Source organism: Felis catus, chromosome A2, assembly GCF_018350175.1.
Source record: "Felis catus isolate Fca126 chromosome A2, F.catus_Fca126_mat1.0, whole genome shotgun sequence".
Taxonomy (NCBI): domain Eukaryota; kingdom Metazoa; phylum Chordata; class Mammalia; order Carnivora; family Felidae; genus Felis; species Felis catus.
The window spans coordinates 13,267,079-13,326,583 of NC_058369.1; the positions used below are offsets into that span (position 1 = coordinate 13,267,079).

General features: G+C 55.2%; 3 protein-coding genes and 2 long non-coding RNA genes across 16 annotated transcripts; 2 read left to right on the plus strand and 3 right to left on the minus strand.

Annotated features, from left to right (window-relative positions):
* Positions 1–5,312: 5,312 nt before the first annotated feature.
* LOC123382649 lies at positions 5,313–13,421 on the minus strand. Of its 2 annotated transcripts, XR_006591324.1 has the most exons (4): positions 13,020–13,421; positions 11,991–12,135; positions 10,888–11,033; positions 5,313–5,765 (listed from the first exon to the last, which is right to left on the minus strand). It is a non-coding gene; the product is annotated as an uncharacterized LOC123382649 (long non-coding RNA). The 2 variants fall into 2 exon arrangements; XR_006591325.1 differs by lacking the exon at positions 13,020–13,421 and having other exon boundaries at positions 11,991–12,744.
* Positions 10,561–25,837, plus strand: B3GNT3 (UDP-GlcNAc:betaGal beta-1,3-N-acetylglucosaminyltransferase 3). 7 transcript variants are annotated; one of them, XM_006928601.5, is made up of 4 exons: positions 10,561–10,623; positions 20,689–20,738; positions 22,099–22,697; positions 24,314–25,837. In XM_006928601.5, the coding sequence occupies exons 3-4, from the start codon at positions 22,119–22,121 to the stop codon at positions 24,863–24,865; spliced, it is 1,131 nt and encodes a 376-aa protein (XP_006928663.1). In that variant the 5' UTR covers positions 10,561–10,623; positions 20,689–20,738; positions 22,099–22,118; the 3' UTR covers positions 24,866–25,837. The 7 variants fall into 7 exon arrangements, with proteins under 7 accessions (XP_006928663.1, XP_044904087.1, XP_006928661.1 ...); XM_045048152.1 differs by lacking the exon at positions 10,561–10,623 and adding an exon at positions 10,630–10,773 and having other exon boundaries at positions 20,689–20,850; XM_006928599.5 differs by lacking the exon at positions 10,561–10,623 and adding an exon at positions 10,630–10,773 and having other exon boundaries at positions 22,096–22,697.
* A 2,788-nt stretch (positions 25,838–28,625) lies between these two features.
* Positions 28,626–30,496, minus strand: INSL3 (insulin like 3). Of its 2 annotated transcripts, XM_019819501.3 has the most exons (3): positions 30,276–30,496; positions 29,326–29,412; positions 28,626–29,172 (listed from the first exon to the last, which is right to left on the minus strand). In XM_019819501.3, exons 1-3 carry the CDS (start codon positions 30,466–30,468, stop codon positions 28,970–28,972), a joined length of 483 nt encoding a protein of 160 aa, XP_019675060.2. In that variant the 5' UTR covers positions 30,469–30,496; the 3' UTR covers positions 28,626–28,969. The 2 variants fall into 2 exon arrangements, with proteins under 2 accessions (XP_019675060.2, XP_003982118.1); XM_003982069.6 differs by lacking the exon at positions 29,326–29,412 and having other exon boundaries at positions 30,276–30,495.
* Positions 30,497–31,947: 1,451 nt separating this feature from the next.
* On the plus strand, positions 31,948–32,509 carry LOC123381197. The gene is made up of 2 exons (XR_006587920.1): positions 31,948–32,189; positions 32,274–32,509. It is a non-coding gene; the product is annotated as an uncharacterized LOC123381197 (long non-coding RNA).
* Positions 32,510–32,604: 95 nt separating this feature from the next.
* Positions 32,605–49,503, minus strand: JAK3 (Janus kinase 3). Of its 4 annotated transcripts, none has more exons than XM_023247208.2 (24): positions 49,187–49,497; positions 46,832–47,024; positions 46,259–46,382; positions 45,335–45,446; positions 44,998–45,143; positions 44,353–44,647; positions 43,656–43,778; positions 43,386–43,543; positions 42,822–42,933; positions 42,376–42,562; positions 41,500–41,627; positions 41,201–41,332; positions 40,412–40,496; positions 39,868–39,995; positions 39,085–39,217; positions 38,858–39,009; positions 38,588–38,738; positions 37,852–37,991; positions 37,586–37,775; positions 37,188–37,312; positions 36,750–36,922; positions 36,027–36,144; positions 35,589–35,699; positions 32,605–34,690 (listed from the first exon to the last, which is right to left on the minus strand). In XM_023247208.2, exons 2-24 carry the CDS (start codon positions 47,013–47,015, stop codon positions 34,577–34,579), a joined length of 3,321 nt encoding a protein of 1,106 aa, XP_023102976.2. In that variant the 5' UTR covers positions 47,016–47,024; positions 49,187–49,497; the 3' UTR covers positions 32,605–34,576. The 4 variants fall into 4 exon arrangements, 2 of the variants coding, with proteins under 2 accessions (XP_023102976.2, XP_023102969.2); XM_023247201.2 differs by having other exon boundaries at positions 46,832–47,028; positions 49,187–49,496; XR_006591335.1 differs by having other exon boundaries at positions 35,589–35,811; positions 46,832–47,028; positions 49,187–49,502.
* Between the last annotated feature and the right edge of the window lie 10,002 nt (positions 49,504–59,505).

A 59,505-nucleotide genomic window follows, 5' to 3' on the forward strand; every position in this document is an offset into this window, starting at 1 on the left:
GCCAGGCTGTGAGCAGGACAGCGCTCTTGGAAGCTATGAGGCTCTGAAGCCAAAAGGTCTGGGTTTAGAGCCTGCTTGGCCACCGGTGGCCGTGTGACTTTGTGCGAGTGACTTAACCTCCCTGGCCTCAAGTTTCCTCCGCCGGAACCCACCTCAGTCAGAGGCTGTAGGGAGGTTGCACACTTTGAAGACCACCTGATACGGAATGAGCTCCCCCGCAGGGCTGGGCTGGCAGCTGTTGGGAGCCAGGGCGGAGGGCAGCACACATGGGCAAGGGGTGTGGCCTGAGTGGGGCCCAGGTCAGTCCGGGTGGACACGTGAGGATCCTGAGCCCACACAGATCCTGAGGACCAAGCCGGGGCCAGATGGTCCTCCCACTTGGTCCTCCCACTTGGTCCTCCCAAGACACAAGGTACCGACCGTGTGTGGGCGGGGGGGCGGGGGAGGTCTGGGTGTGCCTCAGTTTCCTCATCTGCAAAACGGGGGGAAAGCCTCTAGCTGGGAGACGTCTGGGGGGCATCAACCACCCAGTGCATCATCGTCGGTACCTGCATGGACGGCAGTTTACAGGAGTCGCTGTAACAAACGGGGGCGTTCCAGGCCGCGACGGCTCCAGGCTCCAGCGTGCTCACTTTGTCGCCTCAAACAGGTACGGCGCTGAGACTTCAGAGCCAACTGGGGCGCCTGGGGGGGCTCAGTCGGTGAAGCGTCCGACCTCGGCGCAGGTCATGATCTCGCGGTCTGTGGGTTCGAGCCCCGCGTCGGGCTCTGTGCTGATGGCTCACAGCCCGGAGCCTGCTTGGGATTCTGTGTCTCCCTCTCTCTCTGCCCCTCCCCTGCTTGTTCTCTCTCTCTCAAAGATACATACACTTTTCTTAAGTGAGCGATTCAGTGACATGGTACAGCCACAATGTAGTACAACCATCACCTCTATCTAGTTCCAGAACATTTCCATCACCCCCCAAAAGGGGACCCCGTCCCCATCAGCTGTCACTTCCCCTCCCCTCCCCCAGCCCCTGGCAACCGCCAACCTGCTTTCTGTCTCTGTAGACCTACCTGTTCTGTACATTTCCTATGAATTGAGTCGCGCACTATGTGTGGCCTTTTGTGTCTGGCTTCTTTCACGCGCCGTGTTTTTGAGGTTCAGGCATGTCGTAGCGTGTCAGTGCTTTATTCCTTGTTATGACTAATAGTCCATTGCAGGGGTTGCTAACCTTAAAAATAAGACAGCAAATATTTTACCGGCAAAATTGGTTTATTCGAGATCAAGAGAGGAACTGCACTTGGGACACGAAAGCTACGGCAAAACCTAAGCATGTCCAAGAAACAAAGGAGAGGTATGTTGTTTCATAGAGGAGGAGGAAGCCAGGATGGGGTTGTTTTGGACCAAAGTCCATTGGAGAGAAGTGGGAGTTGGGACAATTTCTTGTAGGAGGTGCAATGCCCCTCCTTTCCTGTTGGGGTCGCTAGTTGCTGATTCTTTCCCCTCGAGGATTCTTCTGTCCGAGTCTGTATTTGACCGTCCTTCCCGTCACTGACGTTGAGGGGTAGGGCTCCCTCTCCTGGCGCCACTTTTTGTGTTTGTTTTGGGTTTTTTGTTTCGTTTTGCTTTTGTTTCAAGGTTTCCTTTAAATTCTAGTTAGTTACCATATGGTGTAAATTTGCCCAGATCTGAGAACAGCCAACTAAAAATATTTATTGGCACCGGGGCTCGTGGCTGGCTCAGTCCGTGGAGCGTGAGACTTTTGATCTCGGGGTTGTGAGTTGCAGCCCCATAGTGGGTGCGGAGATTACTGAAAAATAAAATCTTTAGGGCACCTGGGTGGCTCAGTTGGTTAAGCGTCCGACTCTTGGGTTCCGCTCAGGTCATGATCTCATGGTTCGTGGGTTCAAGCCCCAAGTTGGGCTCTACGCTGACAGTGCGGAGCCTGCTTGGGATTCTCTCTCTCTCTCTCTCTCCCTCTTTCTCTCTGCCCCTCTCCTGCTAGCACGCACTTGAGCTCTCTCTTTCTCAGAATAAATACACTTAAAAAATATTTTTTAATACAAATAATTTTAAAAATATCGGCACTTATTCCAACAGGGGAGAAAAGTTCTCTCTATGGAGGCAAACCCAGAGGCGTGTATGCCTCCTGGAAGTCCCTGCTTAAAGCGGGCATGGAAATAGAAGAGTGACAATAGCAGGAGTACACTGAAGGAATTTACCAGATGCATTTGGGAAGATACGGGGCAGGCGACAGCTAGTGAATTTTTTGCAAAACAGCACGACTTCTAAGAAAAGGTATGCAGGCCGGCTCCGCGGACATCGTGGGGACGTCGTCACGTCAGATGTCACCGGCTTCGGTTCTGGGGAAGTCTTGACTTACGAGTCACCAGACGGTACGCAGGCCCAGCCAGGGTTAGACAGGTCACACGAACCCAAGCCTGTTCTCTGTGGCGTCTGGTGGCACAAGGGTGGTTAGCGGTACCTGAGAAGGGCCTCCCCAGCGAGGCTGAAGACCGCCTCCCTGGAGGTGTCTCTTCCAAGAGGTGAAATCACCAGGTTGGCAAGGGGTGATGCTTAAGGTCGTCGGCCCCCGGGGAGCGGGCTGTGAAAAGATCTACCACAGCAGGGTTAGTTTCTCCTAGAAGCTATTAGGGTTTTACAGTTTTGTTTTTTTTTTTTTTAACGTATATTTATTTTTGAGACAGAGAGAGACAAAGCATGAACGGGGGAGGGGCAGAGAGAGGGAGACACAGAATCTGAAACAGGCTCCAGGCCCCGAGCTGTCAGCACAGAGCCCGACGCGGGGCTCGAACTCACGGACCGTGAGATCATGACCCGAGCCGAAGTCAGACGCTTCACTGATTGAGCCACCCAGGCACTCCCTTTTTATTATTATTTTTTTAAATGTTTGCTTATGTTTGAGAGAGAGCAGGCACTGGAGAGGGGCAGAGAGAGAGGGAGACAGGGGATCTGAAGCAGGCTCTACACTGTCAACGCAGAGCCCGATGCAGGGCTTGAACCCACGAGCATTGGAAGCTGTATGAAATCCATTGTGCAAACAGGTTTCCCAGGATTGTATTTTGAACAGGTGAGACAAGCGAGATAGGCACTTCTGGTGGCTTTATTGCCATTCCCCACCAGCACTGGTTCATGGATGCTCTCATTTTGTTAAGAGACCAATGGCTTAGTGCCTATACAGTGGTGACTCGTGGGAATTTCAGGATTTCTGCTAGGGCCGAATTCCTTGGTCCAAACCAGAGTTCTCTCTTTTTATCAAACCAACAATTATTAGATTCCCAATATTGTTTTTTCCTTTTCCGGAGCCAATTATTGGATGTCTCTGGTCAGTCGTTTCCAAATTATCGTGTGGGAGAATGTCCCTTTGGACCATGACAGAGGTTTAGCCATTGGCTTTCTGGAGAGCAGCATTTGGGGCAGAAACATCAGCGAGGTGGTTTATTTTGTCCTCCAGGGATTTGAGTCTGGAATGCCTGGCCATCTTAATAATAGCCTGAGAAACCAGCACATGTATGGCAGCTAATAAATTTTGGACACAGGAGCCATTTTTTTTAATTAAATTTTTAAAAATGTTTATTTATTTTTGAGAGAGAGAGACAGAGTGTGAGCAGGGGAGGGGCAGGGAGAAAGGGAGACACAGAATCCGAAGCAGGCTCCAGGCTCTGAGCTGTCAGCACAGAGCCCGACGCGGGGCTCGAACTCACGAACCACGAGATCACGATCTGAGCCGAAGTCAGACGCTCAACCGACGGAGCCACCCGGGTGCCCCAGGCCTGTTGTTTTTAGTAAGCCATATGGCGATTGAGCTTGAAGAGAGAAGTTCTGCCAGTAGTGCTCCAGTCCAAGAAAGCCTTGTAATGGGCACTTATTTTCAGATTTGGGGAAATTCAGGATGCCTTGAAGGCTGCCTGGATCCAAACTTGTTCTGAGACCAAGTGAGCGAATAGCAATTTTTCTTTGGAGGCTTTATGGCCCTTTAAGGTCACAAATGTTAACAGGTGGATGCTGTCTTTCTGTGAAGAGGTTTCAGAAGGGGAGCAGAGAGGCCACTCCTGGGCATATGGTAACAAAGTAGAACCTTCAGGAAAGGTTATGGTCATCCAAATCAGCTGCGAAGATTTGTGAAAAGAAGGACCCTCTGCCAAGCCGAAGGCGTTCCTGCCCAGGTATATTGCCATCCTTCCCAAGTGAAAGCAAAAAGGTATTGGCTTTCCTCGTCAATTGCAATACTCAAAAAACTCGCTGAGGGATGTCCGGGTGGCTCAGTGGGTCAAGCATCTGACTTCAGCTCAGGGCATGGTCTCATGGTTCATGAGTTCGAGCCCCGCGTTGGGGCTCTGTGCTGACAGCTCAGAGCCCGGAGCCTGCTTCGGATTCTGTGTCTCCCTCTCTCTCTGCCCCTTCCCCGCTCTCTCTCAAAAATAAATAATAATAGGGATACAGGAGTGCTGAGGCATAGGGGGACTCGTACCCCAATGTTTATAGCAGCACTCTCAACAATAGCCAAATAGGGGCGCCTGGGTGGCGCAGTCGGTTAAGCGTCCGACTTCAGCCAGGTCACGATCTCGCGGTCCATGAGTTCGGAGCCCCGCGTCGGGCTCTGGGCTGATGGCTCAGAGCCTGGAGCCTGTTTCCCATTCTGTGTCTCCCTCTCTCTCTGCCCCTCCCCCGTTCATGCTCTGTCTCTCTCTGTCCCAAAAATAAATAAACGTTGAAAAAAAAATTAAAAAAAAAACAAAAAAACAATAGCCAAATTATGGAAAGAGCCTAAATGTCCATCAACTGATGAATGGATAAAGAAATTGTGGTTTATATACACAATGGAATCCTACGTGGCAATGAGAAAGAATGAAATCTGGCCTTTTGTAGCAACGTGGATGGAACTGGAGAGTGTGATGCTGAGTGAAGTAAGTCCTACAGAGAAAGACAGATACCATAGGTTTTCACTCTTAGGCGGATCCTGAGAAACTTAACAGAAGACCGTGGGGGAAGGGAAGGAAAAAAAAAGTTAGAGAGGGAGGGAGCCAACCCATAAGAGACTCTTAAACACTGAGAATAAACTGAGGGTTGATGGGGGGTGGGGGTGGGGGGCAGGTGATGGGCACTGAGGAGGGCACCTGTCGGGATGAGCCCTGAGTGTTGTATGGAAACCAATTTGACAATAAATGTCATATTAAAAAAATAATAAATAAATAAATAAATAACAAAACATTAAAAAAATTCGACAACTCACTGAATAAATCAATTACAGAGGAAAACATTGGCTTTCAGTGGGAATGGGTGTCACAGAACGGGAGCCACAGGGTGCTGAGGGGTGACAATGCTATTTATTGCTCGGAGGTCCCGGACAAACCTCCACCCTTGGCCTGTTGGGTTTTCTCCCAGGTAAAGTAGGGGTGTTACAGGACACGTGCAGCGGATAATGAGGCCATGAGCCTTGTAGTCCTCTATCGTGGGCCCGATGATAGGCTTATTATCATTATATATCATTATTTATAGGCTACTCATCAATTCCAGGGAGAACTTTGAAGGGAGCTATTTGAATCTCGCCGCGAGGGGTTGTGAGTTCGGCAGCCATCCGTTGAAGATCTGGCCCGGGGAAGAGGACGCAAGCTGTTCCCAAAGGGACAAGTGCGCAGTGCCCGCAGACTCCACGGGTCGTGCTGTCAGACGCGGAGCAAATAAAAGATGTCAAAGGGTCCTCTGGTCCACCTGCTGGGTGACTTTGACTACCACCGTCAAATGCGAGAGTTGTATCCCCCTGTTGGACGGAAGAAATCCCAGCGTGGTACTTTTCTGAGAAATCTCGGCCCAACACATGAATGGGAGCAGAGGAGCTAAGGAGAAAAGGGTGTGCGTCTCTCAAAGGGCGCAAAGGGGATTAAGTTCAGAGACAGGAACATGTTGAAGGCTATCAGAGCCCCCGACTACGTGAACTGCTCTCTAGTCCTCCCAGGCAGGGGCTACTGGAGAGCAGTGGGTTGAGCTCTGAGGGTGGCTCTGGTGTCCGTAAGGACACAGAGAGATTCATTCCCCAACTGGAGACAGGTTTCTCTGAGCCAGTTAAGAGGGAGGACTGGGAAGAACCCCGGTCCCTGAGAATTAGAAGGGGGTCGGAAAGGCTGGCTGGGGGCTGAAGGCGCCTGGGGCACTTAAATTGGTAACAATCTTTTTTTCCGATGTTCTAGCCCTTGGCAACAATAGCAGAAAATGGCCGGGCGGGGGTGGCGGGGGAGGTTGGTGTGGGTTGGGGGCCTTCATTTGCTGGAGCTGAAAATTGAGAATTAGCAGGCTTTCCTCTGGCTGACTCATCTAGGATGTCAGAGAGGTGGTTTGCCAAATTAAATCTGGAGCGGAGACAGATTTCTCCTTCCATCCTGGTCCTTTTAACTGGTTCAGCCCATTAATCAAACAAAGGGTTGGGGCGCCTGGGTGGCTCAGTCGGTTAAGCGTCTGACTTTGGCTCAGGTCATGATCTCGCGATTCATGAGTTCGAGCCCCGCATCGGGCTCTGTGCTGACAGCTCAGAGCCTGGAGCCTGTTTCAGATTCTGTGTCTCCCTCTCTCTCTGCCCCTCCCCTGCTCATGCTCTGTCTCTCTCTGTCTCAAAAATAAATAAAAACATTAAAAAAAATTTTTTTTAAACAAAAAAACAAAGGGTTAAATGCTACCTGGGTGGATCCAACATCTAAAGGAAGACCAGAATTTTCTTTCAGGGCAATTTAAGTGGCGCCCGGGTGGCTCGGTCATGAAGCGTCTACCTTCAGCTCAAGTCATGATTTCACGGTCGTGGGTTCAAGCCCCACGTCGGGCTCTCCGCTATCAGGGCAGAGCCCACTTCAGATCCTCTGTCCCCCCCTCTCTCCGCCCCTCCCTTTCTAGCTCTCAAAAACAATATGTAAGTAAATAAATAATAAAAAAAAATCAATTTGACATTGATTAAATGGCCCTGAACAGGTTCACCAGGTTTTTACGTACAAGCCTGAATCTTGTTCCAAAAGCTACTATAATTGCTCAGTGGAGATTTCCAGCGAGAATTCTAGCATCTTGCCACAAGTTAGGGGTCTGTTTCTCCAAATCCCTTTCAGGATGTTCTCACCAGGTAGTGTGTGTCATCCAGTGTTTGGCCTGGCCCTCACCACCGAGCATGTGGATTAATTGGTAAAAATCTCAGAAACCAATTGGTAAGTTTTGAATAACAAGGCTAAATTCATCAGCAAACCTATGGGGTTCCTCGGTCACCTTGGGAAACCCTGACCCTGGGGGCACCTGGGTGGCTCAGTCGGTTAAGTAAGTACCTGACTCTTGATTTTGGCTCAGGTTGTGATCTCACCATTTAGGGGTTTGAGCTCTCACAGCAGACAGAGCCTGCTGGAGAATCTCCCTTTTTCTGACCCTCCCCTGCTCACTTGCTCTCTCTCTCTTTCTCTCAAAAAAAAAAAAAAAAAAAAAAATAGGGGGGAACTCTTGCTCATAGTTCATACTTAACCCAGAGAACTGTAAGAAGTTTGGGGTTTCTTTGGTTCCTCACTTTCATTATTATTTTTAACGTTTTATTTACTTTCGAGAGAGAGAGAGAGACTGAGCAGGGAGGGGCAGAGAGAGAGAGGAAGACAGAATCGGAAGCGGGCTCCAGGCTCGGAGTTGCCAGCACAGAGCAAGACACGGGGTTCGAACTCACGATCTGTCAGATCATGGCCTGAGACGAAGCTGGACGCTTAACCCACTCAGCCACCACCCAGGCGCCCCTATTTTATTTTCAAGTTTATTTATTTTTGAGAGAGAGAGAGAGAGAGAGAGAGAGAGAGAAAGCAAGTAACAGGCAGAGAGGGGGGGAGAAGTGCGGAGCCTGATGCAGGGCTTGAGTTCACCCAACGCGAGGCTCGAACTCATGATCCAGGAGATCAGACCGGAGCCGAAGTGAAGCCGGATGCTTAACACACTCAGCCACCCAGGCGCCCCGGGACTGCACTTTCTAAACTTAAAACCGGCCGGGGTCCCAGTAAGGGGAGCTCACAGCATTTTGATGACTAAGATCCCATTTCTTAGAAGTTTCCTCTAGAGCAAGAAGAAAAACTCCTCAACAGCCCAGTTTCAACAGGAATAGCCCAGTTCCAGAAGGAATCGGAACAAAGGCCAGTACAGTTCCAATTGGAGCAGCTCAGTTCCGAAAAGGTGGCAGCCCAGAGGCGTCAGTTCCAATAGGAACAACCTGGTGCCCGAAAGGATACAGACCAAAGGCCAAATGAGTCCTCTCAGAAAAGACAAAGCCTTAAAACAGATCCTGAATGAAAACCCGGAGAGCTCAAAACACACAGACAGCAGAGCTTAAAATCCAGGAGAGACCTACCCTCCATGGTTGGGAAGAAAGTATTAGGGCTCCGTTGGCTCTGTGGGTTCTGGCACCTTTTTGCTTACCAGCCTCAGGATTGTTGGGGGGGGTGGTTCTTCTCTGGATCCCACTTGTAATCACCAAATAATGTTAATCTTAAAAATAGGGGCGCCTGGGTGATTCAGGTCGCTGAACATCGGCCTCTTGATCTCAGCTCAGTTCATGACCACAGGGTCCTGGGAGCAAGCCCCGTGTTGGTCTCTGTGCTGAGCATGGAGACTGCTTGGAAGTCTCTCTCTTTCTCTCTCTCCCTGTCTCCCTCTGCCCTGCTCTCTCTCTCTCTCTCTCTCTCTTAAAAATAATTTTTAAAAATAAAATTAAAATTAAACAGCTGGTTAGTTTACCAGCAAAATGGATTTATTCGAGAACAGCAGAGAAACCACAACTTGGGACAAGCAAGCTCTGGCATAACTATGGGCATGTCAAAAAACAAAGGAGAGGGGGAACAGTTGTTTTATGGAGAAGGAGTTAGTTGGGAGGGGTTGTTTTGACCTAAAGCCCATTGGAGAAAAACAGAAGTTCAGGGTGATTGACGGCATTTACTGGCTGAGTTTGACACTTTTACTGGCCGAGGGCCAGGGGTAATTGATCTCTTACGGGGAAATGCAAAAGTCTACCTCTTCCCCTTTAGGGCCTGCCATTGATAATTCTTCCCTCTTGATGCTCTTCTGTTGGATCTGTAATTGACAATTCTTCCTGCAATTGACCAGTGGTATGGCTCCCCCTTCCCAAGTCGACTTTAGCGAGGTTTCCCTTTATTAACTTTCACAGAATAGACACTGTGTCCATCCACTGGTCTGTTGATGGACTCTGGAGTTGTTTCCACCTTTTGGCTACCGTGAATAGCCCTGCTAGGGACATGCATGTACGAGGATTTGCTTGAACACCAGTTTGCAGTTCTCTTGGGTAGCTACCTACCAGGAGAACCGCTTGGGTGATGAGATACTTCCTTCTGGGTGCAAGGTGAACCAGGGCCCTCCAGCACCCTCATCTACCCGGGAAGATTATGGAGTCACTCCTGCTGTCTCCATGCGTCTACCTTCAGACCTGGCAGGCCTCAGTTTCCTGCAGCCACTGGGGCTGGGCGTGCCTCAGCTGACTTCCTCCACGTGACTCTGAACACAAGATTGCATCTAAATTTCCAGGGCAAGGGATACAGGAAGTGTCTGTTGCAGAGGGGATGGGAGGGGCTGCTCCCTCCAGATCCTTGTGCGGCCCATGAATTCAGAAAACCCAAGGGACCCCATAAGGTAAAAGCAAGGAACCTAAACTGAAACCTGAGCTGACGCTCCCCACCCCCAACCCCGGGGGGGGGGGGGGGAATTGACCTCAACAGGCTCCAAAGTTACAGCATTTTTCCTGGCAAGAAAGTGTGGGTGGGCACCCAGTGCAGCATGAAATGCCCACGTTTGGTGCAGTGACATTTGATGCAATGGCCCTTCATACCCGCAGTGTATGGAGGTGACGCACGTGCTCTGTGTTGACCCTGCTCCCCAGACCTCTCCCAACTAAAGGAGCCAGGGCTTAGTTCCTCCATTTTCTGCGGCAGGAAACTGAGGCACACCCACCCAGGACGCGCCCCCCTTTCCTCCTTGGGGCGGGGAGGCAGGCGGTGACTCGAACCATCACCTGGTTCACACCTACGGAACTGGTTCTCCCCCAAACCAGAGCTCCCGACCCCAACGTGTCAAGGCTAGAAATTTCAGACGCGGCGTGAGGCAGGATTCGGATCTTTACCAACCCCAACCGCAAGAAACTTCAAATCTGACCTCCAACTTCCAGAACCTCTCCCATCCCGAGGGCTGTGGGTTCAGGACAGGCTTTCGGGTTGCGGAGTCTTCAAACCCCTTGCAGAGATCCGAGGAGCCCCTGGGCTCAACCTGCTTTGCTGTCGCCCTTTCCATCATCTCTTCATCGAACACAGGGTGGATCAACCCTGCACGGGGCCCCGTGCCAGGGGCTGGGAAGGCACTGCTTGCACACCCCCGGGCCGCGGGGAGCTCACTCTCTGGCTGGCGGGGGCGGGTGGGGGGAGGGCGGGACCCAATTGGGGTTGAGAGCCCCGAGGGCGCGCGCCGGAGGTGGTAGAGGAAGGTTGAGGTGGGAGCCGGCGGGCAGAGGTGAAGGGGCGGGGTCGGGAGGGGAAGAAGGGAGGGGCCGGCGGGGTGAATTTCTACTGGGCTCTTAAGCAGCTCGGCCAGGCGCGGAGAGGGGAGCCTGGAGGGAGGTGAGGCTGGGAGGAGGCAGGAAGGAATTAAACCTGGGGGGGGGGGGGCGGACGGAGGAAGGTAGGCGGAGGCTCGCGCGCAGGTGAAGCTCTCCCTCCTGCTCGCAGCGCAGAGGAGCCAAGAGGTCAGAGGCTGGACCGTGGTCCGGGGTGAGTGTTGGGGGCTCCTGAGGACCTGGCGGACCTCCGGGGTGGGGAGAGGAGAAGTCGGGGCTCTAGGGAAGCCCAGGCAGGTCCCTGGGGTCGGGTCTCCACCGCGCTTACCCTCAAGATGCCGGGAGATCCCGGAGCCCCAGGTCTCAATGACTCCGTGGCCCTCACCCATCAGTGATAGTCGTCGCCGGCATCTCCAAGACCGGCTCGAGCCTGGCGGGCGAGGAAGCCTCTCCTGGCGCTGTCCCGTCGCAGCTCTGGACATAGGGAGGCGTCCCTGGACCCCTGTCCCCACTCCCCAACGCCCACTTCCCAGGAAAGGGCCGAATCAGAATGGAGAAGTGAAGGGCGCTCTTCGGGCTCCGGCTGTTACTCTTAACTGTCGTCGTTTGTGTCGAGATTGTTGGCGCACTGATAGGGTGTGGCAGAAACAGCACCCTGGTGCCCAGGCTGGGGTTTTTATTGTTTCTTGAGGGAACCACCGCTGACCGCCAGCCTTCCCAGGCGCTGGGGACCTCAGCTCACGGCTCCCTCTAGGGTTCCCAACCCTCCCTGTTCGGCCAATGCCCGGCTCGGTGGCCTGGGCAGGGTGCCCCTGGTTTTTGAACGCACCTCAGTGTCACCTCCCTGACTGACTAGGACAATGACTCAGCTTCCATTTGGTTGCCCGAGATGTCCGGCCAGCGGCAGTTTTTATGACGGGGGCCCCCTGGCCCCTGGGGGACCTCAAGAGAGTGACTTTGGGTCTCTGAGTTTCCGTTCCCCTATGTGTCAAGGTGGGGCGGGTTGGAGGGGACTGTGGGGAGGGTCAAGTACGTGGGCTCGCACTGCAGCCGTGGAGTGAGTGGACATCCAGGGAAAGCCAGCTGTCACTGTATTAAGTATTACTGTATCATTAGCCACCCTTCCAGGTTCCCCGGGGGTGCGAGTTTTTTTATGGCCATTTTTCAGATGGGGAAACTGAGCTCTCCCACTTCCCCCGTCCCCCCCCCCCCCCCCAGAGCCTCCTGTACTCCAGCTTTGGGGCCAGCCCTGGGGCTACAGCCTCCTCGCACCGCCCTGCGGGTTCCTAAGGCGGCCACCCCGCCAGGCAAGGGCTGAGGAGTCTTGAGAAAGAGGTGTGGACCCTGTGTCGGGCAGCGGGGGCCCCAGTCAACCCAAGTGAGAGGATTGTTCGTCCAACCCAGATGGGTACCTTTCCCTTTCTCCCTCACCGGTCGGGTGTGGCAGTTCCTTCCAGGTGCCCTGGGTGTGGGGGAACCAAGGAGGGGCCTCGAAACGTCCCTTCTCCAGGCCAGAGCTTGAGGGATTCAGACAGGCTTCCTTGGCCCAGGAACCCCAGGGCTGGGCTAGGTGAGCCTTGAAGGAGGAGGGAAGGTGTTACTGGACGCCTTCTCTTCCTGCCACTGCCTCTGAGGCCCAGAGTGGGACAGTGACTTGTCCCCCCACACCCCCCCCCATGAATCAAGAAGGCTACCCACTGTGATCCGGCCCCCTGATGGGAGTGTGGCTCAGCTTGATCCCCGTCATGGGGAGCTCACTACCAGCACAGCAAACTAAAGGAAGCCTCGTCAGGCAGGGATTGAGGTCCCACGTGACCTTCCTTGGATGAGGGCTCTGTGCCTCAGTTTCCCTATCCATAAAAAACCAGGCCAATAAAGCCCTCCCTGCCAGTCGCAGGTGTGGTGGGTGGAGAGCAGGTGGTCCAAATGGGACCACACACAGGGCTTAAGAGGTGTTAACAGGTATTAACTCTAATCCTGACTGAAGGAGGGCATGAAGGTGTGGGGGGCTTTCGGGAGGCCCCCAGAGGAAGGTCCCATGAGACCTCGATTCCTCCATCTAGGAAACAAGTCCAAGGATGTCCTTTGAGGCTCGGCTGGGGCAGGGCCGGCATTTCGTTCGAGGCCGCAGGTCCCCACCTGGCCCATCCCACGTACCCTGAGCAGTTTCTGAGGTGAGCTCTCCCAGGTCACCTCCTCCACGGAGCCATCCTGGACGAGCCCTTTTTTCCTGCCCCTCCCCGCCCCCCCCCGCCGCTCTGCTTACAAAAATAACTTCTATTTCTTGCAAAAAGGGACCGGTCCATCATTACTGGGAGGCCTAGCTGGTATGAAATCAGTGATCAGGGTCCAGCGGATCAGGGTTCAAATCCTAGCAACCACTCTTGGCCTTGGTTGGATGTGTGACCTCTGGTGGGGGGCGGGGGGTGAGCACTCCCTTTCTGGGCCCAGCTCAATCACCTGGGAACTGGAGATTAGGTCTGCCTGGAAGGTAGTTCACGGGCTTCACAAGGACAGTCACAGGGATCACGCCCAGGCCGGGGCCTCACACCCTCTCCTGCAAATACCCTGAGTCCCACCCTTGAGTCTCTTCCAGGAACTTCTCTAGAAAGCTGTCGCATTCACTGCCTTTCTGCCCCTGATTCACACATCAGCTCCGTGAACACGGGCGTTTCTTGCAGTCATCTTGGCCGCGTGCCCAGAACGTATACCGAGGGCATGGCACACACTAGGTGCTCGGCGGTGGCTCAGCAGTCACAGCGTGTACGTGACAACGGTCACTGACGCTGACGTTAACTGGTCCTTGTTGGCGCTTCCTAAATGTGTGGTTTGGCTTACAGCCTGTCTCAGGACCCCGGTCGCCGTGCGCACAACTGGGGTTCTGTCACCACCACCCCCCCTGCCCCTCCCCTTGCCTTCCGGAAGTCCCAGAACGTTCCATGCCCTTTTCACAATCCCAGCTGAGCCTTGTCAAGTTAAGTACAGCATGAGGAAGACCCCATTGAGGCCGGTATTCATTCGCCTGCGGGAAGTGAGCCGTGGGTTAGCAGCTGACAGCATCCGGCTTTGCAGATGAGGCCCAGAAGGGACCCGCTACCGGCCCCGGGTCCACCGACGGGGCCGCCACAGCCGACTTCGGGGGCTGTCGGTCTTCGCGGCTGCTGGGCGAGGGTTTTAGCCGTCACTTCTCTGATTCAGAAACTGAGACCCAGCGACTGGGGCAGGGAGTGTGTCTGATGGGCCCGGAGAGCGGTCCAGGACTCACCCTCTCCGGGCCTCAGTTTCGTCATCTGGAAAGTGGGAGCATCACGCGGGGAATCCCCGTGATTTGATGGGACCCTCCAAGCCCGTGTCAGGCGGGCCCGCCATGGTCTCACAGGAGCAGGCGTCCTGAACGAACGAACGAATGAATGAATGAATGAATTCTGCTGAGTGGTCAGCCCCTTCTATACTTCCCGTACTTCATCAATATTCAGTGAATCCTTAGTATTTAGTGCTGTGTATTTGCGATGAATCGTGGCCACCCAGCGACTGTATATTTTAGTCTCAGGACCCTTCAGTGGCTGGTTCATGTTCATGGTCATTTGTGTTCATGTTCACTCATGCATCACGAATGCGAACGTGGTCCGTCGTATATTAGAACTCCTGGGTGCTTCCCGCGTATTTAGCCGGTCATTAACAGTTACGAACGTCGGGGTTCTTGCTCATTAAACGTATCATGAATATTTCAGCGCTGCGGAGATTTGGCTCTTTAGTGCATTAGTACCTCTTGGTCCCGTCTCTGCTCTACAGGCACTTGCTAACTCACCGTGACTGAATCGCCGTCGTCCCCCGAGGCCTGTAGGGCGGACGGGGCCGTGGCACCTGTCACGTGCAGCGGGCTTTGGGCTGAAATGAGGCATGAGGAAATTGTTGACATGTGGGCCGTTGTCTTTTTCCCCCCGTTCAACAAACAGCCAGTGAGCGTCACATGGGGACACAGCTGTCGGGGGCGAGACACCTGGCCCCACCTCTGGGGCTCCAGGCCGGTTGGGCAGATAAACAGGAGAGAAGTGAGTAGATTTCCCACGTGCAGTGGTGGTGAGAGAATCAGAGCTGGGGGCAGGGTGTTTCAGCTGGGAGGTTGAGGCCCTTCTGAAAAGGCAACATTGAGGGCACCTGGGTGGCTCAGTTGGTTAAGCGTCCCACTTCGGCTCAGGTCATGATCTCGCGGTTTGTGAGTTCAAGCTCCGTATCGGGCTTTGCAGTGACAGCGAGGAACCTGCCTTGGATCCTCTGTTTCCCTGTCTCTGTCTGTACTCGCACACACTCTCTCTCTCTCTCTCTCTCTCTCTCTCTCTCTCTCTCTCTTTCTCTCTCTCAAAGATAAACATTAAAAAAAAAATTAGAAGGCAGCATTGGGCTGAGCCTAAAGATCAATGGGGAAAGAGCAGAAGTCAAGCAGGTGCAAAGGCCCTGTGGCAGGGCTGAAAGAAGCCGACAAGGCTGGTGCGGCTGGAGCAGACCAGGAGGCAATGGTCGTTAGGGGCGGGGGAACAGGAGCTGAGAGGTCCCATACCTGGCAGCCACACCCCAGAGGGAGGCTCTTGGATCTTGAAAACGTTGAAACAAGTGGCTTTTCCGTGTATACTAGAAGACGCAGGCTCTGGGTGATGGCGAAATCGCACCAGTGTGTCTGGAGGGCAAACAGCCAGGAGCAGGATCAGCTGGTCTGGCAGTGAGGGTCCCTGAGAGTCAGCCCAGACGTCACTGCTGCGACTCTGTCCACAGCCGCTGTGTCTGATCTGCAGGGAAGAAGCATGAAGGAGGCCTTGCCGTGGGCAAGCAGTGGAAAGATGTGCTCCTCCATCAAATACCTGCTGGGCCTTCCTGGTTTACTTGCCATCGTGTCCCCACAGCTCTTGGCTGGACACCACAGCGAAGTCAACCACTGCCCCAGAACATCCCATGGGAAAGGCTCCCCGGCTTTGTACACTGTTCCTCCCGATCCTTCCTTCTCCGCCTCCCATGGGCTTTACCCATTGATGACTCCCTTCATCGTCTTTCCTGAATCCGCTCCCCTCCCTGCACCTCGCTGACCAGCCCCTGTCCAGGCCCCCAGATTCTTCTGCCTGGTTGCTGCCTGGCCTCTACTCCGGCCTGATTGTCCTTATCCCCTCCGTAGCCACAGGGGGCTTCTTAAAAGCATAAATCGATCTTTTCCCTCTCCTGCTCAACACCCCCTCCGTGGCTCCCGTTTGCCCCCACCCTCCCCCTGGCATGGTCTGACAACCCCCCATCATCTCCCTCCTGGTCGCCCTGTTCCAGCCACAGGGCCTCCCTCTCTCTGCCTTCGGCACCTTACATTTGGGGTCTGACCCTTTGCGCTTGCTAAACCCTCAGCCCAAGATGCCCTTCCCCCAAGGCTTTGACCTTTCTATCTTTCCTTATTGTCTTTATTATCCTTCAGGAGTTCCCAGGCTGATCAGGTGCCCCACCCATGGGCCCGCCCTTCTCCCACAGTGTTAATCAGGATGCTACTAAACGAATTACCTCCTTCCGGTGTTAACATCGGAAGAAAGGGGCTGGTTTAGTTATACCTGTTCATAGGTTCCACTCGCCTGTCTGCACCCAGGGTGGTCCAGCAGCGGAGTGTTGGCTGACCTGGGCTCCGGTTGTCTGTCCTTTGTCGGATGTTTAAGTGCGTGATTCCTTTGACAGATTCTGGAAGGCTCTGAGGGTCCGGGTGGGGAATCTCCCAGAAATTCTGCATCTCGGGAAGAATAGGATAGACAGACTCCACCCGTCGGAGTCCTGGGCTCCAGTTCTGCTTCACGCTGAGTCTCAGTGTCCCCATCTGCAAGCAGGGACTCTAGGGGCACCTAAGGAGCCAGTACAGTGACGAGGTCACTGAGTGGTTACCACACGGCCAGTGTGGTTAAAGCCAAGCCCTTTAACACACAATTCCAAGTGACCTCCTTGCCGGTGGGTGTCGGGGGGCTCAGCACTGCCTCGTCCAAAGGGAAGTGGCTGGCCAAGGTCAGCTCGGGGCTGGGGTTCAGCAACGAATCGGGCTTTCCCACTCCTTGTTCGCATACCCTCTGTGGCTTCCCCCGACCTCCGGGAGATAGCCCACTTCTCAATCTGGCATTCAAGGTCTTTACAGGGTCTGGCCCCACTCCCTAGCCTCGGAAATCACCCCCTCCCCAAATTCTGCTTTTCAGCAAAATAAACCACAGACGATACCTTGAATAGGCCTGTTTTCTTTTCCTTCCATGCCTTTCCGTTTGCTCTTTCCTCTACCTGAATTCCCCTCGGTGAGCTCCTATGCATCCTTCAAAGCCTTAGCTTCAATATCCTGGTCCCTTCTTCTGGCCCCAGGCCTGATCCCACAGGTACCTGGATTTGTGTCCCCCAGATTGGGAGCTTCTGCGGGGGCCGGGCCCAGGGTTGAGGCTTCTCAGGTTCCCCAGACCTATTTGTTGAATGAACGAAAGAACGCGTGAATGAATCAACGGTTTTCATATTATCGGTTTTTTGGGGATAAGAGCTGCTGAGACCCTTCTCGGGACTGAAGGACCTGGAGACAAAGCAGGTTGTTTCTGTGGCGACATGAGGTACCCACTGGGCCACCCTGGGATAACTGTGAGCTCCGCCTCCCCATCTATGAAACAGGGGTGGTGGATTTCCCCAGGGTTATTCAAAGCCCATGGACTTCACTGAGTTAGTGGCTGTTTGGACTTCTTTTTTTTTTTTTTTTTAATTTTTTTTTCAACGTTTTTTATTTATTTTTGGGACAGAGAGAGACAGAGCATGAACGGGGGAGGGGCAGAGAGAGAGGGAGACACAGAACCGGAAACAGGCTCCAGGCTCTGAGCCATCAGCCCAGAGCCCGACGCGGGGCTCGAACTCACAGACCGCGAGATCGTGACCTGGCTGAAGTCGGACGCTTAACCGACTGCGCCACCCAGGCGCCCCTGTTTGGACTTCTGTAAATCCAGTCATTCTGTACGATGAGGACTGGAGGGGGTGGACAGCAGGGTCTTGGGTAGGGGTCAGGGAATTGGACCCAGGCCTGCAAGGAGTTTCTTTCTCACCAGCTGCCTGGCCCACCCAGCAAAGGCCTCAGGCTGACGCTCAGTAGCTTAGAGGAAGTAATAACCAAACCCACAAGGACAGACCCGTGACTACACCACCTGGGGCACCACCCACAGCGGCACCCAACAAGGTTTACTAGACCAGTGAATCTTCTGTGCCCTCAGCCTTGCTGACAGGGAGGCCCAGAAGTTCTTTCCTCTGCCTTGGTGGATGGCAAAAGGAAGGGGGTCTTGGATGCATTAATGGAGGTCTATTATAGGGAGGAGGGGAAGCGGGTCTCCCTCCTCTGCCTCGAACTCGAGCTCTCAGACCCTAATCAGGAACCTCGTGGGGGCTGGGCTGGTAGGGTAAAGTAGCAGAATCCCTCCGTTTAATTTTTCTTTTTTAGTGTTTATTTTTGAGAGAGAGAGAGACTGAGTATGTGGGGGGAGGGGCAGAGAGAGAGGGAGACACAGAATCCTAAGCAGGCTCCAGGCTCTGAGCTTATCAGCACAGAGCTAGATGCAGGGCTCGAACTCACAAGCCTTGAATCATGACCTGAGCTGAAGTCGGATGCTTAACTGACTGAGCCACCCAGGCGCCCCAGAATCCCTCCATTGAGGGAAACCTTAGACCTGGGGAGAAAAAATGGGGAATGCGGGTGGCTGTCGGTTAAGTGTCCGACTCTTGGTTTCGGCTCAGGTCACGATCTCACCGATGATGAGTTTGAGCCCTGCTTGGGATTCTCTCCGTCTCCCTCTCTCTGTGCCTCCCCTGCTTGTGCTCAGTCTGTCTCAAAGTAAACAAACTTAGAAAAAATAACAGTAGAGCGCAAAAGTCCTCCGTATGATGAATTTGTATAAAAACCCATCGCAAGGTTTTGTGTTCCACCCTGAGTCTCCACTTCCAATCTTCCCTCGTTTTGAGTTCTCTGTTCTGGGTTTCTCTTGGTTTAGACCAGGATATCTCAGCCTTGACAATGTTAACGTTTGCGGCTGGATTATCCGGAGGCGAGGCTATCCTAGATCCTGCAGGATGTTAATTGCAACAGCATCCCGGCTTCCACCCACTTAATGCCATTAACAGCGCCATACCTCCACCCTTTGCAAATGGTGACGGCCAGGAATGTCTCCAGATGTTGCCAAGTGTATCCTGGGGACAGAACCGCCTGTTTGAAAATCCCTGATTTCAGCTCTGAACTGCAGATGGGGGGGGGGGGTGCACCTGGGTGGCTCAGTCAGTTAAGCATCCGACTTCAGCTCAGGTCACAATCTCGTGGTCCGTGAGTTCGAGCCCCGCGTCGGGCTCTGGGCTGATGGCTCAGAGCCTGGAGCCTGTTTCCGATTCTGTGTCTCCCTCTCTCTCTGCCCCTCCCCCATTCATGCTCTGTCTCTCTCTGTCTCAAAAATAAATAAACGTTAAAAAAATTTACTTATTTATTTTAGAGCGAGCGAGCATGAGCAGGGGAGGGACAGAGAGAAAGGGAGAGAGAGCATCCCAAGCAAGGTCCGCACTCTCGGTGCAGAGCCTGACTCGGAGCTCGAACTCACGAGCCACGAGATCGTGACCTGAGCAGGAACCAAGGGTCAGAGGCTCAACCCACTGAGCCACCCAGGCACCCGTTTTCTATCCTTGTAGCTCGGGGTTTGCCTGGGAACCACACCTTTCCCGTCGTCCATCCTAAACTCAGGCCTCTCTTCAGTTTGGGAAAATGTCCTTCCGGGATTCCATTCACTCTTGGGCCTCATCCATTGGTGCACGGTTTTATCCCAAGGTTATTTGCCTTTTGGGGTCTCCCAGACCTGCCCTCCAGCAGCCTAATCACCCCCCCCCACCCCACCCAGGCCTGGCAGCCACGCTGGAATGTCGCAGCGACAAGACAGGCCCTATGCCACCCGCGGACAGGGTCCTGAAGCTGCTGAGGCTCCGCCAGCTCCGTGCACCTGCCCTTCCCTCCCCTGCGACCTTGCCCCCAGACCTCAGCCACCCTGGCTCTTCTGTGCCACTCGCATCCAGCTGGCATGCCCGCCAGGCCTCAAAAGCCACACCTGCCACCGGGCCCCATTTCCTCCTGTGCCTTTTGTCACCTCGTGTCATTTCAGTGAGGTTTTAATTTGGCGTTTGTTCGCCCTCAAGAGCCGAGGGTTCCATAGTGGAGACGGTTAGGTACCCCGTGCCTGTGGAAATCCAGCGTTCATTCGTTGCTTGTCCGTTCAGCATCCATTTAGCGCCTACTGCACACCAAGCACAGTTCTGGGGGCTGAGAATAAGATGGTGACCGAGACAAGAGCTCATGTTCTGGTGGCGGAGATGGATGAGAAACCATATATATACTTTTTAATGTTTGGCTTGATTTTTGAGAGAGAGCGTGAGTGGGGGAGGGGCAGAGAGAGAGAGACACAGAATCCAAAGCAGGCTCCGGACTCCCGAGCTGTCGGCACAGAGCCCGAGGCGGGGCTCAAACCCATGCACCGCGAGATCACGATCATGACCAGAGCCGAAGTCAGACGCTGAACGGACCGAGCCCCCCGGGGGGCCCTGGGAAACAACACATTTTTCAAGTTTCATCATATATTTTAGGAGATGTAAAGTGCCGTGGAAGAAAAAAAAAAAAGGAGAACAGGGTCGGGGACCAGGGCTGCTAGTGAGATAGCGTGTCCTGAGGAGGGCACGTTGGAGCAAAGACCAGAAAGGTGTGAGGGAGGGAACCGTGTGCCCGTCTGGGGAAGAGTATTCCAGGCAGAGGGAATAATCTGTGCAAAAATCCTGATGCAGGATCATACGCAGCGTGTTTGAGGTTAAAACCCCCACAGAAACACTCTTACGTGGGGTTAATTCTCCCCGTTTTACATGGAGGCTCAGAGAGGGCAGGCTTCTTTTCCAAAGTCACACAGCAGAGCCTGTGGGGTAAGATCTGAGCCCTGTTTCCGGGAGACATCTGGCCGGAGGGGCTCGGCCGGGCAGTGTGCAGACACATTAGGGAAATGGCCTCGTGGATCCAGGAGGAAGGCACCCTTCCCGCTTGGGGCAGGGGGAGCCTTCCGGAATCCACTGACTGCCTCACGTTTTCCAGGTGCCGGTGGGCAGAACAAAGAGACCCCAGAACAGCACAGGCAGCCTGAGGTAAGTCCTGAGGTCCACGTATTCATTCAACAAACACTCGTTGACGCACGGGGAGTGATGGCAGCGGGATTGAAACCCAGGAGTGGGGCTCTGGAGTCTGTACCTCTCTGGGGTGAGTCAACACGACACGCATCTGAGAATGGGTGAGTCCTGCCTTGGGTCTCATCCAGTAGGTTCATGCTGCGCCGGAAAACAGACCTTCACATTTAGGACTGAACAACACTAGAGACACTACCTCTCCAGACGAAAGGACATTAAGGGAATCCAGGGAAGCCCGGGAAAGGGATCTGGAAGGGAGACCGAGGGCTCTGCCTGGATACGGGGAAGGAAGGCTTCTAGGAGGAGGCGACATTAGAGCTGGGGCTTCGAAGGATGAGTCAGAGTTTACCAGAGAGAACCTTCATGAATTTACTTTTATTCATGAATTTATTCATTCAAACACTCCCTGGGGCGCCTGGGTGGCGCAGTCGGTTAAGCGTCTGACTTCAGCCAGGTCACGATCTCGCGGTCTGTGAGTTCGAGCCCCGCGTCAGGCTCTGGGCTGATGGCTCGGAGCCTGGAGCCTGTTTCCGATTCTGTGTCTCCCTCTCACTCTGCCCCTCCCCCGTTCATGCTCTGTCTCTCTCTGTCCCAAAAATAACGTTGAAAAAAATTTTTAAAAAGAAAAAAAAACACTCCCTGCTTCCCCCATGTGTCTGCCCCCTGCTGGGCAACTCCGGGACCCTCAGGAAGTCACCAGTCTTAGAAAGACAAAGCTAAACGCAGACACCCCCGTGGGATCAAGACTGGACCAGAGAGGGGTAGACAGAGCTACAGGTGTCAGACAGAATCAGGAGTGTTCCCGAGGGGTTAAAGAGGGCTTCCCAGGGGCGCCCGGGTGGCTCAGTCGGTTAGGCCTCCGACTTCAGCTCAGGTCACGATCTCGCAATCCTAGAAGCTTGGAGCTTCCTAGTGGGGCAAGTGAAAAGGGAAGCAGGAAGCATCCTCATAGCTCTCAACGGATAAAGAGGGAATTCTTTGGGTTTCTGGGCCATTTCTGAGGCAGGGACGTGAGGAAGACCAGGTCAAAAGCGGGGGGGATTCCGGGCACACCGAGCCTGGGAGGCTCACCTTGGCACCTCCAGGCCTCGGTTTTGTCTGTAAGGATTTAATCCCCCGCAAGGCCTGGGCACCTGTCAGAGCCAACGTGGGTTGAGGGGCGGGAGGAGGTGTGGGGTGTGGGGGGGATAGGAGAGCGTGCGTTTCAATATCGTACCGACCGGAGCGACTGTAGGGCTGCACCCAGGTGTTGGGGTCCACAGGTACCTCAGGGAAGGCGCTTGACCCGTTTGGTATCTTCATTGCCTGTTACTCTTAGCAGGAACCACCAGGCCGGCCAGGATGAGATGTTCTCGGCCCCGCAGCACAGAGGCGGCCCTGCCTGTAGCTCTGAGCATCGTCACCCTCTTCTTCTTCATTCTGTACATGTCATCGCCCGCCTTCCAGAGCCTGAAGGAGCCCCAGGACAACCCCGTGGCCCTGACCTGGCCCTCTCTACCCTCTCGGCCTGCCCCGCGCCCCCCGCCCGCCCCCTGCAGGGCCAACGCCTCCGTGGCCACCCTGCCCAGCTTCGAGGGGCAGCCACAGCAGGTGCGTGACTTCCTGCTGTACAGGCACTGCCGTGACTTCCCGCTGCTGCAGGACGTGCCCCTGGGCAAGTGCGCGCCGCCCGTCTTCCTGCTGCTGGTGATCAAATCCTCGCCCGGGAATTACGAGCGGCGGGAGCTGGTGCGGCGCACTTGGGGCCGCGAGCGCCAGGTGCGGGGTGTCCAGCTGCGCCGCCTCTTCCTGGTGGGGACGGCCCCTAACCCCCTGGAGGCTCGCAAGGTCAACCGGCTGCTGGCGCTGGAGGCACAGGCCCACGGCGACATCCTGCAGTGGGACTTCCATGACTCCTTCTTCAACCTCACGCTCAAACAGGTGAGCCCGCGGGGAGTCACCTGATGAGGGCCACCCCCTCCTCCCTGCCCCCTCACCACCGCCTCCTCTGAGGGGCCCAGGGGCCCAGAAGTCCCCATCCATCCCTCCCCGCTTTCTTCGCTGCCCTCACAGCGATCGGCGATCGGAGTCGCTAAGGGAGGCGGGGAGAAAGGGCAGGGTGACCCGATGTACAAGCCCGGCTGGCTCTCGGAGCCTGATGCCCTAGGTTTGAATTCATGCTCTGCTGCTTGCTTGATAATCATTTACCACGCGGGGCTTCCGTTTCCTCATAGTTATCAAGGAAATGGGATTGCTTGGATCTGCCCACCTCCCTCCCAGGGCTGTTACGAGAATTACAGGAGATAATATTTACAAAGCTTCTAGAGCAGTGCCAGATGTTCAAATGACAAGCGAGGGTTCGGGGCGCCGGACACAACATCTTGTTGACTTGTTCTGTCTCCCCGTGAGGCCCAGGTCTGTGCCACGGGTGCTCAATAAAGACCTTTTTGGTGGACCAGAACCCACAAGAAGTAGAGAGAACCCTGCCTTGACCCAGATAAGGAGTAGCCTTAGGTGAGCCTCCCAGGCTCGGTGTGCCCAGAATCCCCCCCCGCCTTTTGACCTGGTCTTCCTCACGTCCCTGCCTCAGAAATGGCCCAGAAACCCAAAGAATTCCCTCTTTATCCGTTGAGAGCTATGAGGATGCTTCCTGCTTCCCTTTTCACTTGCCCCACTAGGAAGCTCCGAGCTTCTAGCATTCTGATACACGCCACCACCGACATTCTCTAGACCAGAATTAGAATGAGATTAGAATTAGAGGCTCTGAGGACCTACCCAGGAGTCGAAGGGGACCCAGTGTGGGTCCCTGCTTACAGTTGGCACAGACGGGTCTGGGCTCAAGACCTTAAGTTGCTACGTATCTGTTGTGTGACCTTGTCCAAGTCACTTTATCTGCAGAGCCTCTATTTCCTCATTGGTAGATGGGGTTGAAGATCACCCCTGCTTGCAGGAGAGACTCCAGGCAGGGCGGTGCCTGGCGTTGCAGCAAAAGTTATTACAGAGGAAACTGAAACTGAGGCGGTTAGAGGGCCAGAGCCTCTCAACCTGCCACGTTCTTCATTCAAAACACAAAAGCATGTAAAAATGTCAATTTGACAAATCTGAATCCAGTACCTATGAAGCGATGACCCCACACTGGGTGCTCGGAAGATAACACGGGAGAGACACAGTCCACCCCCACCCCAGGGGAAGCCTAGAGTCTGGTGGGGAAGGTAGATGTTAAATAATAGACAGACGAGTAACTATTTACCAGCAGTGCTTGGCCAGGCAGAGTCAGAAGGAGCTACAATAAATGTAAATGTGACAAATTTTCCAGCACTTGTTGGCGCTTTACCGAGCATCATCTCCACAGGTCCCCAACACTCCCGGAGACAGGTCCTCTGATGAGGTCTGTCCGGAAGGTTGGAGACTGAAGCTCAGGGTGGGGCCTCAAACCCATGCTAGTCTGGCCCGGGGACGCAGCCTCGTCTGGGCTCCTTGGGCTGGGCGGCCGGCCGGGACCCACAGCTGATTGCCCCAGCCCTCAAGCTCGTGTGCCCTGTCCGCCTCGCCTTCAGGTGCTCTTCCTAAAGTGGCAGGAGACTCGGTGCACCAATGCCAGCTTCGTGCTCAATGGGGATGATGACGTCTTCGCACACACAGACAACATGGTCTCCTACCTACGGGACCATAATCCCGACCGCCACCTCTTTGTGGGGCAACTGATCCACAGTGTGGGCCCCATCCGGGTTCCCTGGAGCAAGTACTATGTGCCAACAGTGGTGACACAGGAGGAGCAGTACCCTCCCTACTGTGGGGGGGGTGGCTTCCTGCTGTCCCGCTTCACGGCCGCTGCCCTGCGCCGGGCCGCCTCCACACTGGACCTCTTCCCTATCGATGATGTCTTCCTGGGCATGTGCCTGAAGCAGGAAGGTCTGAAGCCCGCCTCACACGGCGGTATCCGCACAGCTGGCATTGGGGCTCCCTCGGCCCGCGTATCCTCCTTTGACCCCTGTTTCTACCGGGAGCTGCTGCTGGTCCATCGTTTCTTGCCATACGAGATGCTACTCATGTGGGACGCCCTGAGCCGACCCAACCTCACCTGTGGCCAGCAGATGCAGGTCTACTGAGGTGGGATCAGGGCCCGCAGCCTCTAGGCTCTGGTCTCCACCCCCACTGGGAGGGGCTGCATCTTCCTCCCGGAAAGCAGAAAGCTCTGTTCTCCCAAGTGGGCCGGGCACAGCGGAGCGCCAGGGCGGGTTTGATGAGCGACTAGTCTAGCTGGCAAACTCCTAGACGTCCTGCAAAACCCACCCGGTCCTCGAACCCATGTTCCGTCATCCTCCCTAGCCTCTCAGCTGAAGGGGGACAATCTCTTCCCAGGGCAGCCAACTGCAGAAGCACTTCTGAGTCAAGGTCCTGTTTCCCAGCTCCGACCTTGATCATGGGACGGACCTTCCATGGTGGCCAAGCCCTCCTTGGTAGTAAAGCCACAGTGGTTTAATGGTAGGTGAGTTCCAGCCATGGTTCAAGGTCCGTTGGGAACCCTAGGTCCACATGCAGCTGAAGTGAGAAGTATTTGGCTGGCTGGGAAAGGGGTTTTGTTCGCTCCCTCTGCCCCCCCCCCCCGATGGTAGAAGGGGCTGGAGAGCCCCGTGAGTGGGACCACCCCCTCCCTGCTCTAATGGTGGAAATGTCGGGCAGAGGAGGCAGACGGCTGTCTGACTCAGGCTATGAGAGCTCGGACTTTCTGGAGTCCCCGAGAGAGCCCAGCTCCCATATTTGTGCTCTCCCCAAATCCCGGGAACGAGATCAACACACGCACTCACCCCGGTGCCCAGAGAAAGGGGCGATTCAAGCCCTTGGATGTCTCTGAGCTCTGGGGACCCAAGACCGGCCCCCACCCCAGTATGTTGGACTGGGGAGATCCAAGCAGAAGAGTGATACCCCCCACCCCAGCCCTGCTGGCTCTGGGCAGATGTCGGGGGGCTTGGACTTTGTAGGCTTCGGAGCTGTGCTTGGGAGGGAGGAAGGGGGTACCTCGGCAGAGTGAGGACTGGGGAGCGGGCCCTCCGGGAATAAAATGTTTTGTGAGGACCTGAGTTTTGGGGGTTTTGTTGTTTTTAAAGCGGTTTGCAAGTTGTAACTGAGACCAGTCTACGATCTGTACAAGTCACGTTTGCAGTAGAAAACACACCAACAAAAATGACTTGGATGAACAGGAGCTCCTGTCAACAGGTCTGACGTCATCTTGCCCCTGCTCACGTACCCTTGATGGTTCCCTATCACCCTCAGCTCATGTCACCCCACCCAGACCGGGTCTCACCGCCAGCTGGACAGCACGCTCGTGGGGGGAGAGAGAGGCACAGGGGTGAGACTGCTCCTGGCTGCGGGCCTCCTGCTTCCGGCAAGGCTCTTTCCAAACACCACCCAGCCCCTCTCCTCCCCAGACGCCCCTCCCACTAGGATCGTGGCTCCGCTGTCCTCTGTCCCACTTCCTGCTCTCCCTTCGTTAAGGATTTGTGCACCTCCTGTATGCTGCACACCTTGCCCTATATTCCTGCTGCCGGTGCTGTGTTGGCAGATACCCACCCTGTAGTGAGAAAACAAACCTGTGAACAAATAGGAAGTTACCGGAAGTGGTAGGAACTTGGAGAAGTCAAGCAGGTGGACACACAGGGATGGGAAAGAGTATTAGCTGAGAGATCAGGAGACTGGAGCTGGGACCTGCGGAAGGAGGACATGGCCCTGGGAGGAACCGGGAGAAGGGAGTTCTAGGCAGAGGGCACAGCATGTGCAAAGGCCCTGCGGTGGGACAATCCGGAAATGTTCAAGTTGCAGCGAAAAGGCCGTGGCTAGAGGTAGGTGAGTAAGGACGATACGGGGTAAGGAGGGACGCGAAGTCACAGGGGCTGGCCACATGGGGACTCGTGGGCTGGGGTGAGGAGAAAGAGAGGGTGTTCTTTTGAGAGTGATGGTACCTTTGAGCAATGAAAGGACATGATTGTTTTTTAAGTTTTAAGAAGCCCTATGGCTGCCATAGGGACTGCTGGGAAGGGGGGTGACGGTACCATCCAGGCAAGGGAAGGCAGGCCCAGATGACACAGGGGCTGCAGGGATTTCTAGCATGTAGGTCAGACCTCATCCTGCCCCTGCTCACACACCTGTGGCTCCCCATTGCCCCCGGGAGAGAGTCCTGCTCCCCTGCTGCCCCGGATTGAGCAGGATACAGCCCCCCGGAACCTTAGAATATGGCCTTTTTTGGAAATAGGGTCTTTGCAGATATAATTAAGGTAAGGATCAAGGTAAGATCATCCTGGATTATGGGGCGCCTGGGTGGCGCAGTCGGTTAAGCGTCCGACTTCAGCCAGGTCACGATCTCGCGGTCCGGGAGTTCGAGCCCCGCGTCGGGCTCTGGGCTGATGGCTCAGAGCCTGGAGCCTGTTTCCAATTCTGTGTCTCCCTCTCTCTCTGCCCCTCCCCCGTTCATGCTCTGTCTCTGTCCCAAAAATAAATAAATGTTGAAAAAAAAAATTAAAAAAAAAAAAGATCATCCTGGATTAGGAATGGGGTGGGTCCCAAATCCAATGAAGGTGTTTTTGTAAGAGAAATGAACGCAGACATGGAAAAGAAGGCCACGTGAAGACAGAGACAGAGGGGCTCCTGGGGGGCTCAGTCAGTTAACCGTCCGACTCTTGATCTCAGCTCAGGTCGTGATCTCATGAGTTCATGAGTTCAAGCCCCACATCGGGCTCTGGGCTGGCAGTGCAGAGCCTGCTTGGGATTCTCTCTCCCTTTCTCTCTGCCCCTCCCCTTCTCTCTCTCTCTCTCTCTCTCTCTTTCTCCCTCTCTCAAATAAAAATAAACATCGTTTTTTAAAAAGACAGAGGGGCACCTGGGTGACTCAGGTGTCCCACTTCGGCTCAGGTCATGGTCTCAAGGTTCATGGGTTCCAGCCTCGCACTGGGCTCTGTGGTGATGGCTCAGAGCCCGGAGCCTGCTTCGGATTCTGTGTCTCCTTTTCCCTCTCTGCCCCTCCTCCACTCGTTCTCTCTCTCTCTCTCAAAACTAAATAAACATTAAAAAATTAGAGAGAGAGAGCTTGGAGTCATGCATCTAGAAGCCAAGGAAGGTCAGGGATTGCCAGTAGCCACATGGACCAGGTACTTCCTCAGAGCCTTTCGAACAGAAACCACCCGGCCACACCTCGACTTCTGTCTCTGGCTCCTAGAACCGGGAGCCGGTTCTGCTAATTTGTTATGGCGGATGTAGGGAAGTAAGACACATGTGACAGCTGGATCGCGTAGTCAAATGCTTGGTCGTTTTCACTCCGGAGGCCTATCGTACCATTTCCATCTCAGGGTGACTGGAGGTTGCAGGTGAGAAAAATGGTCAGAGTCGGATCAGTCAGTGGCCACTGTGACTCATTCCGGCGTCCATACGTTTGTCCGCCGTTAAGTGGCCGTTCGGTGACATGAAGCCCGCCCCCCTCACGGGTCTTGACAGGTAACCTGGATTCAAATCCTGCTCTTGGCCATTGCCTCTGTGTCTGACCTTGGCAAACAGCCATCTCCCCCGGGGCCTTAGTTTTCCCTTTTTTTTTTTTTTTTTTTATACTGTTTATTTATTTTGAGAGAGAGAGAGAGTGCATGCGTGCATCTCAGGGCTGATTCTACCAACCTGACCCAAAATCGGATGCTTAACCAACGAGCCACCCAGGTGCCCCTTGTTTTCCCACTTCGCATTGTGATGATTCACAAGTTTCACGCTCCTGAAAGTGATGGGTGGGTCCCCGTGGGTCCCCGGCTGCCGGGATACGACCCACCCACGCAAGGGCTGACCCAGGCTTGTCCCTTTTTCCTTGAGAAAAATGCAAAAGGCTGCTTCGGATTCTGCAGGAGCTTAATTTATTTACTATTAGGGAGACAACAAGGGTCGGTGTCACGGATATGGGGTGGGTGGCGCCTGGGGCTCCTCAGAGGTGAGAACATTTGGCCCTCAGAGTCTGGCATCCCCGTGAAACCAAGGACCCTCCAGGCCAGGGTTGAAGTGCGATCTTTTTTTTTTTTTTTTTTGCAGTTGGCCCCACAGAGGAAGGTGGCCCGGGGGAGGCGGTGAGTGCTGGGAGGTGATCCGCCCCGTCCTCCCAGATGGGGCTTTATGGTGCTCCGGGAGCCCACCAGACCCGACCCCTGGGGGGTCTCTGGATCCTCTGAGGCCACACCCAGGCGGGTTCAGTGAGGACACAGGGTCAACAGGTGCTGCCGGGTGCAGCCACTGAGGCAGCAGAAATGTGCAGGGTTGGCGGCGGCTGCCCGGCCGGGGCGGTGACGGCGAGAGGCCTGGGGCAGGGGCTGTGGCACCACAACCAGCGTGGGGTCCCCATCGGCCACCAGCCCGTGGAGATGTCGTCCTTCCAGCCACTGCAGCAGCTCACCTGGGGACGGAGCAGAATTCAGCACGGACAGGGGACCCTAGAGGACCCCTCCCCAATACGTGCAGACAGCTGCACGCTCACGTTGTGCCGTGACCCACCACTCAGGATGTGCACAAATAGAAAGGGAGCGGCTGCTAAGTGCCTACTGTATACCGAGCACGGACATAATCCCCCATCCAGGTGTGCGCACTCTCGAGCCGCGCTCAGGGGTCCCCGGTTGTGCACGTTTCCACGAGCCACCTACCACACAGACGCGCAGACGCTTCACAAAGCCGAAGACAGCAGAGGTGACATGTGACCTAGACGTGTGCACCCGTGTGCAGGCTCACATGGACACACGCACACACGGGCACACAGCCTCGTACCCCTTCCCAGTCTCCCCCTATGGGTGCCCGCCTGCATCTGGGTCGCAAAGACGCACACATCAGGACACACACGTGTGACGCGCATGGGCACACAAATCTGTTTTCCACCCTCCGCACCAGGGCCCGCAGTAGAGTGAGAAGAGCGAGCGCTGGCCTCAGTGCGCAATTCAAGCGGGAGCCTAAACACTCAACAATGAAGATTAATCCTCTTTTAACGCACTGTTTTTAAAAAACCTAGGGGCGGCTGGGTGGCTCAGTCGGTTAAGCGGCCGACTTCGGCTCGGGTCACGATCTCGCGGTCCGTGAGTTCGAGCCCCGCGTGGGGCTCTGGGCTGACAGCTCGGAGCCTGGAGCCTGTTTCGGATTCTGTGTCTCCCTCTCTCTCTGCCCCTCCCCCGTTCATGCTCTGTCTCTCTCTGTCCCAAAAATAAATAAACGTTAAAAAAAATTAAAAAAAAACCCTCAAGTAACGCCCCAAATCGCGAAGATCAAAACGCTGGGATTGTAAATAAGGCCGGCTCTGACCGTGCGCTTGTAAGACTCCGCCTCGCTCGCCTCGCACTGATTCCTGCCCGGCAGGGGACGCATCCTTGGCGAATTTGCACACACCGGTGGGCAAGTGGACCCCCGGGACGCGCGTTGCAAACCACCCGCCTGCCCCCGCCCCGACGCCAGCGCCCGCGTGCACCTGCCCCAGCTAGAAACCCCGGGGCGCAATCGTCGCGCGGCTCCACTCACGGTCCCCGCCAGCCACTCGCCGCCCGTCTTCGGAGGACCAGCGCGGGCCCCCGCACACCCGCACCAGCGCGCGCACCAAGTGGTGGCCGCACAGCTTCTCTGGGGCTTCCGGAGCAGGCGCGGGGCCCAGCGCGAGCGCCAGACCGGTGCCCAGCAGCACCAGTGCCCAGGTGAGTGGGCGGCGGGGGTCCATGGCGGCAGGAGTCCGGCCCCAGCGGGGATCCCTTCTTATAGGCGGCCAGCCAGCCCCAGCTGGGGGACCTTGGATGGGGGACAGAACGTTCCGCGGGATGGCTCAGGGAGAAGGTCAAGGGTGGGGTGAGTGCAAGTGTAGTGTAAGCCCCAGCAGGTGTGTCCCTCCTCCACTCCCCCCCCCAACCCAGTAATCTCTATGCCCCAAGTGGGGCTCGAACTCAAGACCCAGAGATCAAGAGTCACGTGCTCCACCGCCTGAGCCAGGCTTTGGTATAGTATCTGACTTAAACTTTTGATGGGCCATCTTCAAAGGTGGCTATCTGGGGGCGCCTGGGTGGCTCAGTCGGTTAAGTGACTTCAGCTCAGGTCATGATCTCACGATTGGTGGGTTCGAGCCCTGCGTGAGGCTCTGTGCTGACAGCTCAGAGCCTGCAGCCTGCTTAGGATTCTGTGTCTCCCTCTCTCTCTGCCCCTCCCCAGCTTGTGCACATGCTCACTCTCTCCCTCTCTTTCTCAAAAATAAACTTAAAAAAAAAAAAATGATGGCTCTCTGGAATAAACTGATTTGCCAGCCACACGACTAGAGAAAGAACCAGGCTGCCTTCCCCCCCACCCTCGTTTCTTCCCCTCCTGGGGCTTTAAATTCCCACTCGTATGTTTTGTTTTGTTTTTTAATTTCTTTTTAAAAGTTTATTTATTTTTGAGAGACAGAGAGCACAAGCCAGGGAGGGGCAGAGAGAGAGGGAGACACAGAATCCAAAGCAAGCTCCGGGCTCTGAGCTGTCAGCACAGAGCCCGACACGGGGCTCGAACTCACAGACTGCGAGATCACGACCTGGGCCGAAATCAAGAGACAGACACTTAACGGACTGAGCCACCCAGGCGCCACCCCACCCCTGCCCCCGCACCCCCCACTACTCGTATGTTTTAAGTTTACCAAGAAACAATGGGCCCTGGAAACCCTGGGCTCCCATCCTGGAGCCAATAAGAGCAAAGGCCCAGCCAGTGACCAAGCAGCTCTGTCTCAGTCCCCCCTCGCCCCTCTCACTATGTGGCCTTGGGGGCGCTGGGTGATCTCCAGGTCTGGTAAGTGAGAAACCTTTATTTTTTTTCAGTTTCCCGATGGGTGTCCGGCGGAAGGGCGTCTTGTAAGCAGAACCACAAAGGCCAGTCCAACCACGACACTAGTCATCGATCAGCTGAGCCCTAACTAGTGCAAAACACCCCCTCATTTCCTATGTGTGAGCCCCACTCCCCTTCGTGAGGGTGTCTGGAGGGGGTCGCTTCGGGAGGGGGTTAGGTCGCGGAGGCCAGGGGGGTGGGGGTCCCATCCCGGAGTTGGTGCTGCCGAAGGAGGGGCCGTGAGAGGATGTGCCCCCACGCCCCCTCCCTGTCCACGCGGGGACACAGCCAGAAGGCAGCCATCTGGAAGCCGGAGGGCCCACCCTCGGCCGACCCCTGGCACCCTGATGCACCCTGGTCTCAACCGTCCAGCCTCCGGAGCTGCGGGAAGGAAGCGTCTGTCGGGGAAGCCGCCTGGTATTGTGCCACAGCAGCCTGGACGCGCCGAGCCGGGGCCCGAGACGGCCAGAGGAAGGAGTCTGTACCAGGACACCTACGCGGCCATGCACAGGGACTCAGGCCACCACGTGGGGGGAAGCGAGCCCTGTGCTCCGAACATTAAACTCCCGCTCTCTGTCTTAAATCCACCCAGAAAGAGTAAGCCGGGGAAACCCTAGGCCCCCACCCTGGACCCCAGTGACAGCAGAGCCCCAAGCCTGAGTTTGCACTCTGTTCCTACAGGTGACCTCCATGTGTGGCCGGAGGCCGTGTACCATGGGTGTTGCCGAAGGGCACCTCGCCATTGTAGGAAGAACCCCAAGAGTGGTTGTAACCTCCACACTGGTTACAGATCAGCTGGATCTGCATGAGACAGTGAGGGGCCCTCCCCCTGGGCCAGGGCCATGGGCGTAGCTCCCCCAGGAGGAGCAATGGGGGAGCAGTCTTTTTAAACACAACCACCACCACCATTTTATTTATTTAAAGAAAAAAATTTTTTAATGTTTATTTTTGAGAGAGAGAGACAGAGCGTGAGTGGGGCAGGGGCAGAGAGAGACGGAGACACAGAATCCGAAGCAGGCTCCATCCAGGCTCTGAGCTGTCAGCCCAGAGCCCAACACAGGGCTCGAACGCACGGACTTCGAGATCATGACCTGAGCCGAAGTCGGACGCTTAACTGAGCCACCCAGGCGCCCCCTTATTACTGTATAAATGACACCTTGGCTCAGAGAGGGGACCGCCACACTTGCCCATGGTCACAGGAGGCTGGGCCTGGGGCTGGGGCTGTTGGCCGGCTCTGTCTCTCCCTTTGGGCTGGGCAGGGACTGGTGGGCCCAGAATGAAGCTGGCTGTGTTTGCTTGGCATCTGCTTGGTGGCAGCCTGGTGCCCAGGAGGACTTAGGACCTCGTTTTACCAAGGAGGGCAAAGAAGCAGAGACAAAAGAGGGCCCGGGCTGAGAACCGTATCTTGCTTGAGCCCAAAGCAGCCCCCTTCCACCTTGCACCCAAGCAGATGGCTTTCCCGGGGCTAAGACAGCAGGTGAGACAGAGAGAGAGAGACAGAAGAGAGACACTGTGTCTCTCCCTCTCTACTTCTCTCTGTGCCTCTTCATATCTCCCAGCCATCCCGACGAAGACTTGCTTGGCCCCCACTGATGTTAGACCCCCTCCTCATAGCTTGGCCCTCCCAGCCCAACCTTGCCCTCTGACCCCCCCCCACCCAGAGCAAACTGTTCTCTCCACCCACCAGGAGGCTGTAATCAGCTTCTCAGGACAGAGCCAAGGCCAGCAGCTGGAGCTTTCCATCCCCCAGCCCTAACCACATTCCTCCCCAGCTTACAGCCTCCCATAACGCCCCATCACCCCAAGTCCAGCAACTAAACCATTCTTCTCGCTGAACTTTATTCATTCAACGAACATTCCCAGAATCCCCTTTGTGCCCCCCCCCCCCACAGCCCAACCCCCAGGGAGCCTCTGGGTGAGAGGACACAGATCTGGACAGACACCCCGGCCCTAGGATCAGAGCGGAGAGTGATCGGCCGGTGAGAAGTGGTGGGAGCATGCCAGGGAAGGCTGCAGGGAGGGGATAGCTGGGGTTTTGAGAGATAAATACGTTTTCCAGGGGGCAAAAGTGGCAGAAAAGACTGCAGGCAGGGGAGAAGTGGGGGTGGGGGCGGGGGTTACTCAGCCTGCCCAAGATGCTTTCTCACAAGGCTCTGGAAACTGTACAGCAGGAGGCCAGCACCATTAATCTGCCCATTATACAGGAGACCCAGAAAGGGGAGGCAACTTGCCTGCCATCACACAGCAAGTGAGTGGCAGAACTGTGGGCTCTTAACCTCTGTCCTCTGAGCCTCCTCACTCTCACCATGTTGTTCCCTCCGCCGAGAATACCTTTCCTTCCCTTAGCTGCTGCAAGTCTCCAGGGTCATCAACTGTGTGACCCTCCGGTCAGGACAGAAAGGGCCCCGGTGTGCAAGTGGGCCAACATGAAACCTGACACGCTCTGGTACATTTAGGGCGGACTGTGATCCCAGCCTTCCTGGCCCCCAAAAGCAAATTTCCAACCAGGGCAGCTGCTCTTGTCTGTGGCTCGCTCCAGCACAAGAGGGAGGGGGGACAGAAGCCTGGGATCATATATTTAAAGCTATGCCACGTCCTCGCTGCGCCAGGAAGCCCAGGACCAGATCCAAGAGGGTAGGAAGATGGGAGGGGCTTCGGTCTGGTTCCTCAATTCCCATCGCAAGGCACAGCCGGCCACGCCCCCAACCGAGGGATTCATCTTGAACCTTTTCAAGTTGCTGAGGCCACAGGCCGGTTGTTGCCCCCCAACAGGGGTGGGTAGCCCTCCCAAAGGCAATGTCATTGCCCCGTGGGGATCTCTGCGAAGCAGGAAGCCCAGAGAGTGGCAACGTCCTGCCGAAGGTCACACGGCCCATCCACAAAGACCAGAACCCAGAGGTGTGCGTGCAGCGTGCAGGAGAGAGAAAAAGGAAGTGCGCGGGGCTCTCCCTGCGGACAAGCAGGGCAGGCGTGAATCTCGCACTCTATGCTACCCCCCGGCTTCCACTCCACAGTGTATCCAGTTGGGGGCCCAGGGCACTGAATGTTGGCCGATCTTGCGGGCTCGGGGCCCAGCACAGCTTCATGAGCTCATGAACCTGAGGGGGTGCGAGGAGACAACAGGATCATACGTGCAACTCCTATTCACCGTTTTAAAATGTAAATTCACCTCCATCCCTCCTCGGCTCCAAAACCTCCCCTGTCTCCCTACAGAACTTCGAACAAAATCTCATCCCCTCCCGTCTCCCTCCATCACCTGGTCTCTTGTTTCCTGCCCCCATCTCGTTATTTAAATGCACCAAACTCATTCCCACCTCAGGGCCTTTGTGCCTGCTGTGTCCTCCACCGAGAATGCCCTCTCCCGGCTCTCCCCAGGGGTGGGCTCCTCCTCCTCCTCCTCTTTCAGGATCGCCCCCTCTAAGAGGCCCTCCCGGACTTATCACCCACCCTCATGTCCCCCTGTTCCTCTCTTTCCAGACACTGGTAACCACCAGAATGTTCTTGTTAGCCTCTGCTGGTTACCAAGAGGACAGGGTGGTATCTGTTCTGTCCTCTGCTGGGTCCCCAGCACCCCAGCACAAAGCCCAGCACACAGTCAGCACTCAGTAAACATTTGGGGCCTGGGCAGATCAATTTACGGATGACCAGCCTCACGTCATAGTCATACACTTCCGCAAAAGTTGTGATGATCCACTGTAAGAGTCATTAACGTTTATGGACTCTAAACTGAGTACTGGAGAGGTGTTGACTTGCTTGACCTTCCCCCCACCCCATAAGGCATTGTTACTCCCGTTTTGGAGATAGGTAAACTGAGGATCTGAGAGTATTTGTGACTTGGCATACAGCCACAGAACAGCCAGAATCCCCGTCAGCTTCAAGCCCCAGGGTATGCTCTCAATCAAAAGGCAGCGATGGGTGGGGAAGTCCAAAGGGGCCAGCTGGCTGGTCCGGGGAAAATCTAGAGTGGGAAACTGAGGCAGGCCCTCCAGCGCTCACCTCACCGGGGCAGGCAGGAGGCGCGGGCAGCCTCTGGCCCTCAGCCAGCAGCTCCAGGAGGCGGCAGAGGGCGGGGACGTCTCGCTCACATCCCATCATCCGGAGGAACTCCTAGGGCCAAAGGGAGCACCCGTGGTGGGGGAGGAGCCGCCCGAGCCTGGGGCCAAGGGGCAGCCATAGTGAAGGCAGGGAGAGAATCACCCGCGGTGGAGAGAGAGGGCCTCTGTAAGGGAGAAGGAAGGGTCATCTGTGATGGAGGCAGAGGGGGCTGCCAGTGGTAGTGGCGGTCAGCCATAGTGGAGACGTCCTCCCCATTATAGACGGCCTATATAACGCTGGGACCAGTGACCGAGCAAATAGGGCACAAACGGGGCAGGGACGGGCCAGGAAGGGATGAGGGAGAGGAGGGTTACTGGGGATCCAGGGGCGCTGACTCACGGCTGAGGGGCTGCAATTCTTGTTGCCGTAGGTGAAAAGTTCGTACAGGACGACCCCGAAGCTCCAGACGTCCGATTGGCGCGAGAAGATGTTGTCAGAGAGGGACTCTGGGGCGTACCTGGAGGGGGGGGGACAAGGAGGTCTTGGGATGAGAGAGTGAGGCAGAGGACGGGAGAGGGGACAGCCTTGGGCTAGGGGAGCTGGTCAGTTGTAGGTGGGGTCATTCCCCCCCCCCCGGAATGTAGGAGGTCATTCCCGGCTCCGGGGTCAGTCTTCCCCGCCTTTGGGATGGGGTATTCATTCACCAACCCAAAGGGGGTCTGGGAGGGCTCAGGGCGGAGAGCCGTGGCTCCAGGGAGAGGGGCCAGGACAGAGGGGCGGAGCGGGGTGGGACCAGGTTGTGCGGAAGGGAGGGTATGCTGGTAGGAAGGCCAAGGTGGGGGGGGGGGGGGAGGAGCCAGGACGGTGGGAGGGGCGGGGCCAGGACTGTGAAAGCCCCGGAGGGATCAGGGGAGAGGGAGAAGCGGGAGGCCTGGGCGGGGTCAGGACGGGGCCCAGGCTCCAGGGGGAGGGGCGGGGCCGATGCCGAGGGGGCGGGCCGGTGCGCTAGGAGGAGGGGCCAGGACGGCGGCAAGGGCGGGGCCGCGGCCGGCGCCCGAAGGCCGGAGCGAGGTGGGGGCCAGAGCAGTGGGGAGGAGAGGTAGGCCGGGGCGGGATCCCCACCAGAAGATGGGGCTCTGGCCGGGCTCGCGGACCACGTAGTAGTCTTTGTCGAGCGGCAGCAGCTTGGCGAGGCCAAAGTCGGCGATCTTGACGTGCGTCTCGCTCTCCACCAGGATGTTACGGGCCGCCAGGTCGCGGTGCACGCAGCGGCGGGAGCCCAGGTACTCCATGCCCTGCGGGCGACCACGTGGTGCGGACCCCAGCATAAGCCGCAGGGGCCCCAAGCCTGACCTGGGATCCAATCCCGCAGACCCCAAGCCTGACCCTACCCTGGGCCCATCCTGCACTCCAGCGCTGACCCTAGCCCTAATTCAACCGCTTCTCCGACCGGACCTGGGCTGCAAACTTCAACCTGCAGCCTTCCCCGCGACTCCACGCACACCCCCACCCGGGCCTAGCCACCTCAGGCCCCAGGTCCCCCCAGGCACGGCCCCGCACCTTGCAGATCTGCGAGGCGTAGAGGAGCAGGCGGCTGGCGTCCAGGCGCGCGCGGTGTCGCTGCAGGAAGTCGCGCAGGCAGCCGCTGGGCAGGTACTCCATCACCAGCCGCAGGCTCTGGCGGCCTGGGTGAAGCGGGGAGAGGCTGGGGGGAGTCACCACAGGGCCCAACTCTGTCCACCCCCCCTCTCCATTCTTCCTCCCCGGTCAGAGTATGACCCCGGGCCCCTCCCAGCCTCGGGATTGCTTTCTATACAATGGGAACCCCAACAACGACGCCTTTCGTGGCCAATGGCTCTTGAGTACTTTCTACAATATACATTGATTCCCTTAAACCTCATAATGACCCATTTTCCGGGTGTGGAAATGGAAGCTTCCACGTTTGGGAAGTGGCTCACCCGGGCCATAGCTGACACCGCGGTACTTGACAATGAAGTCGCTGTGGAGGGCTTTGAGGATCTGGATCTCCCGCTGGAAGTCCCTCTGCTGGTCTGGCCCGCTGTGCTGAAGCTGCTTCACAGCCACTAGGGCCCCCGTGTTGTCGCCCAGCGGGTCATAGCGGCACAGCTCCACGCTGCCAAAGTTGCCCTGGGGGACGGCGGGGCTGGTGTCTACGTGCAGGGGTGCTTCCCCGCCCAGCCCAGACCAGCCCAGCCCACCTCACCTTGCCCAGCTGTGAGATGTACTTGAGATGTCTCTCCTCAAAAATGGTAGGGTCCTGGCAGGCGTAGAGCTGGGCGCCATTCCACAGCCCATCACGGGGCGCCAAGGCACCAGGTGTGGGGTCTGAGAGGAGCTCATAATCTGCGGGGCACAGGTAAAGCGACCAGCACATTGAGTCCTGGGTCCCGCTCCTAAGCTGACTTGCTGTGGGGCTTCGATCTGCCTGCTTACCCTCTCTGTGCATTATGGCAGGGCCACCGCAAGCCTGAGGGTACTTTGTGGGGGCTGGAAAAAGATGCCCGCTGGGCAAAGGCAGCCCCCTTAGGTGCCACGCAAGCTGTGCAACTACCCATAGCTCCGGGGCACAGGTAAAGCGCTGGAGAAGTGCTGGCCTGGCCCATGGAAACCCAACATGGGGACCCTCCACAGTCTCCCTCTTGTCTGCAAAGGATCCGGCACAGGATGCACGGAGCCACACAGAGGGAGAGGTGCCTGTTGACCCGGACACCCTCATTGAATGAAAAGTAAATATCCATCACATTCAACCTAGAGCTGAGGCGGGGAGGGGTCTGTTTGTTACAGCAGCTGTTGAGGCTCATGCTGACTGTTACAGTCACCAACCACTCCAACCTTGCCAAGCACATAGGGCAGGCTCTGCGGGCAAATCTCCCTTCTTCCCTGCTCTGGGCGCGGTATGACCTGCCAGCCCCACCCACCCTGCCCGGCCCAGCGGGCACCTGAAGTGATGAGGCTGTTCAGGTCACGGATGATGGCACGGAAGGAGGGCCTCTGGCCTGGCTCATAGGCCATGCACTGTTGGATCAGGGTGGCCAGCTCCATCCACTTGGGGGCGGGAAGGTGCTGCCGTTCCTCGTAAAACTGGAGCTTCTGAGGGTGGGTAGAGTGGCTGGTCACTGCCAGCGCACCCTCAGGAGGCCCCTCCAGACCAGCCCATCCTCCCCAGGCTGCCAAATGGGGGCTTTGGAGGCCACCACTGGTGCTCTGACCTTGGCAGGATCCAGGGTACTGATGGGCATCGGGATCCCGCTGAACACTTCCCAGACTGTGGCACCGAAACCCCACTTGTCAGCTTCCAAGCCAAGGGTCCGGGCCTCCTGGAGACACTCAGGGGCCACCCAGGGGATCCTGTCAGTGAGCACTGGGGAGCGGGGCTGGGGTCAGGGGTCTGCTCCCCGGCCCCACGAGGCCCCTCCCTCCACCCTTCCACACTTACTCTCCAGGCTCAGCACAGTGGGGCTGACACCAGGGTCACTCAACTTGATGAAGGGCAGGTTCCCGTCAGCCCCCTCCCGAGCCAAGAGCACCTTCCGGGCTGAGACATTGCCATGGGGGAGGCCTTTGTCTTCCTAAGGGGGCCGGACACAGAGAAATGCCAGGGAGGGTTTGGTGGATGGATAGTCTGGTTGGAGAACTACCACGCATCCTTCAAAGCCCACCTGTTACTGCTGAGACCGCTCCCTGGACTACTGGTAGGTCCTCCCCTTCTCAAACCCACCCTGTGGCTCCCCGTTGCCTTCAGGACAAGGTCAGAGGCTCTCAGCCTGGCTTTCAAGGCCCTTTGAGATACTCGCTCACTGTCCCTATGAGATTCTTCCACCCCCCCACCCTGGTCTGCCAGCCGAACTGCCTGATTCATGCCAGGACATGCAATACGCCTTCTAATCTGCAGATCTTGGCCCAGGCTGTGTCCCTGGCCTGACACGCCCTCCTTCTTTCCTCCTCTTGATAAGCTACTGTGCAGCCTTCAAAGCCCAGCTCTGGCCCTCTTCTGTCCTCCTGCCCAGGCCCATTGCTCCCTACGCCCCGGAGACCCACCAATGACCAGCTGCTCTTCTCTCCTGGTCCTCACACCTCTGAGCCTGTACGTAGGCTGTTCCCGCAGTCTCAAATGCCCCTCTTGGCCTCCTTGCCACACTCCTACGCATACCACAGAGCCCGCGCCCCATTCCCCCTCCATTCCATGAATGGAGGGTAGAGCGGGCAGAGGAACACTCACCAGATAGTTGAGGGCATAGGCCAGCTGTTTGATCACCTGCAGCTTCCAGCTGGCTGGTACCAGGTGGCCAGACTTGCGCAGATATGTATCCAGGGCTCCCAGGCGCACAAATTCCTGCACCATGACACCTGGTGGCAGCAGGGCGGGGCGGGGCTGGGAGGCGGGACTGCATCAGGGGTCCCGCGGGCTCTCAGTTCGGACCGTTCCCTCCATCCTTACTCGACGCACCCGTCCTCCTCCTCACTTCCCATGAGAGCACTATGCCCGCAACGCCTGGAAGGCGGTGAGCTCTCTCCAGAGCTCACTTCCGGCCCTTTGCGTGTTCCGCCGGGAACATGCCCCTTCCTCCTCTCCCCTCGTCCCTGCTGACCCTTGCCTTCTCTGCCTCGAACTTACCCAGAATCACCGTCTAACCTCCAAGGCGGGCTAGCGGCCTCTGACCACCCACAGGGCGCCGCCCCCAACACACATGATACCGTATCCCCCCGTCATGTGCCCGCTATGCGCCCCGTGGGCAGGGGTGGGGACGAGGGTGGTGTCTCACTGTCTCCAGCCATGCACACGCCGTGGAGCAACACGAGGTGCTGATACGACACTTGGCTCATCAGGCTCGCTGCTTCCAGGAAGGACTGGGGAGAGGAGAAGGGAGAGAAGGCCCATGGGTTCCTCCCGCTCCAGGGTCACACCGAGGACCCCATACTCGCTGCTCGCAAATCGGCCTCGGGAAGAGACCTCGTCCCAAGCCTCCTTTGACCTTGGAGTCTGTCACTGGGGTACACAGCACTCTGTATCAAGGTTTTCTGGCGGGGGCTGGAAGTCCCGGCTGCAATTTGCGTTGGGTCTCTCACACGGAAGTGGGACATTTGGGGTTGAAGGCAGGCTCAAGCCTTCCCTGGGTGGCCCAGTCCCTGCTGATACTTCCATCTACCTCACTCCCCTCTTCTCTATCCACTGGCCTCTTTACGGTTCCTTTTTTTCTTTTTTTTTTTTTCCAGTTGTATTTATTTAAGTCATCTCTACACCCCACGTGGGGCTCAAACTCATGACCCCCAAGATCGAGAGTCACATGTTCTTCCAACTGAGCCAGCCAGGTGCCCTTAAACATGCCGGGCACAACCCTGCCTCAGGACCTTTGCACTGGCCGTTTCTTCCGTTTGGTGTACTCTTTCTGTTTGCGTCTAAATCCCCTGACCCCTTCTGCGTTTCATGGTTTGGAGATGCCGTGGCTACATTTCTGTCGTTTTAAGACCTGTGTGTGTTTAAATTTCTCTGCATCTACAACGCTCTCTCCAGCCAGTCCTGACCCCACACGCATGGTCCCCATCACCCTCACCTCCATGCAGTTTCTGTGCTTGGCATCCATCACTTTGAGTAGCACCTCTGTCTCCCGGGCTTCCCCGTCCACAGCCTCATGGCGACAACCTCGGTAAATCTTGGTGAAGGACCCGTGACCCAGGTTCTCGTGCTGGAAGAGTAAGGGGGCTCCTGCTGGGACTCTGGCCTCAGTTTACAGATAATGAAACAGAGGCACAAGGAGGTCATGTCACATGCTTGAGGCCACACAGCAGAGGGTGTAGACAGGATGTGGACCCCAAATGAGGCTCCCCCCCTCCGCTTTCGGGGGCCACTTACCCACTCCAGGCTGTCAGCGGGGATCTTGTGAAACGTCATCTGACTCAGCTGACACTGGGATTGGGGCCAAACAAGGGATGATGTGGGAGTGCTGCAACCTCTCCGCACCACGATCAGGTTGGACTTTTCTACGGGGCGGAGGTAGTGGGGGAACAACCAAAGGCCAGAGGTGAAAGACCCCCTAAGGTTGGGTCACGCCCTGTCTTAGTCTGGGGTCTCCCCCAGAAGCCAACCCTGAGGTCAGGACTCGAGTACATGATTTCTTTGAAAGGAGGCTCCAGGGGCCACCTGGGTGGCTCGGTTGGTTAAGTGTCTGACTTCAGCTCAGGTCACGATCTCACTCGGTTCGTGAGTTCGAGCCTCCCATCTGGCTCACGGCTATCAGCGTGGAGCCTGCTTTGGATCCTCTGCCCCTCCCCCCCTCTGCCCCTCCCCTGCTCTCTCTCTCTCTCTCTCTCAAAAATAAATTTTAAAAACCTTTAAGAAAAAAATGAAAGGAGACTCCAGGAAGCCCCAGTGGGGGGAGGGGGCGGGGGGGATGACCCTGTGAGCCACCTAGTCTCAGTCCTGCTAGAGATTCTGGAAGACTCCGAAGAACCCACACCTCCAGTTGTCCCCGCCAAGGGGTTTGTCTGAGAGTGAAAGTCACCCAGAGGAAGAGGCAAGAGATGGACGGAGAGAGACTCCGCGCCAGTGACATCTCTCAGATCCCGCCGCGTCTGGACCTAGTGGTGCCTGAAAGTAACATCCATTCCACAGGCCAAGAAGTCACCTTTTCTTCCCTAACCCATGTTGACGGGCAATCTCTGCCGCTTGCCACACACGAGGCAGGGCCCCCGGGTCGACTGCGCGGCCCAGGGGAGGGGGCGGGCTCACCTTTGGGTCTGGGGGCGCAGCAGGAGGTGAGGTTCAGCGCAACCCCATCCACGTGCAGCCCAGCATCCCAGCAGGCTGCCAAGAGCTCTCGAAGACTGCTGTGGGGCCGGCCGAGGCCAGCCAGGGAGAAGGTTCCCGTGGGGTCACACCGGATGAGGCAGCCCTTGTAATCAGGACCCAGGGGCGTCTGCAAGGAGGAGTGCTCCCTCAGTGGAAGCGGGCAGCACCTTCCTCCCCCTCACCCCCTCTCCCTTGAGCACCACTGGCTCATTTCCAAGCCCCAAGCCTTTGCATATGCTGTTCCCTTCTGGGAATGCCTCCACTCCCCGCCTCCCCCCCCCCCCTTCTTGGAGGAGCAAATACTGACTCTATGTTGGGTCTCAGCTCAAATGTCGTTTCCTCCGGGAAGCCCTCCCTGCCCACCTGGCTCCCGGTGGCGGACCGACCTGGACGCAGACAGTGAGGAGGAAGCTGTCGAAATCCTGGGGGCTGCGGCGGAGAACATAGGAGCCGGGAAGGGAGCCCCCGGTCTTGAGCTTGTTGATGGCAAAATCCAGGCTGTGGAGAAAAGGTGGGAGGAAAACACGGCGGGAAACATAGAGTTGGAGGCAGAGAAACCGAAGCCAGACTTCGGTTCTAACCCTGGTCCCTCGGAAGCCCTGGGACCCTCACCAGCTAACATCCCCTGTCTCCTTCCTATTTATAAAATGTGCCAAAAGTTGGGGCTCCTACTAGGGGATTAAAGGGGAGGCTGCAGGTGGAGCCTGGTGCCATGCATCCCCAGGAATGGGCGCTGGGGCCCTGAGGAGTCAGAGAGAGGGACGCCGCTGCCCCCGGACAGCAGAAGGGGGACCCCAACCTCCCTGAGCGCCAACCATGCCCCAGGCGCTGTTCCAGCCTTGTCCAAGGCTCCAGGGAGGGAAGGGCACCGAGGCACCGAGAAGGGGAGTGGCCGAGACTCGAACCGAGTTCTAGCTGCGGAGGGCGGGCATGCGGGGCGGGCCCCTTACGTGATGGGACCGTGGCACTGTTCGGCCACCTCCTCCAGCAGCCGCGGCGGCGCAACCTCCTTGCAGAAGAAGTGCCTGGAGTCGGAAGTCAGCCGGAAGTAGCCATCCACGAGCGCCACGAAGGACAGGGCCGCGGGCAGCCCCGGGAACTCGGCCTCCTGTGAGGATCCGCGTCAGCGCGCCCCCCCCCCCCCCCCCGCGGCCCGGACGCGACGGTCCCGCGTCCCCGCGGTCGGGGTAAGGCGGGAGGGGAGAGGGTCCAGCACCCACCAGGATCTGGTTGTCCGTCCTGGTGACGGTGACCAGGCGGTGCTCCCCGGCGGGGCCAACACGAGGAGCCTGCTTGATGCTGATGTCCACAATTTCTGGAAAGTCGCAGAAGGGCTGGAGGGCCTGGGAAGGAGGGGGAGGGCTGAAGCTGGGGGTCCCGTCCCCTCGGAGCCCCCGATCCTTCTTGGAAGCCTGGACCCCACAAACCCACACCATAAGCCCCGACCCTCTCGGCCTCCCCCAGCTGCAGCCCCTTCCCACCTGGCGCCTGTCAAGCCCAGGCCCCTTTTATCAATCACACCCCTTTCAACCCCCCCATCCCCAAAGTCTCCCACCCCACCTCTGCTAAACCTCACCTCCCTCTGTCGGTGGGTCCCCTCCCTGAGCCGCGCCCCCTCTCAGCTCCACACTCCAACTCCCAGTCTCTCTTGGAACACCGGGAGCCCCGCCCCTACGCAGTCCTGACCCCTCCCCTCCCTCCAATTAGCCACGCCCCATCTCTGCCCACCCAACCAGTCCCCTTCCTCTAAGCCCCGCCCGTTTTTTTCATTCCCGCCCACTCGCTCAGCCCCACCCCTCGCAACGGGCCCCTCTCGGAGCTCTCCCAGTCTTTCCGCGCCTTCACCCCGCCCACTCTCCCGCCCTTCCTTCCTAGGCTCCTCCCCTGCCGTCGGTCCCGCCCTGCGGCCTCCCACACCTCGTGTCCTCCCGGACTCCAGTGGATGCCGCTGTCACCAGCCACTCGGAGCAGCCCCGGAGCATCCTGGCCACCAGCAGCCCCGGGGAGGCTCACGAGGAAGGTCTCGGCGGCCCTGGCCGGGTCCAGCCTCTCCAGGTCCATGATGTACTTGGCCATGAGCGAGTGCCTGTCAGCCTGGCAGGCGGTCACGCGGCCCAGGGCCCGACGCACAGTCCTCCGGATACGCTTCCGCGTCACGAAGCTCAGGCCCTGGATCAGGTCGCGCAGATCGGGGGGCAGGCAGGCCTTGTAGCTACGAGTGGGGGGTAGCAGGTCGTCACTGGGGGGAGGGATCTCCACAGGTATGGACAGGGACACGCACAAACCCAATTTTAGTTGAGGGGCTGGCGTGTGGCCTCAGTTGGAGGGCACGACGCACACACGGGGGTGGGGGGGGGGTGGGGGAGGACGTCAGGGTGGGGAGGGCTGTAGGCTGGGGCTGGGGCTGGGTTGGTGGGGTCCTGAGTCACATGAACACACTGCAGACTTGTAGGTGGGAGGCCTCGGGAGGCCTCGGGAGCCCGGGCTCCGGCAATGCCCTGGTGGAACCACGTTTTCTGACTCCCAGGCAGAGGCTGGGTATCACAGCCTGGAAGCCCTCACCTGACGGTCTTCAGCAGCTCCTCAGGCTGTTGAGCCTGCTCACGGGCCATCCGAGCCAGGTCCAGCACTGCCAGGCTGAGACATTCACCCTGCTCCTTGAGACTGAGGCCCACGGCGAGGCGGCCGCTCACCAGGTCATTTCGGTGCTGGGGGCCGGTCACAGCCCGACTGTGAGCCCTGATGTTGCCCTACAGACCCCCACCCTTGGGCCGACTCCCACCCCAGGGCTGCTTCAGAGAGGGTCAGCCAAAGCCACCCCACCGGGACCCTTGATGTTGCCCTGTGGATCCCCCCCACCCCCCTCCTACTCCGGGCTGAGCCCCATGCGGACCCCTACCTGGGCGAAGAGGTGCTCCAGGACTGGCAGGTCAAGGATGGCACTGGCCAAGTCCTTCCGTAGCCCGAAGCGGTGGCATTTCTCCAACCCAAACCAGTTGGGGAAGTAAAAGCTGTTAGGGAAGGGGAAGAAGCCTGGAGTAGGAGTATAGAGGGCTGGAGGACGGTGCCAAGACCTCACAGAGCCCAGGTGGTGCCACTGACTTGCTACGTGCCCTTGGACAAGGAACCTACACTCTCTGTGCCTGAGTTCCTCATCTGCGAGATGAGCAGTGATCACATCCTCCCTGGGGCACCCACCGGGAAGCGCAGGGAGATGAGAAGGTTGTAGGATCGCTGTCGCTTGATTTGAGTTTTGAAATTTCTTTCACGTTTACTTCTTTTTGAAAGAGAGAGAGTCAGAGCGTGAGCGGGGGAGGGGGCAGAGAAAGAGGGAGACACAGAATCCGAAGCGGGTTCCAGGCTCTGAGTTGTTAGCACCAGAGCCCGACGCGGGGCTGGAACTCGTGAGTCATGAGATCATGACCTGAGCTCAAGTCGGACCCTTAACAGACTGAGCCACCCAGGTACCGCTGATCACTGTTGTTTTCAACTCCTCATGCCCTTTGGGGCACCTGGGTGGCTCTGATTTCGACTCAGGTCATGATCTCACCACTCACGAGATGAAGCCTTGCCCTGAGCCTGCACTGACAGACAGAGCATGCTTGAGATTCTCTCTCTCTCCCTCTCTCGGCCCCTTCCCTGCTGATGCTGATCCTCTCTCTCTCTCTCTCTCTCTCTCTCTCTCTCTCTCTCTCTCAAAATAAATAAATAAACATAAAAAAGAAAACAAAAACAAAAGCAACTCCCTGTGCCTTCGACCAAAGTCACCCCCTCCTGGTAATTTAACCCACCCTTTGGGGGGTCGGGGTGATGTGTTTCTTACCGGAGCCTGTAGAGCAGGACTTGGGTGCTTGCATCCTCCACGGAGAAGATGTGGCTCGGGGGGTACCAGTAGGACAGGTCCTCCGTGGCCAGAGCAAAGAGGGAGTGGTACACAGGCAGGATGCCTGAGGGGATGCCCCCATCAGCACCCTCCTAAGCTTCCCCCTCTATCCCCTGCAGGGCTGGCATGGTTACCTAACCCCATGCAGCCCTACAGGGCTCTTTTCCCACCTTCAGCTCTGACACTGCGTCCCACCCCTGCCCACACACACTCCAGAGCTCCCTATCGCCCTTAGGAGAGAATCCACACACAACCTACTGCCCACCCCTCTCCCCAGAGAGCCTCCTCCCACTGTACATTTTACCTCAAGGGATGACCAACCTTTCTGCTCATGTGCCTCTGGGTCTTTGCACAGCCTTTCCCTGTGCACCTTCTTCCATTTCCAAACCCTTCCTCATCCCTCAAAGCCCCAGCTCCAATGCTGACTCCACTTGGTAGCTATTCCAGCTCCCAGTCTGGGCCCCCCACAGCCCCACCCCGCTCTTTGGCCCAGCCATCTAAGGACCGACTCACCACTGGCCTTAGCAGCCCAAACACATAGCTCTTCAGCTGAATGGTCCCCAAAGGAGAAGGACAGGCGTTGTGGGGGTCCGGGGCCCCGAGGGGGCAGCAGCACGTGCAGGGCACCAGCCTCTGAAGACGAGAGGCTGCAGGAACGCTGAGGGATCAGGGGCGTCTCCTCACTTGGAGGCGCCATGGGTGTAGCCTGTCTGGACACAGAGAGAGGCAGCCACTCAGGTCTGGCCACAGGGAAAAAGACTACAAAGCTTCTTGGGGTGTGGGGGAGACGGAGATGCTGCTGGGTGAGGTAGGGTTGAAGCCGGTGAAAGAGGGAGAGAGGAACAGAGAGACAGAAAGAGAAAGACAGAGATGGAGAAAGAGAGGTGGGGAGCTGAGTGTGCAAGGAGGGTGAGGAGTCAGAGATCCCCAGGCAAGGGCTATGCTGGGGGCTGGAAGATACTCTACACCCTAGGAATTCTTTTTTTTCTTTTTTCTTTTTTCTTTTTTTTTTTTTTAGTATAGTTAACACACTTAATGGGTGTGAATTCTTGTCAGTGGCCAGGGCAGACATCTCCAATCAATCTGTAGTCTCCACATATACTTTAGGGCAGAATCCCTGCCCCTGGCAGGCATGAGCAATCAATCACAGATGCACAGATTTGCTGACGGGGAAACTGATGGATACTGGCTTGTGTCTATGGGGATTTAAGGCGACCGTGATGGACCATCACTTCCTATGGATCTAGGAGACTCAAGCACTTCTGCGGCTGGGGCTGGAAGTGTTTGCATATGATGCAATGCCTGATGGCATGCATCAGATCCAGACTGATGTTGACTCAGTCGATAGGGACCTCCGTCTTGTCTGTCCACCACCACTACCACCCCTGTCCCCTTTATCACTCCCACTATTCCTCCCCGGAATGGGCCCAGGAGGAAACTGCCCCTCATCCCTTATTCCCAAAGCTCGGGACCCCTGGCTAGGCAGAGGGAACGGCTGGGCTTTGGGTCCTGCGAGAAAGGGGGAGTAGATGGACAAGATCCATTTACATTATTGACTCGAATAAAGGAGACACAAAGAGAATATTGGGTAAAAAAAAAACCAAACAACAACACAAAACTATGTACCAGAATAATAGTGGGGGGGGGGCAGCATTAATGAGCTTTTAACACACCCAGCATATAAGCCTAGAGCTGGAATAGGTGAAGACCCTAAGCTCTGGGTTCAAATCCCAACCCCACCATATCCAAGCTTTGTGACCCTGCCAGGGTTCCATTGCTAGGACTCTACTTTCCCAGCTATGAAATGGGCTGACTCCCCGCCTGCCTTGGTTTGCTGAGCTGAGCCCCAAAGTCTCAACATTTTTGATTCTCACTAACTGGCACAATCCTTGGCAACAAGCCGAGGGAGCAGTTAACAAAAGTCAGCTAAACCAGACAGGAAGGTCCCGTGGCAGGGCGGTTTAGCGGTTCCTATGGGGGAAGGAGGGCATGAGGGGAAAGAGATCTTTCCCGTAGGGACACCCCAGTGTCACTAGCTTCCAGACCTGGAATCAGGACTTTCCCAGTCACTCTCCCCAGAGGGGATCACTTCCTATTTCTTTTTTTTTTTTCTTGAAACGTTTGTTTATTTATTTATTTATTTATTTGAGCGAGACACAGTGCGAGTGGGGGAGGGGCAGAGAGCAAGGGAGACAGAATCCGAAGCGGGCTCCAGGCCCTGAGCTGTCAGCACAGCGCCCGAGGCGGGACCCGAACCCACGAACCGTGAGATCATGACCTGAGCCGAAGTCTGAAGCTCAACCGACTGAGCCACCCAGGCAGCCCCCACCCCCCTTTCTTTTTTGATCACTTCCTAACAGCGACTTAATTGTGGTCTTCGTGGTCTTTCATGTAAACAGAATCAGGCAGTGTATCTTTCCTTTCAAATAAATCTTAAAGATACAGCCACATTTTAAATACTGAAGGTAAAAAAAAGAAAAAGCCAGAGGGGGTGCTTGAGACCCGGAAAAATGCCCTTGTTTTAACTCCAAAAGTTCCATAGCCCCCGCAGTGGGTTGGTCACCCAATGCTCTGGCCTGGGGCCTGGGAGGGTGGAGGCTGGGAACTGTCCCTCCAGGGACGATGAACTCCAGGCTCGAGGCACAGTGATACATTCAGGTCCAGAGAGCTTGGAATTTGGGGTCTCACGTTATGCCGAACAAAGCTGAGGCCCAGAGAGGAGAGCGTTTGTCACAAGCCACAGAGCCAGCCCTCCCAGCTGTCTGTCTGGCAGCTTTCCTCAGAGGCCTTTCCTTTGTCCCCAGCCACAGCCATTCACACACTCCCCCCAACCCCCACCCCAGAGCCATGTGGCTCGCCAGCTCTTACCTGGCAGCGGGGGACCCTGGGCCAAGGACCGGAGGGCAGAGCCGGGAGGGAGACAGCAGGAGGAAAGTCCCACCGGGCTCCTTCCTGTGTGGGCCCCTCGGCTTCCTGAGCTGCTGTCACTTACTGAAAGTCATGGCCATGTGGGGGATGGGGACCGGGAGGTAAGAGGGCTTGGCCAGGGAGGGGCAGACAGTTCCAGAAGCCTCCACAGCCCGGTGGCCCTCCTCAGACAGGCTGTTGGAGACCCTAGACCTAAAGGAAGGAGCGACAGGACAGAGAAGGGCCCCGGTCACAGAGAGGCTCTCAGCTGGCTCCGCACTCCCTCACCGTGGGGCCCTGGAAATGCCCCAGCAACTAGGGCCTCAGTTTACCCATCCGTAGCACGACGGGGTGGGGTATGCAACAGGACTAATTCTGCACCCAGGAAGGAAACAGGGAAGTTGCCCCAGATAAATGTCAAGTTCTTCTTCAGGGTACTTTCCCCATGAGACCTTAGGAGGAATAATGGGCCCCTTCCGTGCACCACGCTTTCTGCACAACGCTGTTTGTTCTGTGCACAACCCTAGAAACAGCTCTAACCAGGCAGACCAGGCCTGCCTTCAGGCTCACCTCACCCTCTGGTCGGTCAAGAAGACGATTACTAATTACAGATAACGAAGAAAACCAGGGTGGGGCACCCGAGTGGCTCCGTGGTTCCGGTTAAGTTCCTCTGTTGGAAACCAAGGTCTCAGCTCAAGTCGTGAACTCTCGGTTTGTGAGTTCAGTTCCCCATGTTGGGCTCTGTGTTGACCGTGTGAAGCCTGCTTAGAATTCTCTCTCCCTCTCTCTCTGCCCCTCCCTGGCTCTGCTCTCTCTGTCTCTCTCTCTCTCAAAATAAGTAAATAAAACTTAAAAAAAAGAATAAAAGAAAGAAAAAAGAAAACCAAGGTGATGAGACAGGCACAGGGTGGAGCTGGGGGCAGGGAGGTGCCTTTTGCGCAGAGGCCACGATTAATTGAGCTGCGATGTGAAGCAGGACAGAGAAAGGGCACTCCTGGTGGGGGCACTGTAAGTGCAAAGGCCCTGAGGTGAAATGAGGTGAGCAGTCCGAGGACCAGAGAGGAGGCAGGAATGGCAGGAAGAGGTAAGAACGGAGGGGGAGGCACAATGGTGAGCAGGGGTCAGATCTGACTTACCTTTTTTTTTAATTAAAAAAATTTTTTAACGCCCTGGAAGCTGTCATGAGTGGAGGAGGCAGGAGGCTAGGGCAGCATCCTTGGGGAGACCCCAGAAAATAGAGTTTTGGGGATAGACTTTAGAGGACTCTTTCTATAATTCCATCACATATCCCGGCACAAAAAAACTGCTTTGGTATGTATGTATTTTGTTGACTTTAGTTCAATCACCCACGGACGCTTACCAGGCACCTCCTGTGTGTAGGGCACTGGGGACACATCGGGGGACAGAACGGACCCAGTCTCTGCCTGGTGGAGCCGACCATGTGGGGGGGGGGGGACATGATATTAAACTGTTACACAATAATTGTTTCAGTTGCCCTCGGGGCTGGGCTGGTAGGAGACACCCGGAGTCTGCAGGGCTTCCTGGAAGAAATGACTTTGATACTGAAATCCAAGGGCAAGTGGGATTGGGGATTGACCAAAGAGTGATCTGGAAGTGTGGGGAGTTCCTGCAGAGGGAGCAGCCCAGGCAGAGGCCGGGTCACAGCGTTTCTGAGAAGAGCAGGATGTCAAGGGCAGAGGGCTCGGAGACTTGCTAGGAAGCATCAGTGGGGCCTTGCGGGTGGAGGGAGGGGTAGGAGGGTGGCCTCAGTGGCAGGAGCCCCAGCAGGCTAGTGGCAGGAAGTGCTGCTGGGGGTGGGGGGACTTAGCTGTGGTATTTTTCATTTACTTCCTGAGTGGCTTTGGCAGAAACGAATGTAAGCACACTCCCATCCTTGGCCCTGAGACAAAGGCTCCAGTCCTCCAGGAAGGACAGTAAGTTTCTAGGGCCCTGAAAACTTCAGTGTGACGGTCACTGTGGTATTTTGAGAGTGAGCAGGAAGGGAACAGGGGTGGGACAAAGGTGACATCCTCAGCCCCAGAGAGGGCTGTGTGAAGGGGGAGGAAGTTTCAAGGAGGCAGAGCCCAGACCTTGCTCAAGAATAAATTGGAGGGCGCCTGGGTGGCTCAGTCGGTTAAGCGGCCGACTTCGGCTCGGGTCATGATGTCGCGGTCCGTGAGTTCGAGCCCCGCGTCGGGCTCTGTGCTGATGGCTCGGAGCCTGGAGCCTGTTTCCGATTCTGTGTCTCCCTCTCTCTGACCCTCCCCTGTTCATGCTCTGTCTCTCTCTCTCTCAAAAATAAATAAATGTTAAAAATAATAATAATAATAATAATAAAAAAGAATAAACTGGAAACTTTAGTAAGGCAAATATCTCAATTTTCCTGCTGCCAAAAACCTCATAAATACAGTCAAAGAATAAATAAGACTGGAAACAAACGTGAATTCATATTGTGGATAAAATCTCTTCATTATACAAGCATTTCCTGCGAAACAATAAGAAAACACCAAAGCTTAGCAGGATATGAACCCAGAAGTCACAGAAAATGAGGCACAAATGGCTCTTTTTTTTTTTTTTTTTTTTTTTAATAAATGGCTCTTAAACCCGGGAAAAGATGCTCAGCTTCACTCATAATAGGAAATGCGCAAATTTAAAAATTTTTTTAAGGTTTATTCATTTTTGAAAGACGGAGAGAGACAGGCTGCAAACGGGTGGGGTGAAGAGAGAGGGAGACACAGAATCCAAAGCAGGGCTCCAGGCTCCGAGCTGTCAGCACAGAGCCTGACGCGGGACTCGAACTCATGAACCGCGAGATCACGACCTGAGCCCAAGGAGGACACTTAACCAACTGAGCCACCCAGGACCTCCAGAAAGTGCAAATTTAAAGCACAGTGAAACCAGATGATCATTTCAATGGATGCGGGAGAGATTGGCCAACACTCAACACCTCTTCATAAAAACGTCTACCAAAGTAGGTGTAGATGAGAATGTCCTCCACCTGATAAGGAGTGTCTACAAAAAAAATCTATGGGTAATATTTTACTTAACGTGAAAGACCGAATTGTTTCCTCCTGAGACTGGAACAAAGACAAGGAGTCCATTTTCATCGTTTCTATTTGATGTTCCTCCGGAGGTCAAAGTCATTACAGTGAGGGTAGAAAAACAAACCACAAGGCATAAAGATTGGAAAGGAGGAAGTAAAACTCTTCCTATTTGCAGATGGTATGGTTATTTACAATGTAAAAAATCCAAGGGAATCTATGACAACTCCTGGAATTAGCAAGTTCACAGGTTAAAAAGTTAACGTACAAAAGTCAACCGAATTCTTATATACCATGTATTCTTATATAAGACCACACAATTGGAAAATGAAATGTTTAAAAAATCCCATTTGCAGCAGCACAAAAAAAAAAAATTAAGTATCTAGAGATAAACCAAACAAAAGAAGTCTAAGACCTCAGCACTAAAAACTACAGGTATTACTGAGGAAAATTCATGAAGACTTAAAGAAATGGAAAAGTATACCATGTTCATAGATTGGCAGACTCAGTGTTGTTAAGATGTCAGTTCTCCCCAGACTGATTCATGAGTCAATGTAATTCCAATGTATGGGGCGCCCGGGTGGCTCAGTCAGTTGAGCGGCCCACTTCGGCTCAGGTCATGATCTCACCATCCGTGGGTTCGAGCCCCGCGTCAGGCTCGGTGCTGACAGCTTGGAGCCTGGAGCCTGCTTCGGATTCTGTGTCTCCCTCTCTCTCTGACCCTCCCCCGTTCATGCTCTGTCTCTCTCTCTCTTTGTTAGAAATAAACATTAGAAAAAAATTAAAATTGGGGCGCCTGGGTGGCTCAGTCGGTTAAGCATCCGACTTCGGCTCAGGTCATGATCTCGCGGTCCGTGAGTTCGAGCCCCGCGTCGGCCTCTGTGCTGACGACGGCTCAGAGCCTGGAGCCTGTTTCCGATTCTGTGTCTCCCTCTCTCTCTGCCCCTCCCCCATTCATACTCTGTCTCTCTCTGTCTCAAAAATAAATAAATGTTAAAAAAAAATAAAAATAAAAAAATGAAAATTAAATTCATCAGGATTTTTTTTTTTTTTTTTTAGAAACTGGCACTGACTTTAAATTGTATATAGGGGCACCTGGGTGGCTCAGTCGGTTAAACATCTGATTTCAGCTCAGGTCACATTCTCATGGTTTGTCAGTTCAAGCCCTGCATCGAGCTCTCTGCCATCGGTGCAGAGCCCGCTTCAGATCCTCTGTACCCCCCCTTTCTGCCCCTCCCCTGCTCGTTCGCTCTCTCTCTCAAAATAAATTAATCAATTAAAAAAATAATATGGAGTGGGGCGCCTGGGTGGCGCAGTCGGTTAAGCGTCCGACTTCAGCCAGGTCACGATCTCGCGGTCAGTGAGTTCGAGCCCTGTGTCGGGCTCTGGGCTGATGGCTCAGAGCCTGGAGCCTGCTTCCGATTCTGTGTCTCCCTCTCTCTCTGCCCCTCCCCTGATCATGCTGTCTCTCCCTGTCTCTCAAAAATAAATAAATATTAAAAAAAATAATAATAACAATATGGACAACAGATACGAATAGACGTTTCACCAAAGCCGACAAGCACATGAAAATATGCACAAAATCATTGGCCATAAGGTAAATGCAAACCTAAACCAAGGTGAGATAGCACTATACAGTCGGCCGGATGGGCAAAATTAAAACGACAAACAAGTGTTGACGATGTGGGACTGGCAGGGGGAATGCAAAACAAAGGTGCAGACCCTGTGGTGAAGTTTAGCGGTTTCTGAAACCGTATGAGCCAGCCATTTTCCTCCTACGTGTTGAGAGAAGTTAGAGCATAAGTCTATATAAGGGCTTATAAACGCGTGCGCTCGACAGCTTCATCCGTAATGGTTCTAAATGGAAAACAGCCCAGATGATCACTCACGTGAATAGATACACAACCAGTGGTCCAGCCATGCAGAGGAATACAACTTGGTTAAAAAAGAAAGTATGGGGCGCCTGGGTGGCGCAGTCGGTTAAGCGTCCGACTTCAGCCAGGTCACGATCTCGCGGTCCGTGAGTTCGAGCCCCGCGTCAGGCTCCGGGCTGATGGCTCGGAGCCTGGAGCCTGTTTCTGATTCTGTGTCCCCCTGTCTCTCTGCCCCTCCCCCGTTCATGCTCTGTCTCTCTCTGTCCTAAAAATAAATAAACGTTGAAAAAAAATTAAAAAAAAAAAAAAAGAAAATAAAGTAGCAAACTAGTGAAAGACGCAACAATACGGGACAATCTCAGAATCATCAGTGATGATCAGTGAGTGAAAGGAGCCAAGCACAAGGCTTACACGCAAAATTCTGGACCGTGCAAACTATTCTTAACGGCAGAAAGCCGATCAGGTTGCTGCCAATGAAGGTGTCGAGAGGCAGGCATCGTGAAGGGGTGCAGGCCCCCACTGGGGGTGATTTTTAAACATTCATTTTTGAGAGAGAGAAGGAGGGGCACCTGGGTGGCTCAGTCGGTTAAGCGTCCGACTTCGGCTCAGGTCATGATCTCACAGTTTGTGAGTTTGAGTCCCGCGTCGGGCTCTGTGCTGACAGCTCAGAGCCTGGAGCTTGCTTTAGATTCAGTGTCTCCCTCTCTCTCTGCCCCTCCCCTGCTTGCCCCCCCCCTCAAAAATAAAAACATTAAAAAATTTTTTTAATTAAAAAATGCATATCCCTTGCGGAGAAAGAGGATCTCTTTTGCATTGTTGGTGGGAATGCAAGCGGGTGCGGCCACTCTGGAAAACAGTATGGAGGTTCCTCAAAAAACTAAAAATAGAACTACCCTACGACCCAGCAATGGCACTACTAGGCATTTATCCAAGGGATACAGGTGTGCTGTTTCAAAGGGGCACACGCACCCCCATGTTTATAGCAGCACCATCGACAATAGCCAAAGTATGGGAAGACCCCAAATGTCCATCAATGGATGAATGGATAAAGAAGATGTGGGATATACATACAATGGAGTATTACTCGGCAATCAAAAAGAATGAAATCTTGCCATTTGCAATGACGTGGATGGAACTGGAGGGTATTATGCTAAGTGAAATTAGTCAGAGAAAGACAAAAATTGTATGACTTCACTCATATGAGGACTTTAAGAGACAAAACAGACGAACATAAGGGAAGGGAAACAAAAATAATCTAAAAACAGGGAGGGGGACAAAACAGAAGAGACTCTTACATATGGGGAACAAACTGAGGGTTACTGGAGGGGTTGTGGGAGGGGGGAGGGGCTAAATGGGTCAGGGGCACTAAGGAATCTACTGCTGAAATCATTGTGGCATTAGATGCTAACTAATTTGGATGTAAATCTTAAACAATAAAAAATAAAGTTTAAAAAAATGCACATCCTTAAAAAAAAAGAAAGGAAACATGTAAGCACTTGGGATGGGAGAGGAAATAGTAGTAACCAGAGCTGCTGTTCAGAGGTTGACCGTGAACCAACGCAATCATATTGATCATGAGAAGAGCAAACACAGCCAGCGCTCAGCAGTGCAATCTGGCTTTGTTTGCTTACCTCCCCCCCCCCCCCCCCCGCCCCCAGCTCACAAGGCCCTAGGATCATCCTCCAATGAGGCTGAGAAAAGGTAAATGGGATCTGGCCTCTGGCTGGGGATGGGGGGGGTGGCGATACTTGCACGGAGCCCACAGAGACCCCCTTCCTCTTTATTTTTCTCCCTAGCACACATCGCACTGTGTTGTGGTGCCTATTTTTCTTATTTATCTTGTGCTTGTCCATTTCTCCCATTGGTATATCAGCTCTCAAAGGGCTGGAGTTGGTTGTCTTGATCACTGCTGTGTCCCCAGTGCCTGGCCCACAATAGGTACTGGAATTCATTCATCCATCCATTCATTCATCCATTCCTTCATTCCTTCATTCATCCATTCATTCATCCATTCCTTCCTTCCCTCATCCATTCATTCATTCCTTCCTTCATTCATCCATTCCTTCTTTCCTTCCTTCATTCATCCATTCCTTCCTTCCTTCCTTCCTTCCTTCCTTCCTTCCTTCCCTCATCCATCCATTCCTTCCTTCCTTCCTTCCTTCCTTCCTTCCTTCCTTCCCTCATCCATTCATTCATTCCTTCATTCATTCATACATTCCTTCCTTCCTTCATCCATTCATCCATTCATTCCTCCATTCATTCATCCATTCCTTCCTTCCTTCCCTCATCCATTCATTCATCCATCCATTCCTTCCTTCCTTCCCTCATCCATTCATTCATTCCTTCATTAATTCATCCATTCCTTCCTTCCTTCCCTCATCCATTCATTCATTCCTTCATTAATTCATCCATTCCTTCCTTCCTTCATTCATCCACTCATTCATTCATTCATCCATTCATTCATCCATTCCTTCCTTCATCCATCCATCCATCCATCCATCCATCCATCCATCCATCCATGAATTCGAAGAAAGAGCCTTAGGAGGGTTGGGAGCAGGAACAATTAGGGGCAGGAGACAAGGCGCAGGAGGCCGGGGCCTGAACCTTGTGGCATCTGGGTTCCATGGGAGTGAGTGGCTTGGGTCATTTGCAGGATAAAGTGACAGGAGCAGAATCTTGGGCCACTGCATGGGGCACTGGAAAGACGGAGGTGCTGGTGGCCCAGATGGAGAAGGGGGTGAGCTGGATGGGAGCAGCTGAGGTGGTGACTGCCAGGACAGCTGAGGAAGGGTGACGATCCAAACTGGGGTGTGGCCAGAGTGTGGCCCAGGAGCCAGGATTAAAGCCTTCAAGGTCTCAAGGAGGAAGAAGGACAGTCAGGGAGGGGGCAGCCCAGGGGTGGCCCCGCCAACCAGGAAGTCAGCCAGGCCTAATTGAATGGGGGTAACAGAGAGGAAGGGATGCCTAGCCAGGACCAGTTGACCCAGCTGGGCTTCCCTGGGCGGGGGCTGCCAGGAACAGGAGCCACGAGATGGAGGGGGGTGGAAGGGCAGGAGGGAGGAGCAGGGGCTCAGAGGAGGGGCCAGGGCAGCATTCCACAATAGAGCCAAAAAGGGGGCAGGGAAGTTTAACAAACGTTAGGACACACCCCCTGCCCCCCCCCCCGCCCCGTTCCTCCTTCTGCTCCAGCTGAAGCGGTCACCCTGACCTACCTGGCTCCAAAGCCCTGCTGAGCCTGGGGCCTTTCCTTCCCATTCATTCTCCCCCCTCCCTTCTCACCTGTCCTCCCTGCTCCCCCTCCTCTGGCCCCTCTCTTGCTCTCCCAGCACTCATTTTCCAGGACTCCTTTCTACCTTCCCATTTCCTGCCCCCAGCCTGGGGAAACTGAGGCCCAGCGCATGGAGTTTACCCATGCCCAAGGCGCACAGCTCCAGGGCTGGGGCTTCTGCCTCCCTAGTCCAAACATTCAACGCCATTTAAATCTCATAACCCCAGGAGCTGGGGACTATTATTAGCCTCATCTTAAGGATGGGGGAACTGAGGCCCAGAGAGATGATGTTCCAAGGAACTATTAGTGGGAGTTGAACCTGTTCCTGCCCCACCCACACCCACGCCCAGGCTCTTGGCCTCAGCCCGGTGGAGACAAAGCGAAAGGTCTGCTGCCACCTGGTGGACAGTCCAGGCAGCGCCGTTTGGATGGGGTCGTCTCTTCGAGAGAAAAGGGCCAGAGCCGGGAGGAGGCAGGCCTGGTCCCTTGACCACACTCCACCTCTCATGCTCCTTTCCCGCCAATTTTCCGAATTTTCAGCACCTACGTGTCCGTGAAAAAGGCACAGCCTAACCCATTTCCTGCTCACGACTTCTTTAAGTGCAGAAAGACCCCGGATGTCAATTCTAACACACGTGAAAAATGAAAGACCACAAAGACAATGCTGTAATTATAAAAAACAGCACAAATGCACTTTTTTGACCTCTTAACTGATTTGGAAAGCAATTGTAGGGGCGCCTGGGTGGCTCAGTCGGTTGAGCGACCGACTTCGGCTCAGGTCATGATCTCACGGTCTGTGAGTTCAAGCCCCGCGTCGGGCTCTGTGCTGACAGCTCGAAGCCTGGAGCCTGTTTCGGATTCTGCGTCTCCCTCTCTCCGCCCCTCTCCCATTTAGATTCTCTCTCAAAATAAATAAGTGAAACTTAATAAAAAGCAATTGTATACAAATTATATTAATTCCATCATCAGGCCTATAGCATGTAGGCATGTAATATATTTGACGATAATACAAAAGAGGTGAGTAAAGCCGTACAGGAATGAGGAAATGACACCAGGTAGTAATGCTAATCCGCAAACACAAGTGGAGGGAACCAGAAATGCAAATGGAGAAAATTAATATAACAAACTTTATAAATACATACTTGTCCTCCTTTAATTTCTCATGATTCTTTAACAGACATACGGTTGTAAGTAACAATCATAGCAATGCGTTGTTAGGTTTGTAACACATAAGCGATGTAATATGTATAGCAGTCATAGCACAATAATAACAATAATTTGGGACAAAAGGGGGAAGAGGGGAAATGAGCTCTATAGGAGCTACTGTAGGAGTAACATTTTGGCATCTCATTAAAATGAAGGCAGCATAAATCGTAAATAGATTGTAAATTAAGATGTACGTGTTAGGGGCGCCTGGGTGGCTCAGTTGGTTAAGCATCCTACTCTTGGTTTCAATTCGGGTCAAGATCTCGAGGTTCGTGAGTTTGAGCCCCATGTCAGGCTCTGTGCTGACAGTGTGGGGCCTGCTTGGGATTCTCTTACTCCCTCCCTCTCTCTCCCCCCCTCCCCTACTCTCACTCAAAATAAATAATAAATCAGCTAAAAAACAAAAAAACAAGCAAACGAAACAACGATGGATGTGTGAAGCCCTAGAGCATCCACTAAGGAAATAACTTAAAAAAATACAGTAGGCTTGAGGGTGCCTGGGGAGCTCAGTCCGTTAAGCGTCCAACTTCGGCTCAGGTCATGATCTCACGGTTTGTGGGTATGCGCCCTGCGTTGGGCTCTGTGCTGACAGCTCAGAGCTTGGAACCTGCTTTCGGATTTGGATTCTGCTTCCCCCTCTTTCTCTGCCCCCCTCCCCTACTCATGCTCTATCTCTCTGTCTCAAAAATAAATATATATAAGTATATAAATAAATATATATACACATACACACACACACACACACACACACACACACACACACACATAGTAGGCTTGGGGCGCCTGGGTGTCTCAGTTGGTTAAGTGTCTGATTCCTGGTTTCAGCTCAGGTCATGCGTGGTTAGTGAGTTTGAGCCCCACCTCAGACTCTGCACTGCTGGTGTGGAGCCT

Bases quoted from the DNA above. Each gene is read 5' to 3' on its own strand.
- B3GNT3 (XM_045048152.1), top strand. From the start codon at position 20,796: ATGGCAGCGGGATTGAAACCCAGGAGTGGGGCTCTGGAGTCTGTACCT. The intron at 20,851-22,098 runs GTGAGTCAACAC...TACTCTTAGCAG, and splicing joins GGAGTCTGTACCTCTCTGGG to GAACCACCAGGCCGGCCAGG. The intron at 22,698-24,313 runs GTGAGCCCGCGG...CCTCGCCTTCAG, and splicing joins TCAACCTCACGCTCAAACAG to GTGCTCTTCCTAAAGTGGCA.
- INSL3 (XM_019819501.3), bottom strand. From the start codon at position 30,468: ATGGACCCCCGCCGCCCACTCACCTGGGCACTGGTGCTGCTGGGCACC. The intron at 29,413-30,275 runs GTGAGTGGAGCC...TCTGTGTGGTAG, and splicing joins GCGAGTGGCTGGCGGGGACC to GTGGCTCGTGGAAACGTGCA. The intron at 29,173-29,325 runs GTATACAGTAGG...CTCCGTCCCCAG, and splicing joins GGGGATTATGTCCGTGCTCG to GTGAGCTGCTGCAGTGGCTG.
- JAK3 (XM_023247208.2), bottom strand. From the start codon at position 47,015: ATGGCGCCTCCAAGTGAGGAGACGCCCCTGATCCCTCAGCGTTCCTGC. The intron at 37,313-37,585 runs GTGAGCCACTTC...CGCTTCACCCAG, and splicing joins CGGTGTCAGCTATGGCCCGG to GCCGCCAGAGCCTGCGGCTG. The intron at 36,923-37,187 runs GTGCGGGGCCGT...GGTCGCCCGCAG, and splicing joins ACGCCTCGCAGATCTGCAAG to GGCATGGAGTACCTGGGCTC.